General features: G+C 43.8%; 2 protein-coding genes across 2 annotated transcripts in view; both read left to right on the forward strand.

Moving 5' to 3' along the window:
- Positions 1-811: 811 nt before the first annotated feature.
- On the forward strand, positions 812-53,718 carry LOC142302961 (olfactory receptor 1500-like). The gene is made up of 4 exons (XM_075344063.1): positions 812-838; positions 2,774-3,697; positions 53,218-53,489; positions 53,634-53,718. The coding sequence occupies exons 1-4, from the start codon at positions 812-814 to the stop codon at positions 53,716-53,718; spliced, it is 1,308 nt and encodes a 435-aa protein (XP_075200178.1).
- A 9,495-nt stretch (positions 53,719-63,213) lies between these two features.
- LOC142302962 (olfactory receptor 10A7-like) overlaps positions 63,214-72,089 on the forward strand; it is a 13,575-nt gene continuing 4,699 nt past the window's right edge. The window contains exon 1 of the mRNA XM_075344064.1: positions 63,214-63,264. Coding sequence (XP_075200179.1) covers positions 63,214-63,264 — 51 coding nt within the window. The remainder of the gene's footprint in view (positions 63,265-72,089) is intronic.

Here is a 72,089-nt window from a genome sequence, read left to right on the forward strand (position 1 = left end):
ATGCCCAGAATATTGCGGTCTATTAAAATCTAAAATTAATTAACTGATAATGAAAAACTGAAACAGCACAATTTAATTTTTCGGGCTACATAGTATATAAAGACACCAGCTCACCATGCACAAAAACATGTCCCAAAACAGCTTCATTGTTGGTAGTTCAACAAAGTTATGGTTTTCAGAAAAAATAAAGTATTTTCTTTTTAAAACATTCAGATTTTTTTTAAGCAAATAGAATAGTAAAAGAGCTATACGGTTGGTATCTTGATAATATTAGTGACCTGGAAAACATTATTTTCAATGTAATTTTTACTGTACGTTGAAAGCTATAAAAATAAAACCTAAACAAAAGAGGCAGAATTTAGATTTTTTACAACATTTTACCTCATTTGATTTGTTTTTTCAATTTCACCTTACTCTATAGGGTATGAAAGGAAATGGTGTCAGTCAAAATGAAATCTTGTCCTGCAAAAAAAAACAAGACTTTGTAAGTCTACGATAGTGCACAAACAAAAATATGTTATGGCTATTTAAAAAAGTGGACAAAAAAAATTCAAATGCAAAATAAAAAAATGGCTGTGCCTGTGAGGGGTTAATATTTAAGTGATTTAACAAAAAATATTCTTACAAACTAAAGTGTTAAACTTATTTCTTCTTATCTATTTGACTTTTCTTAATTTTGTATCAATTTTGAGAAAATAGGCTATTTTATAAATTCCCTGAGTAAAACATGCTTTTTAAGAAGTTAATATTTTTTTCTATTATAGGTTTGTTGAACCAGTTCTACCACAAATCTTATTCTAAACATTAAGCAATGTATTTTAATATCCGGAACTCTAAGGTACTTTACACATTTAGAAGGAGCATAATTCTAATTTTTTTACATTCTGATGGAATGAGCTGTTGGAAGGCTTTGGGAAAATGTATGGCTTTATGTATTTATTTGTTACATTTAATTAAAAGGTTAATAACTTTAGATTTGAAGGTTTTAGGACTTTTTGTTTAGTATAAACAAATCTTGTAGAAGGTTTATATATATATATATATTTTTTTACAGTATTTCTAAGTCAAGTAGGGTTCTTTTTTGACAAAAGTATTTTGAAATACTATGTCCCAAGAATGACAAAAGTATTTTAGGAGTGATACCTTTATAGGCGAACCAGAAAAATTATATTAGCAGCTTTCAGAGCACAGAGGCTCCTTCTTCAGGCAAATTACAAATGAATTACTGAGACCAAATCACTACATTTAATTGAATGTTACAACAGGACATGGAAAAGATGAGGCCTCCTAAAGATAAGCCAAGGAAATCAAATTAATTTTTTTCTTACAAATGCAGATGAATTGGAGGTGTCTGTTCAGATCACTTCTGAGGTTTTTCTGTTGGAGGTGTGAAGTGTGTCCATGTAGTGAGTCATAAAACCAGGTGTTAAATTGAGTCCTTTTGTTAAGGATCCAAACAACCTTATCAGTTTAAATTCCCAACTTTTTCTCTCTGTTATCTTTAAAATGACCTTTCAGTATTAGTACTTTTAAATCTGTCATGCTGTGTCCCGGTCTGGAGAAATGTTTTCCCACAGGCGTGTCCAGTTCATTTTTTATTGTGTGCCTGTGTAGATTCATCCTTGTTTGTAGCTTTTGTTTAGTTTCCCCTATATATGTTCCTCCAGGGCATCTTGGGAACTGTATCATGTATACCACATTTGAGGATGTACATGAGAAGAGGTCCATGATCTTGTAGTCCTGATTTGTGTTGGCTATGCGGACCGTATTTTTTGGTGAAATGTTGGTACAGGTCTTGCATTTCTTACCATTACAGGGGAATGTGCCCGTCTCTGATGGTGATGAGAGGACACTTCTAACAAGGAGATTCTTTAAGTTAGGGGGTTGTTTGTAGGAGAGAAGTGGTAATTCTGGGAATATTACTTTCAGTCTGTGGTCCCGGTGGAATATGGGTTGAAGATCAGCACCAATTTTCCTTAGGATGCTCATGTGGGGATTATATGTGATCACAAGCGGTACCCTATTGTTATCCTCCCTCTGTAATCCAGGAGGCTGATTCTTGGGATCCTTGTAGCTCTGTGGATCTGTTCATCTATTACCAGTGGATGGTATCCTTGTTGTAGGAATGTATTTCTCAGGGATAGCAGATGTAGTTTTCTGTCCTCACTGTCTGAGCAGATCCGGATGTACCTCAGAGCCAGGCTGTAGATGATGGATTTTTTTGTCCTGTTATAACATTCATTTAAATGTTGTGATTTGGTCTCAGTAATTCATTTGTTAATCGCCTGAAGAAGGAGCCTTGATGCTCTGAAAGCTGCTAATATAACTTTTCTGGTTAGTCTATAAAGGTATCGCTCCTACTATACTTTTGTCATTCTTGGGACATAGCATTTCAATTGATTTTTCTGGCTAACACGGTACCACAATATTACCTTGTATTGCACATTGACAAAAGTATTTAGATTTTAGAATTATATAAAGTTATATTACTTCAACCTATATTGTTTCAAAACGTACACCCCAACATTTTATTTATTTTGGCTAATAAAAAAAAAATGCATTGTTCTTATTAACTTGTCTAGAATAAACTAAATTTGTTCTAGGTGTTAGGGAATAATCAGACAGTTGTACTACAGATATTAGGATTTTAAGTCAGTCAAGATTTCAGCATTTTCCTGCTCTGTCTTGTGTTGATGCTTTATTGTGGGACAATATATGGAAACCTCCTAATCATCACCCTGGTGTCCAGCAGCTTTCCTTTAATTTCTTCTAGGTGTTAGAGAAAAATCTGACAGCGGTAATAGAGATTTTCCTTTTAGGATTTCAAGTCAGCCACGATTTAAGAATTTTCCTGTTCTGTCTTTTGTTGGTGCTTTATTTCGGGACATTATGTGGAAATCTCCTGATCATTATGTTGGTGATCACCAGCAAGAACCTCCACACTCCGATGTACTTATTTATCTCACAACTGTCCATCAGTGACATCTTGGTGATCACAGATATTGTCCCTAAGATGCTCTATGTCTTATTGAATAATGGTGGAACCATTACTTTTATTAGCTGCATCACTCAGTTTTATTTTTTAGGTGCTTCAGAAACTGTTGAATGTTTTCTCCTCGCTGTGATGTCTTATGACCGGTATGTGGCCATCTGTAATCCCCTCCATTATAACGTTATCATGAAAAATGGATTTTGTGTTATATTGACCCTCATCTGTTGGGTGCTTGGATTTTCTATTGTTTTAATATACATGATAACTACAGCAAAACTAAGCTTTTGTGGTCCAAATGTTATTGACCATATATTCTGTGACATTGTCCCTTTACTAGAACTCTCCTGTTCTGATGCCTATATTGTTCACTTAGAGGTTTATTTTCTTAGTATTCCAATTGTCTTCATTCCTATCACAATCATTGTAGGGTCTTATATAAATATTGTTGTGTCAGTCTTAAAGATCCCATCCAGTATCGGTAGACATAAAGCCTTCTCCACCTGTAGCTCTCACCTCACCGTGGTCTCCATATTCTTCTGGACTATATTCAGTATTTATGTTGTACCAACAAATGGGCAGTCATCAACCATTAGTAAGATCCTATCGCTGCTATATACAGTGTTTACTCCTTTTGTTAACCCCATTATATACAGTCTGAGAAATTATGACTTTATAAAAGCCATACAAAAATCCTGTTACAAGAATGTAATAAAAAAATTATAATTAATATTGGAAGTATGTCTGAGATAGGACATCAGCTTACTGGAAAGAATAAGAGCAGGGTTCTCTTCACTGCTGATAGTTCCAATAATGGTTCACAAGCTGAAGATATAAAGTGTTTTTTTATTGTCTACGCATTTCAAATTCCTACTGACTAGTGATGAGTAGTGATGAGCAGACCCATTGATATTCGGATTCATCGAATCAGCACAAACTAAATGAAAAATTGTGCTCAACAAGCAAACTTGACCCTGAAAGATGAACCAATACTAGTTAATGGGAACAAGAAGTTTAGGGCTGTAAAATGGCCATAGTAAGCACTTGGGGGCTGCAAATGGAAGTTAAATGGTAGAAAGAGCGGAATAGTTATACATGCTATCTTCCCCAATGTTTCCAGTAGACTCATGCTGTAGTTTGACTCTTTTACGGACCCACTTATTAAGGTTCATTAATATTCATTGGTTCCCCAACCTCTGTGCCAGTGACTGTGATTGGTTTGCAGACTGCTATACAAGCTGCTCACCCTGTGTCCATGTCTGTGATTGGTTGCAGTCAGTTTGCTTGTATAGTAGTGTAAAAATAAGGGGAATAGCTATGTGAATAAGCAATAAATACGCCTTAAAAAATACCTTTTATTAATAATCCACTAAAAAAGGTCCAGGAAGACCCTATGGTTAAAACGGACAAGAACAATGACATAAATTAGAAGGTAAGTGACCTCAGGTACAGATCGCCCCCTTGGGTAGGATCTATTCGTCACTATACAGATTAAATGACCCTGTATAATAAAAGGGATCACCTGCTGCTTTATTACAGTTCCAATAGAAGGTAGAAAGAAGGGAACGGTTTTACCCAATCTGCCGTAATAACCCCTCTTTGTTGAAAGTGTACCAAATGCTCAGTGATGTGGTTCAGTCAAAATCGGATAACCTGGTCCCCTTCCTCATGACTCAGGATCCACCATGCCATATCACATAAAACGCACTGTTTCCCAACGCATTTCCAAATTCATCAGGGGAGAAATATAATTATTGTTTGTGGTCAAACATGACCCCTATGCATGGCACATACATTCAAGACCGCAGGTATATCCTGAGCAAAGCGTTTTGGGAGACAGTGCGTTTTATGTGATATGGCATGGTGGATCCTGAGTCATGAGGAAGAGAACCAGGTTATCCGATTTTGACTGAACCACATCACTCAGCATTTGGTACACTTTCAACAAAGAGGGGTTATTACGGCAGATTGGGTAAGACCGTTCCCTTCTTTCTACCTTCTATTGGAGCTGTAATAAAGCGAGCAGGTGATCCCTTTTATTATACAGGGTCATTTAATCTGTATAGTGACGAATAGATCCTACCCGAGGGGGCGATCTGTACCTGAGGTCACTTTCCTTCTAATTTATGTCATTGTTCTTGTCCGTTTTAACCATAGGGTCTTCCTGGACCTTTTTTAATGGATTATTAATAAAAGGTATTTTTTAAGGCGTATTTATTGCTTTTTAACATAGCTATTTGCCTATATATTGAAGTGAATACTGTCCAGTAGCTATTATAATAGTGTAAAAATAAACAAATAAATAATAAAAAAAAGATGTAGGCTCCCAACTTAGTTTTAAAGCCTGCACGGGTAAAACAACAGCTTAGGCTGCTGCACCCACTTATGAGCTTTACCGTACATGGATGTCAAATAGAGGGTAAAAAAATGTATAGAGTCCCCGCAATTTTGATATTCAGCCATGGTAAAGCAGACAGGTGGGGCTGGTATTATCAGGATGGAAACAGCCATGGATATTTCCCCCATCCTAAAACTACCAGCCCGCATCTGTCCATAATTATCTCATTCATTAGATGCAATAATTCCGGTGCTTTACTCTGCCTATCTTGATTGCTCACATGCCAAGGCTATCAGGTTAATAGGAGGGGTTATTGATACCTGTGATTAGTTAGCTGTTATCAAGCCATGTATTAGTAACGGGTAGAGGTCTATGAGACCCCCATTAGTAACCCTGTAAGTCAAAAGAAATAAACACAAACACAAAGAGAAACCCTTTATTTGAAAAAAAAACCCCATGCTCTTTAAGCAATTTATTCATCCCCAATCAGCCCTGCAGGTCTGATGTAAACCACACAAGGTCCTATGACGTTCCCATCTCTGTTAAATCTGAGGTCTCAGTGACCTATTAAACCCCATTACTAATCCTCTAAGTAAAAAAGAAATCAAACAAAACACCAACAAAAATCCTTTATTTGAAATATAATACAAAAACCCTCTTTCATCCCTTTATTAACCCCCAAAACACCCTTGCAGATCCAATGTAATGCATAAGAAGTAACACAATGATCCCGGCTCTGCTACAAACTGAAGTCACAGCACACGGGTACATTAGATAACATGACCGCTTGCTGGAGCTTCAGGCAGACACAGACTGAGCTGCAGTTGTGAGTGGCGACGTCACTGGATCCAACTGTAGCCCACCTGTGACCGCAGGTAAACTCACCTCAGGGGAACCCATTGAAATCAGTGACCTCACCTCAGGTGAGCTCATTGGTTTCAATGAAACCTTCATCTCTTGGCAGAAAACCACATTCTTTTGCCAAGAGATGCAGATTTGGTGCAGAATTCAACTTCTTGAAAAAACTCAGCATTTTCTGGCAAAAACACATCTAAACATGATGCTGTTTTGATTAAATTTTGATGTTTTTTTCCCCAGGAGATGCAGATTTTGTGCAGAAATTGGGTGTATAAATTCCAGCACCAAATCTACATCTCCTGGAGGAAAATTACACAAAAACTGTGGTTTTGACGCTGTTTCAGAGTGATTTTCAGTCAAGAGATGGCAAATTTGGAACAGAAATCAGGTGCAGACATTTCTGCACCAAATCTGCATCTCCAGGCAGAAAACCGCAAATAGGAGATGCAGATTTGGTGCTGAAATGTATACACCTAATCTGCATTTTTGGCAAAAAATCCTTTACATCTAAACACAAACACAAGGTGGTTTTGATTTTTCACAGATGATGTAAATTTAGTGCAGGAATGTCTGCAACCAAATACCCAATATGCATACATTGCCTAATCCGGTAATCTGACATTGAGTTCAATGACTTCACCTGAGGTGAAGTCACTGGATTCCATGAGTTCATCTCAGGTCAGTTCACCTGAGGTCACAGCTGAGCTACTGTGGGAAACTCCGGCTGTGACCTCAGGTCCACTCAGGGGCATCACTGCTCACAGGTGGGCAGCTCAGTTAGTGAATTCCTGGCAGTCACAGTGAGCAGTCATGTTTTCTAATCTGAACGTGCATTGCAACTTCAGATTTAACAGAGTTGGTATCATTGTGGGACCTTGTGTGGATTAGTCGGACCTGCAGGGGAGTTTTGGGGTTAATACATTGGTGAAAGAGGTGTTTTTTTTAAACAAAGTTTTTTCTCTGTCTTTGTGTTTATTTCTTTTAACTTACAAGATTAATAATGGGGGGTCTCATAGACCCTACCCATTAAAAATTCAGGGCTTGATGACAGCTGACAAATCCCAGCGGTCATTAACCTCTTATATTACCCCACTTGCCATCGCACCAGGGCAATCGGGATAGGCCATTTAAAGCACCAAAATTGTTACATTTAATGAATGCAACAACCATGGATGATTGAAGGATGCTATTTTTAGGCAGGGGAGGGCCCAATAACCATGGGCCAGTCCACATATGTTGGATTTTTCTTGGCTGACTTATAAAATTTGGGGAACTGCAAACCAGATTTTAGAATTATTTATTTAAATAATTTTAAATAAGTCCCATTTGGTACCTCTTGTTTGGATACACAGCAAAGATATTGCATAGAGCTAGGGGCTGTAGCCTTTAGCTGTATGCTTTATCTGCACTGGGTATCTACATGTGAGGCATCTTATATAATGTTTTAAATGTATTTATTTATTTTTACATATTAATTTTTATACTTTATTTGGGCAGACAGACAGCCTCTGGGGGGGGCAACCAATCAGAGATGCTTGCACACCAGGGGTCTGAATGTAGCCAATCACAGATGTTGTCACAGACGGTGGATGGAGGAAGCAGTGAATATGCATGAGATGTAATGAGCGGACATGGAAGCAGTGCTACATCCATGCCGTGGAGACTGGTAAGTATGTCCTGGTTAAACTATTTTGCTTCCTTTTTTTACAGTAAAGGGTGCTTTACATGCTGCGACATCGCTAATGATATATCGTTTGGGTCACGGTGTTTGTGACTCACATCCGGCGTCGTTAGCGGCGTCGTAGCGTGTGACAGGCTGCAGTGACCTAAAACATCACAAAAAAGACAAAAATTGTTTGTTTTGGATAGGTCATTTAATAACCAAAAATCATTGTCAGGTAAGTAGCGATGTTGTTCCTCGTTCCTTTGACAGCGCAGGAACGACAAACATCTCCTTACCTGCGTCCGCCGGCAATGCGGAAGGAAGGAGGTGGGCGGCATGTTCCAGCTGCTCATCTCCGCTCCTCCTTTGCTATTGGATGGCTGCCGTGTGACATCACTGTGACGCCGCATGAACCGCCTCCTTAGAAAGCAGGCAGTTCGCTTGCCAGAGCGACGTCGCAAGGCAGGTAAGTCCGTGTGACGGGTGTAAGCAAGGTTGTGTGGCACGGGCAGTGATTTGCCCGTGTCGCACAACCGACGGGGGCGGGTACGCTTGCTTGCAATCTCACTAGCGAAATCGCAGCGTGTAAAGTGCCCTTTAGACTTCCTAGCCAATCACAGCCATGCTGATACTTGAAATAGCTGTAATGGGGCTGGAAGTGCCCATACCGAAAAAGTTTGCCTATTGGCTACTCTGCAACCTTTCAACAAGCTGTAGTCGGATGGCAAACCCGAACAGGTATTCGATGTACACTCAAAAGTTTGTATTTGCGATTTAGCATTAGTGTCCAGTACGGATTTTTAAATTTACAGTGATGACCAAGCAATAAAATGCTTGAGTGCTTGGTACTTAAAATGAGCAAGTCGAATGATCTGATGGGCTTGCATGATTCAATTAATGAGTAAAATTGAAGTCAAAGGGTAACTCAAACATTTTTCCATAAGATCCAAACAGGAGGCCTGGGGGGCAGGCAAATCAATGAAATGGAAGGAGACAGCAGAAGATTTCTGGAAGCATTTCTGACTCCCAACTCATTGCTGGGACCTAAGTAAATAATTTTTAAAAATGACATGTAGATTTTTTTTACAATTAGCCAAGATGAAGAAGACAGCTATGTGCATGAGTATTTAGCCCTTTCAAGCTTAAGGGGTACTTTGCATGCTGCAACATCACTAGCCGATGCTAGCGATGCCGAGCGCGATAGCACCCGCCCCCATCGCACATGCGAGATCTTGGGATAGCTTCAGGAGCTTCACACGCACTTATCTGCCCTGCGACATCGCTCTGGCTGGCGACCCGCCTCCTTCCTAAGGGGGCGGGTCATGCGGCGTCACAGCGACGTCACACGGCAGGCTGCAAATAGAAGCGGAGGGGAAGAGATGAGCGGGACGTAAACATCCCGTAAACATCCCAGTATGCCGTGCATTGTGTCACTGGGTCCAATATAAGACGCAACTATGCAATTAATCTGGCCACTCACATTGAAGTCAGTAGCCAACAGGGCTATGGCATTATTGTGTATGGCAGGCAATCCATTCATGTTGACTAGATGTCTAACAGTTAAAAAAAATTGTGGGGCGGTGACTCAAACATGGTGCTCAAGCGCCTGTGATTTTTGATTGAGTAATGAATGTGCTCGAGCATCCCAATGCTTGGTCGTGTATCGAACAGTGGTGAGTATGATTGCTCAACACTAATGTGTAATATAGACAGTGTTATTTTAATCAGCGGAATTAAAAATGAGGAATAGCATTTGTAACTTTGTATATGTTAATTTTTGTGTTATTTATTCTTTTATTTATTTGTTCAGAATCAATGTATGGGTATATCAATTAATAAAATTCTGACCTGAATATGGCTATCTGCAGGCTATGAAATAATGAGATCAGCAAAGAGGATACACATATACAGTTAGACAACATAGCAGAGTAGTACTACATACCCGTATGTTTACATCATATCTTTGCATGACATGCATATTTTTGATTCTACAATGAGTCCTAATAACAACTAGAAAACAACAAGTCACTTTAAGGGGTACTTTGCACGCTGCGACATCGCTAGCCGATGCTAGAGATGCTGAGCGCGATAATCCCCACCCCCATCGCACATGTGATATTTGGTGATAGCTGCCGCAGCGAACACTATCGCTACGGCAGCTTCACATGCACTTAACTGCCCTGCGATGTCGCTCTGGCCGCCGAACCACCTCCTTATTAAAGGGACGGGTCATGTGGCGTCATACCGATGTCACACGGCAGGCAATAGAAGAGGTGGGGCGGAGATAAGCGGGACGTAAACATCCCACCCATCTCCTTCGTTCCACATAGCCGTTGGATGCCGGGTGCAGGTAAGGAGATGTTTCTCGCTCCTGCGGATTCACACACAGCGATATGTGCTGCCACAGGAACGATGAACAACATCGTAACATCGGTCGTCCCAACATTATGGAACTGACTTACACTACACAGATCACCGATTTACGACGCTTTTGCGATCGTAAATCGGCGCATCTAGCCTTTACACGTTGCAATATCATTACTGGCACTGGATGTGAGTCACTTTCGATTTGACCCCGACGATATCACAGTAGCGATGTCGCAACGTGCAAAGTACCCCTTAGTCTCCAAGTCTTTCTCAAACTAATATTTAATTGATGATGCTTCAGTCCAGAAACGTCTGCAATCTCTGGTGCAGAGATACAATCCCCTATACCTCTAAAGCCAGCTTTACACGTTGCAATTTCGCATATGATATCGTATGCGATTTTAAAAGCTCCCATCGTATGTGCGGCATGTTCAATTTGTTGACCGTGTTGCACAAACGATTAACCCCCCTCACACGTACTTACCCGTCCATACGACCTCGATGTGGGCGTCGAACGTCCACTTCCTGGAGTGGGAGGGACGTTCGGCGTCACATCGACGTCATGCGGCAGCCGGCCAATAGAAGTAGAGGGGCGGAGATGAGCGGGACGTAAACATCCCGCCCACCTCTTTCCTTACGCATTGCCGGCTTGAGCCGCGGGACGCAGGTAAGATCTGTTCAATGTTCCTGGGGTGTCACACACTGCGATGTGTGCTGCCTTGGGAACATTGCACAACCGCACGCTCAATTCATGAGGAATGAATGACGTGGATGCGATGAACGGATTTTTGTTCAATCGCAATCGCACGTACATGTCACACACTGCAATGTAACTTACGATGCCGGATGTGCGTCACTTACGACGTGACCCCACCGACACATCGTAAGATATATTGTAGTGTGTAAAGCTGGCTTTAGTGTTAATTGTACATTTCATGTCGATAGAATATATAAACAGTAATAATTTTGCTGTTTTACAATTCTAGCTTTCATTTCTCACACAAATGTTTAAGTTTGATAATTACCGTTAAGGAGGCAAAAAAAAAGGTTTGCATACAGATTCTGTAGCACCCCTGAGCCACTCAGGGCACTAATAGGAACTGCATCCTCATGGACCAGGGACCTGGAACACCAGTGCCAGCAACACCTAGACACACCAAATCCTAGTTACCACTCCACACCAGGGGTAATTAGTTAGTCAGATACAAGGGAATGGCCACCTAAAGGGCGGAGCCAGGCCAGAGGACTAGACAACCTGGTGGGAGGGGACAGTAGGCAGAACTGAGTATGCAGTTGAACAGAGTGGAGAGTGTAAAGAGTTGCCTCGAGCTGAGTCATATAATGGTGACCCGGGGGCACAGAAGAGTGGTCGCCAGGGAAGGTACACCCGAGTACCGCTGGGACCAAAGCACCAATGGGGCACATGGCCCAAGGTCAAGTGACAGTTTCAGGTGGCCTGGCAAATACCTGCACAGTGAGGGGACCTTCACGTACCTCACTGACCCACAGATCTGGGGACATCAGCAGTAAAGCAAGGATCAGGGTTCGAGACACAGACCAGCCCTACAGGGTACACACTTCATGCCATACGGAGGAGGAGACTACCACCACAAAAAGGGACAGTCAGGCCCCAAACCGCTCCAAGCAATGGGGACCCAACCACACTGAGGGTTCCGGGGACAGAGCAACCGAGTCATCAACTGGCACTGGAAATACAGGGACCTGAACCAGCCATCATAGGGTCAAGAGTGAGTAGAGACTGTTAACTACAACCCACGGTGTAGCCTCCCTTATTACTCCATCATACATCTCCCATGCTCAACCCTACCAGCGGAGGTGTTTACACCACAGCTGCCATTACCACCAGCCCTGGGAGATGGGAGATAATCTAATCTGTAGCGGTGGTTCCAACATCCTAACCGCAACCTGCATGTGGTGTAACACAAATGACTTTAATCCCCCCTGTAAATTCTTCCCTTTAAAAAAGCACCCAGGGCACAGAACTGGGCAACAGCCAAGACCAAAGTGACATTCACCAGTAGTAAACTGCCCGGGACCGAGTACCCCATAACCCTGGATAATACAATTCCAAATAGAAAAGTGAGCTAATGCTCCAGCTAGCACTCCAAAAATGCCAGCTAAAGATTCATTGTACTAAACGGATATAGACAATAATAGGGGGGAGGAACTGATGTTCTTCTGCGCTATGGTGTCACAATTCCAACAAATCATGCTCAGACAAGGTCTGCTTCTGCCACTAAGCACTTCCATATTAATTTTCCAGGCAGCAGTAGTGATGTTACAGATGTCATGTCTAGAGATGAGCGAACCGGTCCCGGTTCGGCTCGAGGCCAGTTCGCCGAACGGAGGTCCCGTTCAAGTTCGGCTCGTCGAACGTTCAACGAACCAAACTCGAACTGCATAGGAAACAATGGCAGGCAATCACAAACACAGAAAAACACCTAGAAAACACCCTCAAAGGTGTCCAAAAGGTGACAAACAACTCAAACACATGGGAAAGTGACAAGGACATATACTCATGCGAAAACAAAACAGCTGGACAAGGAAAAAGAGGAGGACACACAGATATATGAGTATATGCAAGGAAACATCGATTCCATTATTGTGCAACTTGAGCCCTGCTCATTTTAGACTTCCAATCTGGATAAATTGCCTGAGCTCGCCACGTACGCCTTGGGGATCTTTTCGTGTCCTGCAGCCAGCGTTCTCTCGGAACCTGTCTTCAGTGCTGCTGGGGGTCTGCTGGCAGATAAGCACACGTGTCTGTCCACTGACAATGTGGACATGGCTCTCAGAGGACTTTTCTTCCCCTGGGTCAGCCAGGGGACAGGAAAGGCACGCGTATTTTTGAGAGTGCTTCATGCAAAGCATCTTTTTCTTTTTCAAAAGGGGGCTCAACCGATGCCAGTCAAGTGGGGTGTGTGTGGCACAGTTATTGTAAATGAGGGAGACTGTGGTTGCAGTCCCCTCGCTGTGTTTCTAAAAGAACCAAGATGAACAAGTCATGGCTCTCAGAGGACTTTTCTTCCCCTGGGTCAGCCAGGGGACGGGAAAGGCACGCGTATTTTTGAGACTGCTTCATGCAAAGCATCTTTTTCTTTTTCAAAAGGGGGCTCAACCGATGCCAGTCAAGTGGGTTGTGTGTCGCCCAGTTAGTGGAAACGAGGGAGACTGTGGTTGGAGTCCCCTCGCTGTGTCTCTAAAAGAAACAAGATGAACAAGTCATGGCTCTCAGCGGACTTTTCTTCCCCTGGGTCAGCCAGGGGACGGGAAAGGCACGCGTATTTTTGAGAGTGCTTCATGCAAAGCATCTTTTTATTTTTCAAAAGGGGGGTCAACCGATGCCAGTCAAGTGGGGTGTGTGTGGCACAGTTAGTGTAAACGAGGGAGACTGTGGTTGGAGTCCCCTCGCTGTGTCTCTAAAAGAACCAAGATGAACAAGTCATGGCTCTCAGAGGACTTTTCTTCCCCTGGGTCAGCCAGGGGACGGGAAAGGCACGCGTATTTTTGAGAGTGCTTCATGCAAAGCATCTTTTTATTTTTCAAAAGGTGGTCAACCGATGCCAGTCAAGTGGGGTGTGTGTGGCACAGTTAGTGTAAACGAGGGAGACTGTGGTTGGAGTCCCCTCGCTGTGTCTCTAAAAGAACCAAGATGAACAAGTCATGGCTCTCAGCGGACTTTTCTTCCCCTGGGTCAGCCAGGGGACGGGAAAGGCACGCGTATTTTTGAGAGTGCTTCATGCAAAGCATCTTTTTCTTTTTCAAAAGGGGGCTCAACCGATGCCAGTCAAGTGGGGTGTGTGTGGCCCAGTTAGTGGAAACGAGGGAGACTGTGGTTGGAGTCCCCTCGCTGTGTCTCTAAAAGAACCAAGATGAACAAGTCATGGCTCTCAGAGGACTTTTCTTCCCCTGGGTCAGCCAGGGGACGGGAAAGGCACGCGTATTTTTGAGAGTGCTTCATGCAAAGCATCTTTTTCTTTTTCAAAAGGGGGCTCAACCGATGCCAGTCAAGTGGGGTGTGTGTGGCCCAGTTAGTGGAAACGAGGGAGACTGTGGTTGGAGTCCCCTCGCTGTGTCTCTAAAAGAACCAAGATGAACAAGTCATGGCTCTCAGCGGACTTTTCTTCCCCTGGGTCAGCCAGGGGACGGGAAAGGCACGCGTATTTTTGAGAGTGCTTCATGCAAAGCATCTTTTTCTTTTTCAAAAGGATGCTCAACCGATGCCAGTCAAGTGGTGTGTGTGTGGCCCAGTTAGTGGAAACGAGGGAGACTGTGGTTGGAGTCCCCTCGCTGTGTCTCTAAAAGAACCAAGATGAACAAGTCATGGCTCTCAGAGGACTTTTCTTCCCCTGGGTCAGCCAGGGGACGGGAAAGGCACGCGTATTTTTGAGAGTGCTTCATGCAAAGCATCTTTTTCATTTTGAAAAGGGGCATCAACTGATGTCAGTCAAGAGGGGTGTGTGTGGCCCAGTTAGTGTAAACGAGGGAGACTGTGGTTGCAGTCCCCTCGCTGTGTTTCTAAAAGAAACAAGATGAACAAGTCATGGCTCTCAGCGGACTTTTCTTCCCCTGGGTCAGCCAGGGGACGGGAAAGGCACGCGCATTTTTGAGAGTGCTTCATGCAAAGCATCTTTTTCTTTTTCAAAAGGGGGCTCAACCGATGCCAGTCAAGTGGGGTGTGTGTGGCACAGTTAGTGTAAACGAGGGAGACTGTGGTTGGAGTCCCCTCGCTGTGTTTTACATGCTTTTAGAAGGGCATGACATGGCTTGGAGGTTGACTTTCATCATCTGCAAACTGTTGGCTACCAAAATGCTGCCTTTCCAACAACTGTGGTTATAGACAATGAGGAACATACTGATGAAGATGAGACGCAGATACCCGATTGGGATGACAACTTAAATATTCGGTCAGGGCAAGAAGAGGCTCGGTCTGAGGGGGAGGGGAGTGCAAACACAACAATTGATGATGAAGTTCTAGATCCCACCTACTGTCAACCCACAGTCAGACACTCGAGGAGGTCAACAGAGGCGGTGGAGGAGGATGCAACCGACGATGAAGTAACCTTGCGCCTTCCTGGACACAGTCGGAGCACTGGTAGCACGTCTACAACTGCATCCTCAGCCACCACTCTGCCTCTGAGCATTATTCCGGGTGGATCAACAGGTCGCATGGCCTCTAAGCCTTGCCTAGCCTGGTCCTTTTTGACATAAAAAAAGATCACCCAAATTATGTGATCTGTAACATTTGGCATGGTTATCTTAGTAGAGGTCAAAACCTCAGCAGTTTGACAACTTCTTCCATGAATCGTCACATGAATAAATATCATATGGCCTGGTGGGAAGCTCACCGTGCTGCAATGCGGCCTAGCAGAGCCAACCATCCACCGCCTGCCCCTTCCAGTGCATCCGCGCGCTCGTCATCTTCTAGGACTGTGGGGACAGCTGTCAGACCTGTTTTTCCACCCACAACTTCCACCACTGTAACCGCAACAGGCAGTTTGCTTGGTAGGTCGTCAGTTGGTTTGGAAGGGGAAACAAGTGATTGTAAACAGCTCTCTCAAACATCGATAGCACCAACGTTGGATGAAGGCAACATCATGTCTCCGCCTGCACTTTCCTCACAAACCTGCATTTTTCCAGGGACACCCTACTCAACACCGTCTACACACAGCAGCCAGATCTCTGTCCCTCAGATGTGGTCAAATAAAAGGCCACTTCCTGCGACCCATGACAAAGCTAAGAGGTTGACTCTATCCCTCTGTAAGCTGTTGGCTACCGAAATGCTGCCTTTCCGCCTAGTGGACACACAGGATTTTAGAGACCTTATGTCTGTCGCTGTGCCCCAGTACCAGATGCCTAGTCGCCACTACTTCTCTAAGAAAGGTGTGCCCGCGCTACACCAGCATGTCGCACACAACATCACCGCTTCCTTGAGAAACTCTGTGTGTGAACGGGTGCATTTCACCACCGATACTTGGACCAGTAAGCATGGACAGGGACGTTACATGTCGCTGACTGGCCACTGGGTAACTATGGTGATAGATGGTGAAGGGTCTGCTGCACAAGTCTTGCCATCCCCACGACTTGTGTGTCAATCCTCTGTCTGTCCAAGTTCCGCCACTGCTTCTGCATCCTCCACCTCATCTGGGTCCTCCACCTCCGCCCCAAGCCTGCCTGGTCAGGCCACCAGCGTTCTCACTGCGCAGAAGGAATCACGCAACCCTCATTACTATGCTGGCAGCAGAGCGCAACGGCATCAGGCGGTCTTTAGCTTGACATGTCTTGGGAATAAGAGTCACACAGCTGAGGAGTTGTGGTCAGCTCTGCGGTCCGAGTTTAATAAATGGTTGTCTCCACTCAACTTGCAGCCTGGTAAGGCCGTGTGCGACAATGCTGCAAACCTGGGTGCGGCCCTTCGCCTGGGCAAGCTGGCACACGTGCCTTGTATGGCTCACGTGTTTAACCTTGTTGTCCAGCAATTTTAACCCACTATCACGGCCTAGATGGGCTTCTGCACAGGGCATGGTCACTCTCTGCTCACTTCTGCCGTTTAAACGCCGCAGCTGACTTGACTTGCATTGCTCCAGAAGTCTTTCAGCCTGCCGGTTCATCACCTGAAATGCGATGTATCGACACGCTGGAATTCGACTCTCCACATGATACAGAGACAGCACCACCGAGCCCTGGTGCATTACGTCATGACGTATAGCCTGGGCCAACGAGATGCAGAGGTGGGGCAGATTACACTGCTAGAGTGGTCTCAGATCAAGGACCTATGCACCCTTCTGCACAGTTTCGACATGGCGACGAATATGTTTAGCGCTGACAATGCCATTATCAGCATGACGATTCCAGTCATTTACATGCTGGAGCACACGCTAAACACTATTCGGAGTCAGGGGGTGGGACAACAGGAAGGGGAGGAACTACAGGAGGATTCATATGCACAAGACACAACAACATCACCAAGGTCCAGACGTTCATCATCACCAAGGCGCCAGGCATGGGACCATGGGGGACAGGGATCAACAAGGGCGCATGGTAGCAGGCGAGATGTTGAGGAAGGTGCAGGAGGACATGAAGATATGGAGGACGAACTGTCCATGGACATGGAAGACTCAGCAGATGAGGGGGACCTTGGTCAAATTTCAGTTGAAAGAGGTTGGGGGGAGATGTCAGAGGAAGAAAGAACGGTTAGCACCTGTATGCCACAAACACAGCGTGGACTTGGTCCGCATGGCTGCGCAAGACACATGAGTGCCTTCTTGTTGCACTACCTCCAACATGACCCTCGTATTGTCAAAATTAGAAGTGATGATGACTACTGGCTTGCCACACTATTAGATCCCCGGTACAAGTCCAAATTTTGTGACATAATTCCAGCCATAGAAAGGGACGCACTTATGCAGGAGTATCAGCAGAAGCTGTTACTCGATCTTAGATCCGCTTTTCCACCAAACAACCGTGCAGGTGCAGGGAGTGAATCTCCCAGTTGTAACTTGACAAACATGGGACGGTCTCGTCATCTTCAACAGTCTACACGTACCAGTAGGACTGTATCTGGTGCTGGTAACAGCAATTTAATGGAATCTTTTCATAATTTTTTTAGACCCTCCTTTGCAAGGCCACCAGAGACAACAAGTCTGACACATAGTCAACGGCTGGAGAGGATGATACAGGAGTATCTACAAATGAACATCGATGCCATGACTTTGCAAATAGAGCCTTGCTCATTTTGGGCTTCAAATCTAGAAAAATGGCCAGAGCTATCCAGTTACGCCTTGGAGATTTTGTCGTGTCCAGCTGCCAGCGTTGTCTCTGAACGTGTCTTCAGTGCTGCTGGGTGTGTGCTGACAGATAAGCGCACGCGTCTGTCCAGTGACAATGTCGACAGACTGACGTTCATCAAAATTAACAAGTCATGGATCCAGAATGAATTTACAACCCCTGTGTCATCCTGGGGAGAGTAAATGCTTGTGGATTTGGAATGTGCTTGATGCAAATCTAGCTGTGAAGTGTACAACTATGGCACAACTGCTGCCACTGAATGAGTGGGTGTGTGTGGGGCACAATTTTTGGAAAAAAGGGAGGCTCCGCTTGGAGTAACCCTTGCTTACATTGTTTTTAAAAGGAGCCAAGATGACCAAGTCATGGTTCAGCAAAGACTTTATCTACCTACCCCGGTGTCATGCTGGGGACGGTTAATTATGGCGTATTTTTGAATGTGCTTGATGCAAATCAAAACATCCTGTTTGCAACTAGGGCACAAGTGCTGCCACTGATGGGGTGTCTGTGTGCCCAATTTTTGGAAAAAAGGGAGACTCCGCTTGGAGTAACCCTTGCTTGCTGTGTTTTTTAAAAATGATACAAGATGAACAGATCTGAAGGCAAGATGAAGGCAACATTATGTTTCCGCCTGCACTTTCCTCACAAACCTGCATTTTTCCAGGGACACCCTACTCAACACCGTCTACACACAGCAGCCAGATCTCTGTCCCTCAGATGTGGACAAATAAAAGGCCATTTCCTGCGACCCATGACAAACCTAAGTGGTTGACTCTATCCCTCTGTAAGCTTTTGGCTACCGAAATGCTGCCTTTCCGCCTAGTGGACACACAGGATTTTAGAGACCTTATGTCTGTCGCTGTGCCCCAGTACCAGATGCCCAATCACCACTGCTTCTCCAAGAAAAGCATGCCCGCGCTACACCAGCATGTCGCACACAACATCACCACTTCCTTGAGAAAATCTGTGTGCGACAGGGTGCATTTCAACACAGATACTTGGACCAGTAAGCATAGACAGGGTCATTACATGTCACTGACTGGGCACTGGCAAACTATGGTGAGAGATGGAGAAGGGTCTGCTGTACAAGTCTTGCCATCCCCACGAGTTGTTTCAATCCTTCTTCTGTATGTAGAAGTTAATACACTGCTTCTGCCTCTTCAACCTCGTGTGGGTCCTCCACCTTGGCGCAAACCCTGTGTGATCAGGCCACCCTTCCTTGCAACTGCGCACAAGGACTACCACACACCTCCTTACTATGCTGGCAGCAGAGCTCAATGCCATCAGGCGGTCGAAGTTTTACTTTGAAATGTATGGGAAATGTGAGTCACACCGCTATTCCAGAGAATAGTAGTCAGGCAGGGTCAAAACATTAATTGAGGAACAGGAACACAATGGGACGGCCAGGACTTAATCAGAAAACAAGCAGAGGTGAAATGCGGATCGGCCAACAAGGTACATAAACAGCAAGCAGGAAAAGTAGTCAGGTAACAAGCACACAAAATCATAAAACTGAACTGGGGGTAAAATTAACCAGAGGTTCATAGCTATGGCTGGCAGTGGTCTGCAGACAGGATGGGCATAAAAAAGGGTGTGGTGTCTTCCCATTGGTTGTAGCTGAATGATGGTATTTCATCTGTGAGATACCCACCAGCTACATTCAGCCAGAGATTCTGCATCTGTCAAGGTAATGCAGCCCAGTGGGTGAGCATAACCTGCGTCCACCTGCGCCGCTGGCATCGACTACTCTCCCATCATCAGCACTATTCATTAAAGGAACACGTTGTCACCTGGCGATTGGAGTACAAATTGACGGAGCGGACTCCGTTGGTGACTTAACAGCCGTGTGCGGCAATGATGCAAACCTGGCTGCGGGCCATCCTCAGGGCAATGTGACACACGTGCCTTGTATGGCTCACGTGTTGAACCGAATTCTCCAGCAATTTTTAAAACACCATCCCGGCCTACATGGCCTTGTGCAGTGGGCACGCTCGCTATGTGCTCACTTCCATCGTGCGCACACAGCAGCTCAACAACTTTCATCACTCCGGAAGTCTTAGGGTCTGGCAGTTAAACGCCGGAAATGCGATGTGCCCACACGCAGGAATTGGAATCTGCATGTTGCAGCGTGTGTGGCAGCACCGCAGAGCCCTGCTGAAATACGGTATTACATATAGCCTGGGATAACTTGATCAAGAGGTGGTGCAGATCACGCTGCTGGAGTGGTGTCAGATCAAGGACCTATGCACCCTGCTACACAGTTCACAAATGTCGACGAAGATGTTTAGCACTGGCAATGTCATTCTCAGCGTGACAATTCTGGTCATCTACATGATGGAGCACACTGTAATTATTATTCGGAGTCAGGTGTTGGGACAAGAGGAAGGGGAGGAAGTACAGGAGGAGTCATATGCAGAAGGGATAACAAGATCTACGAGGTCCAGATGGTCAGCGGCACCTATGCGGCATTCATGGTGAGGGAGAGGGATTAACAAGGGCGCATAGTATCAGCAAAAAGTGTTGATGAAAGTGCAGGAGCCCATGAAGAAATGGAGGACGAACTGACAATGGGCATGGAAGACTCAGCAGATGAGTGAGAGCTTGCTCACATTTCGGTTGTGCGAGGTTGTGGGGAGAGGGCAGAGGAAGGATGCACGATTCTCACCTCTCTGCCACCAACACACCAAGGACTTGGTCCTCCTGGATGCACAAGACACATGAGCGCCTTCTTGCTGCACTACCTACATGACCCTCGGATTGTATGAATTTGAAGTAATCCTGAATACTGGGTTGCCACACTGTTAGATCCCCGGTACAAGACAAAATTTGGCGAACTAATTCCTGCCATAGAAATGGACGCACGTATACAGGAGTATCTGCAGAATGTGGTACGCAATCTTAGATCTACTTTTCCACTAAACACCAGTGCTGCACAGAGTGAATCTCATCGCTTTGTCATGGATAGGAGGAAATGGTCTTTTACTTGTCCACATCGGAGGGACCGAGGGATGGCTGCTGTGCTGAGATGGCGTTGAGAACGGTGTCCCTGCACAGTTGCACTTTTGGTCATATCCCAAAATGAGTTGAAAAAGGACAGATGCTGTTGGAAAGGGGAACAGGTGTGTTGGAAAGGGGAAAAAAGTTTTGGTCCGTGGATTTGGTGGTTAAGCAACTGTAACATTTGCTGAAGAAACACCATCTGTTACAGTGGGACTGGCAGATTTGGATAAAGTGGTATACAATCTGTGATCGCTATATAACGAAAATTAATAAGAAAAGAAAGAGAAAGGTATATATCCCCATCAGCAGTCAGTGTCCACCGTGCTCCCAGTTGGAAAAGGAGAGGTTGGCAACTGGAAGGTTTGGTGGAGGATACAGAGCTGTGTGGCTATGAAACTAATAGTAGCCTGAACCGAGTTAGACGCCATTCGGATCTGGAGACTGTGAGCCCTGTTAGCGTCACAGGGTCCACATGCCCACCCAGCCCAGGAACTCCCTGTTAACAACACAGGGGCCATTGAGTACGCTGACCGTGTGCGTAGGGGCACACCTGTGGACAGCAGGCGCATCAGCAGCAGCAGGCCTGTTAATGCCACTGGGCTGCACAAGCAGGACTGGTAGGACAGGAGCTGGTCTTAACCGTTCTGCGTTACCAACTGTGGTGGTGGCCTGCATCGACACCCTATCCCTGACTACCTCTGGCCTAAAGCCGCAATGGGTTCAACACATGGAGGTGTGCTCTTTCGGAGCATAATAGAAGACTGCGCACCTCCTTGTTGGCTCCAGCCCCTTTTATAACCTGGGTCCGCCCCAAACCAGGGTGAACCACAATGCACCTCCTGGAGACAAAAGTAGAGTGACACGTCATGAGTGGCATAACTAGCGTCCTATTTGGAACCGCAACTTCAATGATGACCTCATGGCTGCCATGACCCAAACACCTCACCAGTCATCGTCTGACCATCAATAATGCGGTGACAAGTCATAGGTGTGGGCCTCTGCAAGCCATTTGGGAGGACATCTGATGCCCTGTGGTCTATATGGGACCCCCACATCAGGGCCAGGGCCAAAGAGTTTATTACCGGACCTAGTCTCTGATGCAGGAAGTGCCTGAGCATGCTCAGTAGCATGAAATACAGTCTCTGAAAAAAGACTATCAGCTTTAGCATGGTGTCTAGGCACAAAACAGGACTTAGACCCGGCACGGAATGCAAGCACCTGTGCAAAGAGGCTTTTCACACTTAGTGTGGGAGCATGCGCTGTATCCCGAAAAGAAGACTTAGCGTCAGGAATAACACAGTCAGGCTGAGCATACTCACTAGGCGAAACACTGTAATTAGGCTGCAGCTGCGGTAAATCGGCACACGCATGCGCACTAGCTGCCTCTCCACACTTAGACTTGGAGGGGAAATTGCTCTTGGAGATGCTGTCTATGAACAGAAGGAAAAGCTAAAGGAAGCCTGACTTTCTATCCCTCTGAATTATGAAATGCAGCAATGAATTCCATGAGTTTGCTATAACATTAGCGTAGCAAAATGTGCATGAGGGTGTCATGTAGAGGTGCTAGAAATAGCTTGTCACCAGTGGGGCACTAATGGAATACAACAGCCAGTTCTATGATGCCACTAAATGGCAGTATTTTGTGCTATCATTATAGCTTATTAAAAACAGAGCAGGAGGGTGTCATGCAGAGGTGCTGCACATAGATTTGCAGTAGTGTGAATAGACAAAAGTACAATAGCCACGTTTAGGATGCCACTAGGTACACTGAGTGTTTGCTAGTATAATGGCTTAGTTTAAAAAAGTTGGAGTGTGCAATGCAGGCAGACGTGCTGCAAATATGTTTACAATAGTGTGAATAGACAAAAGTACAATAGCCACGTTTAGGATGCCACTAGGTACACTGAGTGTTTGCTAGTATAATGGCTTAGTTTAAAAAAGTTGGAGTGTGCAATGCAGGCAGACGTGCTCTGCAAATGTCTTTGCACTAGTGGGACTATAGCAAAGTCCAATAGCCACGTTTAGGATGCCACTAGGTACACTGACTGTTTGCTAGTATAATGGCTTAGTTATAATGAGTTGGAGTGTGCAATGCAGGCAGAGGAGCTGCAAATATCTTTACAATAGTGTGAATAGACAAAAGTACAATAGCCACGTTTAGGATGCCACTAGGTACACTGAGTGTTTGCTAGTATAATGGCTTAGTTTAAAAAAGTTTGAGTGTGCAATGCAGGCAGACGTGCTGCAAATATCTTTACAATAGTGTGAATAGACAAAAGTACAATAGCCACGTTTAGGATGCCACTAGGTACACTGAGTGTTTGCTAGTATAATGGCTTAGTTTAAAAAAGTTTGAGTGTGCAATGCAGGCAGACGTGCTGCAAATATCGTTACAATAGTGTGAATAGACAAAAGTACAATAGCCACGTTTAGGATACAACTAGGTACACTGACTGTTTGCTAGTATAATGGCTGAGTTAAAAAAAGGTGGAGTGTGCAATGCAGGCAAACGTGCTGCAAATATCTTTACAATAGTGTGAATAGACAAAAGTCCAATAGCCACGTTTAGGATGCCACTAGGTACACTGACTGTTTGCTAGTATAATGGCTGAGTTAAAAAAAGGTGGAGTGTGCAATGCAGGCAGACGTGCTGCAAATATCTTTACAATAGTGTGAATAGACAAAAGTACAATAGCCACGTTTAGGATGCCACTAGGTACACTGACTGTTTGCTAGTATAATGGCTTAGTTATAATGAGTTGGAGTGTGCAATGCAGGCAGACGTGCTGCAAATATCTTTACAATAGTGTGAATAGACAAAAGGCCAATAGCCACGTTTAGGATGCCACTAGGTACACTGACTGTTTGCTAGTATAATGGCTTAGTTTAAAAAAGTTGGAGTGTGCAATGCAGGCAGACGTGCTCTGCAAATGTCTTTGCACTAGTGGGACTATAGCAAAGTCCAATAGCCACGTATAGGATGCCACTAGGTACACTGACTGTTTGCTAGTATAATGGCTTAGTTATAATGAGTTGGAGTGTGCAATGCAGGCAGACGTGCTGCAAATATCTTTACAATAGTGTGAATAGACAAAAGGCCAATAGCCACGTTTAGGATGCCACTAGGTACACTGACTGTTTGCTAGTATAATGGCTTAGTTTAAAAAAGTTGGAGTGTGCAATGCAGGCAGACGTGCTCTGCAAATGTCTTTGCACTAGTGGGACTATAGCAAAGTCCAATAGCCACGTATAGGATGCCACTAGGTACACTGACTGTTTGCTAGTATAATGGCTTAGTTATAATGAGTTGGAGTGTGCAATGCAGGCAGAGGTGCTGCAAATATCGTTACAATAGTGTGAATAGACAAAAGTACAATAGCCACGTTTAGGATGCCACTAGGTACACTGAGTGTTTGCTAGTATAATGGCTTAGTTTAAATAAGTTTGAGTGTGCAATGCAGGCAGACGTGCTGCAAATATCGTTACAATAGTGTGAATAGACAAAAGTACAATAGCCACGTTTAGGATGCCACTAGGTACACTGAGTGTTTGCTAGTATAATGGCTTAGTTTAAAAAAGTTTGAGTGTGCAATGCAGGCAGACGTGCTGCAAATATCTTTACAATAGTGTGAATAGACAAAAGTACAATAGCCACGTTTAGGATGCCACTAGGTACACTGAGTGTTTGCTAGTATAATGGCTTAGTTTAAAAAAGTTTGAGTGTGCAATGCAGGCAGACGTGCTGCAAATATCTTTACAATAGTGTGAATAGACAAAAGTACAATAGCCACGTTTAGGATGCCACTAGGTACACTGACTGTTTGCTAGTATAATGGCTGAGTTAAAAAAAGGTGGAGTGTGCAATGCAGGCAGACGTGCTGCAAATATCTTTACAATAGTGTTAATAGACAAAAGTACAATAGCCACGTTTAGGATGCCACTAGGTACACTGACTGTTTGCTAGTATAATGGCTTAGTTATAATGAGTTGGAGTGTGCAATGCAGGCAGACGTGCTGCAAATATCTTTACAATAGTGTGAATAGACAAAAGTCCAATAGCCACGTTTAGGATGCCACTAGGTACACTGACTGTTTGCTAGTATAATGGCTTAGTTTAAAAAAGTTGGAGTGTGCAATGCAGGCAGACGTGCTCTGCAAATGTCTTTGCACTAGTGGGACTATAGCAAAGTCCAATAGCCACGTTTAGGATGCCACTAGGTACACTGAGTGTTTGCTAGTATAATGGCTTAGTTATAATGAGTTGGAGTGTGCAATGCAGGCAGACGTGCTCTGCAAATGTCTTTGCACTAGTGGGACTATAGCAAAGTCCAATAGCCACGTATAGGATGCCACTAGGTACACTGACTGTTTGCTAGTATAATGGCTTAGTTATAATAAGTTGGAGTGTGCAATGCAGGCAGAGGTGCTGCAAATGTCTTTGCACTAGTGGGACTATAGCAAAGTCCAATAGCCACGTATAGGATGCCACTAGGTACACTGACTGTTTGCTAGTATAATGGCTTAGTTATAATGAGTTGGAGTGTGCAGAGGACAAGAGGGTACAGTGGCAGGATTGTGGGGCTCTGGGTAGAGGAATGGAAGCCTGCCTTTCTATTCCCTCCTAATGGTGAAATGCAGGGAGGAAATCCCTGACCTTGGCTACACAGACGCTGTTGCTGTTTTCAGGACCTGTCACTTATGGCTCTCTGACCCTGCCGGTTTGAGCCCTTAAAAGGACTGCTAGAAAGTGCTCTCCCTAAGCTGTCTAACGCTGTGTATGCAGCGCATACAGCTGTATCGGCTATAGGACTCAGGAGGACGGAGCTGCAACAGTGATGTCTGACACCAAAGACGCAGAAGGCAGATAATGGCGTCCTGGAGGAAAATGTCCGTTTTTATAATGCAGGGACATGTGACATGGACATCCTATCACACATGCCGTTGCTTCTCTGGCTAAAAGTCCACTTAGCTGTGTGTGTGTCTGGGATTGGCTGACATGCTGGCCCACCCCACTACACGCGCGCGCTTAGGGAAGGAAGACAAGAAAAAAAAAAAAATGGCGATCGCCATTATAGAAACAGCAGTGATCTGAAGGCGCTGTTCACGCACACTATACACTGAAATGTCATAATAGTGTGATTCACAGAGTGACTTACACTATTACAGCAGAAACCAAGCTAGGATTTAGCTGTTTTTTTGCTGCTAGAACCGTTCTCGAACGTTTCTAGAACTATCGAGCTTTTGCAAAAAGCTCGAGTTCTGGTTCGATCTAGAACATGCCCCAAAATCACTCGAGCCGCGAACTGGAGAACCACGAACCACGAACCGCGCTCAACTCTAGTCATGTCCATTAGCCATGAAAGATAAAGGCTCTGTTCAGCTACTTAAGTTAAGGTGGCGGGAACCTGTAGTGCCTTCCAGTCTGGTAGTATGGCTGTGTTTTGTGTCCAGCTGAAATACTCAGCTTCATGCTTCAGTCAATTTAAAAGCATCACACCTTACCAAAGTTCCCAATTTGCTGATGCAGAGAGCACAATGTCATTTTTTCCCCTTTTGTTTGCAGCTGCTTCTCATCTCCTCTTTTGTATATTTTGTCCTGTTTTTTCCTCTGTCTGTTTTCTGGCTACTTTTGCATCTTCCGATATTGTACCTTATTGCTCTCCTAGTGTTGATTCAGTTTTCTGATCACTCCTGCCAGCCCACACCACCAGCCAGCAGCTCCTGTGTAAGTCCAGGTACATGTACAGTATTTAAATAGTAAAGGCAAGGATTACTCCTTGGACTTGGTGCAAACTCTTTCCATGGTAGTCATTTCTTAACTTCCATAAAACCACTGACAGAACCTCAATAATTTATATCTGGCTACATTCATATTATGGATCCCTTCCAAATGGGAGGGAGTTAAATGCCAGACCTGAACTATATATTATGTACAGGATCTTGGAGAGCAGTTTTAGCAATATGAAACTTTTCAAGCTCAAGCCAAGGCAGCCCCTACCTTAACCATTCTGAACTAAAGGGTACTTTACATGCTGCAACATCGCTAGCGATTTCGTTAGTGATATGAAATTCTAGATCGCAAGCGCGATCTTTCGTGATCGCACGTTGGTAATTTTACGCATGTGCGATCTCGAAATTCCGGCGCACAGAAGGATGACCGACTTTTTGAAAATGAACGACGTGTCAACGAGCAACGATAAGGTGAGTATTTTTGCTCATTCACGATATCTCGGAATCCGTGACCCCGCCGACATATTGTTAGATATATCGTACCGTGTGACGCCGGCTTTAAAGTGTTTTTTTTTTCTTTTTCCTTTCACTTGTACTCAGGTTCTCCCCTCATTTGTCTGATTCTAAGATTTAGCTTGTGGGACTACTCATTTCCGTTTTAAGATAAACAGGCTCAATTCTTTCCTTCTCCTGTAGATTGTAAGCTCTTATGTTCAGAAGGGTTTAAAAAATTGTTTAAAAGAACTGAGAGTCCTCAGTGGTTGATACATTTTAATGGCTAACTGAAAAGAAGATAATAATAGCAGCTTTCGAGACTACTCAGTGTTACACTCACAAAGGGGGGTGGACCCAGGGAACCGTGCACCGGACTCCCCTGAGGAAGCAACCAGCAGTGAAGCCCTAAATAGGGACTGTGTGGTGCTTTCCCCAAAGGGCCTAAATGCATGGCAGCCAGGGACCAGAAGCGATAGTCTCTTTAAGGCCAGGTACAGTCTCTTAGATGTCCGATTCCGGTGTTTCCTGATGAGGCACAATAGGGATGGTACTGATGTGTCATCACAGCAGGTATGGCACCACCCAGGTGTGGCGCACAGGTGTGGCGTCTACAGCAGGTATGGCAGGGAATAACACAGGTGTGGCATCCACAGCAGGTATGGCACTAGGATGAGACAAAGGTTAGGATGGGTAGCAGGTGAAAAGATACAATACAATAGCACATGGGGCCTGGATACTAGCAATGCACTATAAGCAGCATTGCTTGCGCACCTTCTGTCAGGGAAAGCGAACTTAAATACCCTTTAGGTAACAGGTGATCTCTGAGCTCACTTCCAGGTAATGGGACGCTACTACTTTAAGAAAGCGGGCGTGGCATCACGCGCAGCCTAACATCACTTACTGCAGATCTGCGTGTGGCCTGGAAGGAGGAAGAAGCCACAGCAGACTTTGGAGCAGAGTGCCGAACCCGGGAGTGAGAGGAAACCCCAGCAGGACCTGAATCAGGAGCAGAGCCCCCGGGCAGGTGAGAGGAAGGACGTCACCACCGGAGGCTAGGGGCGAGGGCTTAGGATGTAAGCCCACAGGTTCAAACAAGGATGTCATCGCTGGCTGGAAGGAGAGGGAGCTTTAACTTGGGAGACCTTCCTCCAGGTCATCCTGAAAGAGCAGTTCTCTGCCAAGTGCCATGCTGAGATCAGGGAATGGGTGTGTGAGAGAAAGCCGGCAACAGTGGAACAAGCCTCAGCTCTAGCTGATGAGGTGCTCACCATCAAGCTTCAGTGGAAGAAGCTTCTAGCTGAGGAAGAAAGAATGACCAGCACCTCAACACCAGAGATTCCCTCGACCTCCTAGGTCACCACATCATGTGGATACCCGTGTAAATGTGCTTCCAGCTGCTCCTACCACATTTTCTGGAATGCGACGAGGAAAGAAATTAGAAGAGTGAAGATGTTATAGCTGTGGGCATCCCGGAAATCTGCTGGCCACATGCCCATCTATCCAGTGAGTCATCCTCCAAATTGACAACCACCTCCAGCACCTGCACATCCATATCAGTCACCAAGTTCTCCTACCTACTTCTCTAGAATGCAAACAGGAAGTAGTGAGACGCAGCAAAGATGTTATCGATGTGGGCAGCCTGGCAATCTACAAGACACTTGCCCGGCTGGTCAACTGAGGAATGACCCTGCACCAAATCGACCTGTAACTATCTACAGCCAAGTACATTGAGGGAAGAGGTGTTACTCCTTAAATTTGACTTGCCTAATGACTCAGACACTCATGTTTGACCACTAAGTGTTTATGTGGTGCGAGCCACAGCCCCAAGTTCTTCTTATCATCCAGGAAAGCACTTACAGGAGCTTGTACTGAATGGACAGAGAGTTCTTGGTTTTTGTGCCTCTAGGGCATTTCTCACAATGGCTGATCTCTGAGTTGTTCGGCCAGAGGCGATACAGCCAGTACTAGTGTGTACCTTTAAATTGGCTAGAGGAAAAAGGAGAAATATCCCAAAAGCAAGTGTAGAACTGGACCTTGGCTTCGGGGTCAAGCAATGTGTGCTTGGGGTGATGTGTGGCCTGCCTGCAGATATTCTCCCAGGCAATGATGTGGGAGATTAACAATGCCGATTTGTGGGTGCAGGAAGCAGAGTTTAAGTCTCCTTACATCTTCACCATACACTAAAGAATATGGAGCCAACACCCAAAATGCCGATAGATTGTCCAAGCAGGAGGAGCCCTGAGTCTGGTCAGCCATGACTGTGTACTGGACAAGCGACCTGTAGAGGTCCCTAGTCCGTACAAAAATTGAGTGGGGAAGGGGTTGTAACAGATATGTCCCTCCCCCACCTGTACTCATGGTGTAATAGTCTGTCCCTCCTTGACTGTCCTGTATGTACTACTTCTGGTGGGAGATCGTTTGTTTTTATCAGCATGGGACTCATCCAATCCACAACTTGGTAGACAGAATAGAGCAAGGACATCTATAATCCTTTCATGTATCAAATTTCCAGGGGAGGTGGGCCCTTCTGCCCACCTAAGGGACTGATCCCAGGAGAAGAGAACAATGTTGGTCAGTTAGTTGGATCTCGGCTGGAGACATACTAGGATCTATAGCTGAGGATAGATCCTAGTGCCTGTGTATGGACTGTTACAGATGGGAGATCAGTGGCCACATGGGATTGTGTTTTGTTGTTCACCCTGTTGAACTCAAGGAACTCATATAAGGACCATTGCCATATTTTTCCTAAGAGGTGCCCCGGATCTGTTGTATTTTTATGGACTCCTTGCAGACTTTAAGAATTTATTCATGTTTGGTGCTTTATCTTTGTGGTTCCAATAAAGCCCTTCGGATTGCTCCTCGGCGTGGCATCTCTTACTGCTCTGTCGCATACCCCATCCCATTATATTAAGGCTTAAAACTTTAATAAGCCTGATACTTTTATGCTTTAAAGAATCCACAGTCTGAGGCCTAAAACACACTTCCGCAAAAAAAAGTACGTGTCTTACGGTCCGTTTTTCGGGTCCGTGTTCCGTTTTTTTGGGGCGTTTCTCCGGTACGTATGGCATCCGTGCGATGGCGTATGCGAGCCGTGTGTACGTGTAAAATGTCCGTGTTTGTGTGTAAAATGCCCGTGTATGTGTACGTGGAATGTCCGTGTGGAATGTCCGTTTGTGTGTTGCACAATGTCGTTGATACATGTCGGCTGACAGCAGACAGAGTTGCGCGATGAGAATGAACTCGGGTGAACTTCACCCGACTTCATTGTCATGCCGCGGCTCTGTCTGTGTGCCACATACTGATTAGCGGTCACCTGTGAAGGATTCACCAGTGACTGCTAATCCCCCGAGTGACTGAAGTTGGTAGCCCTCTCTGATACTTACCGCTCCCCGATCACCAGCGCTGCGAGGAACAGCTGTGCAGAGAATGCGCGGCAACAATTACTTTGAATATGCCGGCCACTCATTAATCAATCTCGTATTGCAGTCAGACATGCCCCCCACGCTGAGTGACAGCTGTCTCACTGCACCCAATCACAGCAGCCGGTGGGCGGGTCTATACTGTGCAGTAAAATAAATAAATAAATAATTTAAAAAAACGGCGTGCGGTCCCCCCCCCATTTTAATACCAGCCAGATAAAGCCATACGGCTGAAGGCTGGTATTCCAGGATGGGGAGCCCCACGTTATGGGGAGCCCCCCAGCCTGACAATATCAGTCAGCAGCCACCCAGAATTGCCGCATACATTATATGCGACTGTTCTGGGACTGTACCCGGCTCTTCCCGATTTGCCCTGGTGCGTTGGCAAATCGGGGTAATAAGGAGATATTGGCAGCCCATAGCTGACAATAAGTCCTAGATTAATCATGTCAGGTGTCTCCCCGATATTCCTTCCATGATGAATCTGTAAATTACAGTAAATAAACACACACACCCAAAAAAATCCTTTATTAGAAATAAAAAACACAAACATATACCCTGGTTCACCACTTTAATAAGCCCGAAAAAGCCCTCCATGTCCGGCGTACTCCAGGATGGTCCAGCGTCGCTTCCAGCTCTGCTGCATGGAGGTGACCGGTGCTGCAGAAGACACCGCCACTCCTGTCAGCTCCACGCAGCTAATGAAGGCAATAGCGCGATCAGTTGTATTCAGCATTGGCCGCGGGTAACCTCAGTGACAGCTCAGCTGATCGCGCTATTGCCTTCATTAGCTGCGTGGAGCTGACAGGAGTGGCAGTGTCTTCTGCAGCTCCGGTCACCTCCATGCAGCAGAGCTGGAAGCGACGCTGGACCATCCTGGAGTACGCCGGACACGGAGGGCTTTTTCGGGCTTATTAAAGTGGTAAAACAGGGTATATGTTTGTGTTTTTTATTTCTAATAAAGGATTTTTTCGGGTGTGTGTGTTTATTTACTGTAATTTACAGATTAATCATGGAAGGAATCTCGGGGAGACGCCTGACATGATAAATCTAGGACTTATTGGCAGCTATGGGCTGCCAATATCTCCTTATTACCCCGATTTGCCAACGTACCAGGGCAAATCGGGAAGAGCCGCGTACAGTCCCAGAACTGTCGCATATAATGTATGCGGCAATTCTGGGCGGCTGCTGACTGATATTGTTAGGCTGGGGGGCTCCCCATAATGTGGGGCTCCCCATCCTGAGAATAACAGCCTTCAGCCGTATGGCTTTATCTGGCTGGTATTAAAATGGGGGGGGGACCGCACGCCGGTTTGTTTAATTATTTATTTATTTTATTGCACAGTATAGACATGCCCACCGGCTGCTGTGATTGGGTGCAGTGAGACAGCTGTCACTCAGCGTGGGGGGCGTGTCTGACTGCAACCAATCATAGGCGCCGGTGGGTGGGGAAAGCAGGGAATATGAGATTGATTAATGAGCGGCCTGCTTTTTCAAAGTAATTGTTGCCACGCATTCTCTGCACAGCTCTTCCTCGCCATGCTGATGATCGGTATGAGCCGGGGGAAGAAAAAAACCGAGCGCCAATGTAAGTATGACTGAGAACAGCAAAAAAAAAGGTAAGTATACTGAATTTAATTAAAAAAAAAATAAAAATAATTTCGCTAGTGTAAAAACGCACACGCACGAAACATGCTGAAAACGGACATACTCCGTGTGCGGTACGTGCAGGCACAGACCCATAGACTAAAGCGGGTCCGTGCCTGCGTGCTGCTGGCCAAAAACGGACATGTTGTCCGTGTAGAAAAGCGCACACACGTACTTACCTCACGGACAAACTTTCCCCGCGATTTTACGTGTGTGTGCCATCTACCGTTGATTAATATGGGTCTCCGTGTGTACGTGTCTCCGGTACGTGCAAATACGTACCGCACACGGGCAAATTAAACAAATGTGTGTTGTGGGTCTTAGAGAAAGTGTTACCATTTTAATTTTCAGACAGTAGTATATTTTGAGGGCTCATCATCCTGTGTTTGATGAGTGGTGACAGCATAATGTGTAGTCAGGATGTGTGGATCATGTCAGGGTGTAATTTATGCACACTTTATAGCCTATATCAGTGATGGCGAACCTATGGCACGCGTGCCACCAGGGGCACGCTGAGTCCATTCTGCTGGCACGCATGCTGTCGCCCGATTCTGCAGTTTTGATCTGCTAGTGCAGTGGCGCCGGCAGATCAAATCTGTGTTGGAGCGGAGGAGACATTTCTCCTCCGCTCTGATACTCCTCCTCTCCCAGGCTGCAGGTGTGTTGCCTAGGAGATGGAGGAGCGGCGCCGGCGCCATCTGCTGGCCGCGTGGGAACTGAGGACCCAGCAGCGCGCAGCGAGGGAGCGTGTGCAGGTAAGTTGTGTGTTACGCTTTTTTTTTTTTTTTTATAACTCGTGTGCGGCTGTGCCAAGGTGGGGATGGGGGGGCAGCGCCAGCATGGGGTGGGGGAACGCACATGGCAGCGTGGGGTGGGGGGAATGCACATGGCAGCGTGGGGTGGGGGGAACGCACTTGGCAGCGTGGGGTGGGGGAGGGAAGAGAAGAGAAGATGGCAAAGGTAAGGTTACAATTAATTATTTACATAATAGGATTGGTTGGCACTTCGGAAAAAAAATTGGGTTTAGGGCTACAGTTTGGGCACTCGGCCTGTAAAAGGTTCGCCATGACTGGCCTATATCATAGGTTAAGTGCAGGATTAAAAGGAGATAGATTAACCCTTGCAGGCACATTTCATGACACATGCTGAGAAGTGTGTATATGACAGGGTGGAACATTATTCTCCTTCGTATGTCTACACATGGGAGCGCTTTTCATTACTCATGGATCCCGACCCCCTGCCTCCTACAACTCTGCAACTCTGAAATATGATATTTCACATATAAGAATCTTGCCTGAAATATGTCACTATCACAGAATATCCAGGATGTCGCTCATGTGAGGTAGCGGTAAAATGCATCCAATAGACTACACATTGAATATACATAGTGGTGAGTGAGGTGGAAGTTATGTGCTAATTGTGTTCCCCAAGCAGAATGAAAAAAACAATTACATTTGATAGGGATCAGTGAACATTTGGGAGACAGTGAAAGATATGAGGACCTGGACATTACATATGTTATTAAATACATAAAAGTAGTGATGGGCAAAACCAAACTGCAAAGTTCGGGGTCCGTACCGAACACATAGAGTTCTTGCACACGATTCCAAATACGAGCTTTCCTGGGAAGGAAAGTTACAGTTCGGGCCAAGTTCTGGTCCAGGGGCTGTAAAAAAAAAATCACATTATTAAAAAACATTATGATTATACTTACAGGTCCCGCGACGCTGCCTCCAGACTCCACCTCCCGGCCGCTTCTGCTTCCATGTCCAGTCATTGCTGTGCCCCCGGGAAACCACCACTGACTACAGGACCTTCTATGATGTCATAGCCATGTTACCAGTCTGGTGTCAATGATGTACAGACATTGGCTTAAAGACTGGTCACATGGCTATGACGTCATGGAAGGTCCTGTTAACTTCCAGGGCTATTTACTGCACTGCTCGTCGTTCGGCTGTCTTCGGCTGTTTTCGGCCTTGTTCGCAATGACGTTAGGGTTTATCCGAGTCCATGGCTCATGGACTCGATTGAACTTTGACAGTCACCGCGCGAGTCTAGCATTGCCTTCCTGACATCATTCCATGCAGCTGACTTCAAAAACGTAAGAAAAGCAGGCAACTCACTGGTCAGTGGAAAACATTCATAGGACTTCATCTTCAGGCATGTAGGGGAGGGGTGGGAATGGATGCACACAAATGACGGACATTTCACACCTGACACAAGTGCTTCTACAGATCAATGATTTTAACGTAATTTCCTCCCACTTTTATAGGAGTTATTCTGGGAATGACGTCATTACAGAATAATAAAAGCACAAATACAATGTCAAAACATTCATCAAAAAAGTGCAATAACATACAGATCAATTAAATAGACATATTGCAAACAAACCTTTCTACTAAAGAAACTAACATGTCATTTTTATCATTGAAGCCCAAGGGCCCCATGGCTTTGCTTTTATAATCCAGCGGGATTCTTTTCTCAGCAATGTTTTGTGTGTGTCTCCTCCTGATACAGAGGGAATTACTCTCTCCAACCCCACAAAACGTAAAGAGTTTTTATTTCCCGCATGTATTTCTTATACATGTTTGATGAGCTGTTGGGCTCCTATACCTGTAACGAGAGAATTTAGATGTTTTCCCTGAATCTAATAAATAGGGGTCTGACCGTCTTTCCTATATAGAAATGACCACAAGTGCAAACTATTGCATAAATGACGTATTCAGTTCTGCAACTAATACATATTTTAACTGTGTGACAAATATTTCCTATTTTTATTGTTTTACCAGACATTTAGGACTCCATTTTTATTACTTAAAAAAAAAACGTCCGACGTAGCTCAGTGGCGAGCGAGCATCTTCAGCTCTGCTACATTTGTGTGAGAAGACAAATAGGTCTGTTCACACAGACTCGGCTGAAAGCAGTCAGAGACGTCACCCAAATTCATAGCTGAGGCCAGTCAGCTGTTCACCCGGTTTTGGCTAAATCCCAATGGGTAGAAAGAAATACCTGTGGGCATGACATGCTTGGTTAGTGGATGTGTCCAGCTTCTTTTGTGGCGTTTTGATGTTTTCTCCCATCCACTATACTCAAGCCCCCCCTGCACAACCCACAACCAGGGGTCTTACCCCCAGACCCACACTTCTATTATAATCAACTCTATTCCCACGTGGACTTAGAAGAATAATGTATCTTCCTGTTATCGGCTATGTTGGCAGAGGCACCACCCCTTCTGGTCACATGGGCATGATGTTGGCTTAGGTCCCTCTGTCCACTGGGATTTAGACGTTACCCAGCTGTGCCCCTGGGTAACCACCACTGACTTACAGGCCCTTCCATTATGTCATAGCCATGTGACTAGTCTGGGGTGAATGTTGTTACCTCGTTGGTTACAGGACCTTCCGTGACGTCATAGCCATGGAACCAGTCTGTAACCCAATGTCTGTACAACATTCACACCAGACTGGTCACATGGCTATGATGTCATGGAAGGTCCTGTAAGTCAGTGATGGTTACCCGGGGGCACAGTAATTTTCTTTTGCTAGCAGCTATCCAATTCTTAACTAGTGTGTTTATTTTTTTTCTTTTACTATACCCTGTGTTCTACTATTGCCACTTTTTTCACAATATATTTTTTACAGCTCTATAATTTAACTTTTGACAATATTTCCAACCTTAATTATTTAAACATAGAAAGGACATAATAAGAAATGCTTGGTGACTAGGTACATAACGAGAAACCACAGTTTGGCAGCAGGGCTAAAAATGTTATTCCCTTTACTAAAAATTACAGAAGACGTATTGCTAGATAGGTATACAAGATGAGCAATTTAATTCAAGGCTAATCAAATTCTAGTTTAATTTTTGAAATTTGCTAATCTTGGTGAACTCAAGTTTGCAAATAAATGAGCAAAAATAGCCGAAAAAAACCTGAAGAACTTGTCTCATTACAACAGTTTGCATCAGGTAGGCTGACATAAGCTCAGATGTGACCATGCTGGCTTTAACATATTGCTTTGCACCTATCATATTTTATGGTAATAGGAAGTCAATAATGAAGGATTATCATAGCCTGTATAAAAGTCCCAGCAGAGAATGCAGTAGCTAACTTATTATGATTCTATTGAGAGGACATTAGATCTCTCAGCCCAGAAATAGAGATAGGTAGATAAAACCATCAAAACATTATACAAATTCTTTAGACAGTTGACATCTCTCCTGCTGTATTTAATTTTAAATTACATATTTGTTTTATTCGCTATGCAACTAAACAAAGCAAGACAGCACAAAAGTTATTACAAAATTTTTTTTAAATCAGTGTCAGAGAGTGTGCTTGCTCTCTACAAGCAACTGTACTAAGATTTAGCATTTGTTGTACAATTTGTTTTTAAGGCTAGACTCACACGAGCATATGGCATTTGATGCGACAGCATCAGATGCGATATGCTAATGACCCCCCGGCTCAGGCTCTGCTGTGAGTATGAGCCAAGTGCTATGCGACTGTGACTCAATCTTGCAATCAGGTCACAGCTGTGAAGCTGAGGGCTGGCGCTGCGGAGGAGAGGGAGGGGTTAATCTCCCAATCTCCTCCATTGTCAGCCTTTGCTTATATCGTACCGCACTGGAATAACATCTCAGTGCAGTCCGATGTTTCTCTCGCACCCATTCACTTGAATGGGTGCGAGAGATACGGCTCTCGCAGAAAATCACAGCATGCTGTCACTTTTCTCACATCCAGAATCTGGATGCGAGAAAACTGACCAACTGCTCTTCGTCATTCACTAACATTGGTCCGAGTGCAACGCGAGATTTTGTCGTGTTGCACTCGTCCGATTTCAACGCTTGTGTGAGCACACTCTAAGAGGGTGATTTTTTTTGTAAATACAAAACTAAATCCAAATACTTAATTGTGATTGTCTACCTTATAAGCTGTGAAGGATAAAAACAATTATTTTATTTGTTCATATTTTAAATTTACATCCATACATTCCACGATAATTCAGTGCCCTATTCAATGCCCTGGCTTTTTGCTCTTGTACCTAGATAGCATTTCTTATTTTGTAAAGAGGGTTGCATTTTGTTGCAAAAAAGTTCATGCTTGTTTTTACACACCACTTTGCTAATTCAATTTAAAATCTTTGTTTTTTTTTTGTTTACCTGTGCTTACAGGCATTGCATTTCTTATTGCACCCTGTTTGTCAAGGGTTGAATAATTAGGGTTGAAAATATTTTCAATATCTAATCATAGTGTTGTATAAAATTTATGATTAAGACATGGCAATGTAAAAGAAAAAAAAATACACTGGCTAAGAAAGTGAGAGCTGCTAGCAATAAAAGTGCCACCACCACTGACACCAGCCATCTGGTTGGTAGACCTATCAAAGAAACAGTAGGCCTCCTTTGCCTCCTGCAAGTATATTAGGTGGGCTTTACATGCTGCGACATCGCTAGCATCGGCTAGCAATGTCAAGCGTGATAGCACCCGCTCCCATCGTAGATACGATATCTGGTGATAGCTGCCGTAGCAAACATTATCGCTACGGCAGCTTCACATGCACATACCTTGTCGGCGACATCGCAGTGACTGCCGAACAATCCCTCCCTCAAAGGGGGAGGTGCATTTGGCGTCAATGCGACGTCATCGCGACGTCACTAAGTGGCCAGCCAATAGAAGTGGAGGGGCGGAGATGAGCAGAGATGAGCAGGACATAACATCCCGCCCACCTTCTTCCTTCCGCATTGCCAGTGGACGCAGGTAAGGAGATGTTTGTCATTCCTGTGGCTTCACACATAGCGATTTGTCGTTCTGCAGGATTGACAAACAACATCGTATCTGCAGCAGTAAGGAAATTATGGAAAGGAGCAACGTGTTACCGATCAACGATTTTTGACGTTTTTGTGATCGGTGATCGTCGCTCCTAGGGTTTACATGCTGCGATGTCGCTAAAGGTGCCTGATGTGCGTCACTAACGACGTGACCCCCGACGAGATATCGGTAGCAATGTTGCAACATGTAAAGCCCGCCTTAGTCCAAAAGTAGCAGGGAACATTTAGTAATATATGGTACACCACTACTCTCAGTCACAGCTGGATGCTGCTTCTGCACAACTATACTGTCAGTTTGAGTTATTGTCCTGCACAAAACATTCTGCTCAATCACAAAGAAATAACAGTACGGAGTATGGTTGTTTGTTTTTTTTCAATAAAAAACTTAGAATGTTATTCACCTCTTTGCAATGCAACTGAAGTACCTCCGATTCACAACAAAATTATTTGCAGTTAATCAAATTTGTTGAAAAATTTGCTTAATCTTGTATATGTGAACTTATTTATAATTATTCTTAATTACATAGAACTTCAAAAGATTCAATCATCTCTAGTCATAACATTTAAGAAATATCTCTCATATGTTTGCTTTTGTTTAGAAGTAACTATTTTCTAGATATATAAAGTCTAAATATACATTTATTTTTTACATCTAATTTATTTTAAATCTAAAAATATAAAGAAATAAATAATCTTCCAAGATTTGGTGTCAGTCGGATAATTATACACCAGGGCCTTGTGGGGATGTCTCTGGATATTTTGCCTTCAATCCAACAATGTATAAAATGACCATGTAAAGATTAATTTTATGATTACAAAGCTGGACACTATTTCGGGCCTGGTGGATTATAGTAGAAACATCAGAGCTTATACAGCATTTTGTTATCATGATAAATGAATGATGTGCACAGCAGAGACATCTATGAGCTGAGCCAATGTCTTTCTCTTGGGGGTTATATAATGTAAAGTCCGAGTTGATGAGGCGCCTAAGTAGCAGCTTAGACTGTCTTTGGTGTGTATGTTTTGCTGGTGATCTATAATTATATAAGATATTTTTCTCTATCTTTTAGACTCCCATATTCAGCACTAGATCCAGCATGAAAGACCATAATACATAACTGATAGCCGCCTGCAGAACAAACCATGAATTCTCCATTTTGCTGTTTAATTTTTGAATTTTTGTATCTACATAAATTACAATTTCTCTATACCAGCCAATGAAATACATTTAGGATCCTAACCTATTTTGTAAATTGGTGATAACTGTTTAAAGAAAAAGGCAAAAATTTGCAACCTTCAATTTACACCTTATTTTTTATTTTTTCTCTTATTTTCTTTCTTTCCTTTCTTCTAAAGTTCATTTTTTTATATTTTTCTGCAGTTTCGGTGTACTCTTGATTTCTTTCAAGAGGTGTTAAAGTTGTGTGACATTTTTTTTTTTACCATAAAATGTACATAACAATAAGAAAAAATGGTAAAAAAGTGGCAATTCCACCACTTCTTTTTAGATATCATAATTAGTGTGTGTTAAAATCACCTTGAATCATGACTTTTCAGGTCAGTATTATTTTATAAATACATATAGTTGTTTCTTTTTTTATTTTAGTGGTTAACTGTCAAAGCCTGATTTTACCTTTATGAGAGATGTGTTACTTTATGTGGAAATAACTTTAAAATGCTTCCTCAAATTGCAGCCATTGTAAGATTGCTTTTTCATGGTTACTCGTGAATTTAGGTACTTTATTGATGGAAATATTGAAAAACAGGAATAAATGTTGTAAAATTAGCAACTTTGAAGTGTTGAATTTTTATTTTCCTAATAGTGATAGCCTATATTAACACATCACATTTTTGACAAAAAAATTCTGCTTGTTTTTTCCATGCAAAACAAATTTTCTGTCGCACCAAAGTTAACAAGATTCCATGTTGATTATTTTCTTCTTGCAGATTTAAAGCAGTTTCATGTCTCCTGTATATCAATTCTTTTATATTCTTGCACCCTTTTTAACTCATTTTAATGAATGAAAAAAAATGCGTTAAAAAATGCATATAAAAAACAGGTGTAAAAATTAAGCAAAATGCAGAGATTTTCCTGCCAACAGCATCATTTTAAAAAACTACATTATTTTTAGGTTGTTAGAGGGGTGAAAAATTTAGCAGCAATTTTTATATTTTCAGCAAAAATGACAAATATTTTTGTTTTGTTTAAAGTCCTATTAAATTTGATAAAATGTCGAAAGCAAAATTTCAAAACTGCATTATTTAAATTTTTAAACCTTACACATGTGTCAGACGAATTGTTTGCAAAGTGGAAATAAAAAATGTAATATTAAATTTTTTCAACTTAAATATTGTTTTATCCTGAAAAAATGAATATGTTAAGTCATTTCTACTAAGCTTGCCAACACCACATATTTTGTTTGAATCTATTGTTTGGGAACATAATGTGCAAACAATGCATGGAGTCATGATAAGCGAGCACTAAAGTACTCAAATGCTAAATAATGGAAGTCAATGATTGGTCAGTCCAGCTTTTCACGGGAAGGGTGAGCTGTTTTTTTTTTAATAACACGGCATTCAAACTCATTGTTTTTCCCCCACAGTGATAGCCATTCAGAAACTGCAAATGGCAGTCATTGAAGGGAACTGGATATTTTTGTCAGATTCTACAGAAATGACACAAACTCGCACCTACAATACTTGGCTGAGTAATGAGCATATCCGAGCATCTCAATCACCTATCAAGCAGTGGGGAACATGCCAACTCACCATAAGTAAGCCCGGTTTTACACATCCGGCATTTTGCCACTTTGATAGATCCGTCACACTCCATTACAGTGCAATACAGTATAATGGCATCATGGCAAGCTTGCCGCAATGCTAATGTACTGTATTGCACTGTACTGGAGCGTGACGGATCCAGCAAAGTGTCGAAATGCCGAATGTGTGAAACCGGCCTAAAGAGTGCTACTTGTCTTTTTGAGCACAATGCTACTGCAAATGTTCCTGACTATTATAGCATATTTGCAGATCCCCCAAGGTGACAAAACTGCACAAACCCAAGCAAGTGATCTCATGTTAAAAACAAGACCCCTCAAAGAATTCAATTTGGAGCATATTGAACTTTTTTAACCTTACAGATTCTTAACAGAAGTTTAGAACATTGGAACTCAATGTTGAAAAAATGTTTTTTTCCATGAAAATGTTGGTTTTACACTTATAATTTTTTTTTTGTTTTCACAAAGGTAAAAGAATAAAATGGAACAAAAAAATGATAAAGTAATTTCTCTAGAGCATGTTGTTAGTTCTGATCAGAATGTACTGTTTGGGCACAAGATATGACAGTAGGGAGTTTACCATTTTCTATGCAATTTTGGCAATAACATTTTGTGGATGCCAATTCACATTTGTAGTGACTCCAAGGTGCCAAAATTGCAGAAAACCTATATTTTCAAAATATTTCCCTCAATGAGTTTATTTATTGTAGTGACCTTTTAAGACATATAGGTGTTTCACAAAAGTTTATAACACTGGATTTGAAAATAAAAAAAGAGGTTAATGGATGCGCTATGTTTCCCTTTATTGCAATAGATTGGGAGAAGTGAAAATGTGACATGGTGTTCACAAAATGCCAAAAAAGTATAAACCACTCCCATTTGACACTGTTTTAGAAATTATTCCCATGAAGGAAATTATCAAGTAAAAGTGACTCTTTGGACCTATAGAAAGTTAAAGACATTGGAACCCAACAATTATTTATTTATTTTAAATAAATGATGCACTACCCCATATTGAACTTTTTCTCAAGGGCTAGTAGGAGAAAATTGACCCCAAAATTTATAAAATAAATTCTCCTAAAATGTAGCAATAGCCCATTTGTTGTTTTAAACTGCAGTTTGGACTCACATCACGACTTGGAAGGGAAGAAATGCTATTTGGCTTTTGGAGTGCAAATTTGTCTTGGATGGTTTGAGGGTTCATTTGCAGAAACGTGTAGCTGCCAGTAAAGCTGGAGTGCCCAGTCCCCAAAAGTGGCAACATTTCAGAAGCAACACTTTTATAGCTAGGGAATTTATTATAATGCTTGATGGTGGAAACAAAAAAACTAAAAATTATGGGTTTTTTTACTAAAATGTTCTGATTTGTTAGCTATATTTTTTTCATTTTCACAAGAAAGAAAAAGTAATAGATTTAAAAATTTAAAAAGCAATTTCTCCCAAATATAGTAAAAGTAATGTTTTACTTTAAAGTTTGCTGTTTGTTCACACGGTGGTTCTTGAAAGGGAAGAATTGCACCTTAGGTTTTGGAGTACAAATTTGGTAGCAATTGTTTATAAGTGTCACTTGCAGAACCCACGGGAAATCAAAATAGTAGAAAACCACAAAGTAATTATATTTTGGAAGCAACATTACTCAAGGAATTGATCTTGGGCTGAAAAAAAAAATGTTGTGCTACAGTTGTTTCACTTATTTCCTTACAATTTGACTTTGCTAAAATGAAAAAATAACAGTTGTTAGAATATTAATAAGATTTCTATTTAAATGTTTCATTTTTATAAGGAAAAAAGTAACCTGCAATTTATTGTACAATTTCTTCTAAGTATGACAAAACCTTGTGGTCATATATGTTTATTTGGCAATTGGCAAGGCACAGAATAGAAGTAGTACCATTTAGCTTTTGGGGCACAGATTCCTGGAATAATATTTGGTACCATTTGAAGACACCTTCAGCTGTCAAAAAATCAAAAAATATAGCAAAAAAAAAATTACCTCAATAGCAAATTAAATACAGGGAGATAATTTTTTTATTGTAGTTACTATTTTGACCAAACTTATGTTTTTCAAAAATTAGTGGTAAGTAGATATTGCAGACTAAAGTGGGCTGTACACGTTGCAACATCGCTAGCAATGTCACGAGCGATAGCAACCGCCCACGTCGGTGGTGTGTCACGGGGTGATTGCTGCGGTAGCAAACAATATTGCTACAGCAGCGTCACATGCACTTACCTGTTCACCGACGTCGCTGTGCCCGCCGAACAATCTCTCCTTTAAGGGGGAGGTTTGTTTGGCATCACAGCGACGTCACTAAGAAGCCACCCAATAGAAGCGGAGGGGCGGAGATGAGCGGCCGGAATATCCCGCCCAACCTCCTTCCTTCCTCATTGCCAGTGGCCGCAGGTCCGATGTTGTTCCTCATTCCTATGGTGTCACAGATAGCGATGTGTGCTACCGCAGGAACGACAAACAGCCTGCATTCCAAAAGAGGAACGATTTTTTGAAAATGAACCACGTGTACACACAAACGATTTGACACTTTTTTTGCAATCGTTACTGATCGCAAAAAGGTGTCACACACTGCGATGTCGCTAACGAGGCCGGATGTGGGTCATCAACACCGTGACCCCAACGATATCTCGTTAGCGATGTCATTGTGTGTAAATGGGCCTTTAGAATTGCATATATGCCATTTAAGTGCCTAGCTTGTGCTTCTGGAGACCTAAAAACGTATTTATTCACCCACAGAGCCATATACGTGGTTATTTTTTGCAGGGAGGAAGGACGTTTCTATTAACACTTTTTTTTTCAGTATTTCTATTTGATCACTTTTTATTTGATATTTCATGTCAGTAAACAAAAAAGCAGTATGTTTTGCTTTTTATTAAATTTATTTACTTGGTCAATTGGGTTAAATAATGTGATAGCTTTATAAATCTGGCCATTCCATACATGTCGACTTCAATAAACTCTAATGAATTTTGTTTACTTTGTTTCTTTACAGAAATAAGCGATACTTGCAAAATATTTTTCACATTTTTTTTATACAATTTTACTTATTTTTTCATATTTTTACAAAAATTTGTTTTTACTTTTTTTTTTACTAGTCTTAATATTTATTATGTACTGTCACTTGTGTGATGGTCCAATAATCTGCAATGCTTATTAATATTATCAGTCTCACATGGGCAGGAGGTTTGTCAGGTCCTGCTTAAGGCAATACCTAACAGGCCACGATACCAAAACTGGGTGCCTTCTAGGACATTACTTGGCCTGTGGTGAGCATCCTGACAAAAAGGCTCCACAGATGATGGACGATGGTGACAAAGAGGGAGACACTTCCCTCAAATAAACTGATAAATACCGCTATCGCTAATGACATTGCCGGGGCAGGGCTTGAGCATTACAGCAGGGGGTCAGAAGTGACATATACCTAAAATACACTAATGAGTTTGTTGGCATTGCTTGTGAGCCGGCAAAATCCTCATGCCATACATGTAGGGCAGAGTGAGGGAACAATTTTCTGAGACCTGGAACATTTTTATTTTTCCATAGATGGAGCTTTATGATTTTAGGGATTTGTGTTATTGTAAGCTGCAGTGTTTATAAATATAATTTTGAGTACATAGGATATTTTAATCATTTTTAATTGCATTTTTAAGATGCTTCACCAGAAAAAGTCATTTTTAAGATTTCATTTTTTTGTCTATTTTTAGCTGATGAAATAATTATTTCATATTTTGCTTGGTCTTTTGCAGAGATTATAAATGTTTTATTTATTTGTTTATTTATTTTTTTCTATGTTGAAAAGCAAGATTATTTAAACTTTATTTTTATTTATTTTATTTTTTTAATTTAATTAATTTTCAATTTTTACCTCCCTGAAGAAAATAAACTTGTGATAATTTGTTCTATAGTTTGTTTTATATTGCAATTTCTTCAGCCGGCAGGCATCAAAAAAGTCTGGCTATCTATACATCAATACAACTGAAGGAAGCCAGGGAAGGAGTCTTGCGAGGATAATTTGCATATTCCCAGTGCCTTCTGGGATAAGTGAAGAGTCACCGCGAGCTCAAGGAGAACCGGGTTTTGGCCGTTACAGCCGGAAGGAAGACTTCTGAAAGCCAGGGAAGGAGTCTTGCGAGGATAATTTGCATATTCCCAGTGCCTTCTGGGATAAGTGAAGAGTCACCGCGAGCTCAAGGAGAACCGGGTTTTGGCCGTTACAGCCGGAAGGAAGACTTCTGAAAGCCAGGGAAGGAGTCTTGCGAGGATAATTTGCATATTCCCAGTGCCTTCTGGGATAAGTGAAGAGTCACCGCGAGCTCAAGGAGAACCGGGTTTTGGCCGTTACAGCCGGAAGGAAGACTTCTGAAAGCCAGGGAAGGAGTCTTGCGAGGATAATTTGCATATTCCCAGTGCCTTCTGGGATAAGTGAAGAGTCACCGCGAGCTCAAGGAGAACCGGGTTTTGGCCGTTACAGCCGGAAGGAAGACTTCTGAAAGCCAGGGAAGGAGTCTTGCGAGGATAATTTGCATATTCCCAGTGCCTTCTGGGATAAGTGAAGAGTCACCGCGAGCTCAAGGAGAACCGGGTTTTGGCCGTTACAGCCGGAAGGAAGACTTCTGAAAGCCAGGGAAGGAGTCTTGCGAGGATAATTTGCATATTCCCAGTGCCTTCTGGGATAAGTGAAGAGTCACCGCGAGCTCAAGGAGAACCGGGTTTTGGCCGTTACAGCCGGAAGGAAGACTTCTGAAAGCCAGGGAAGGAGTCTTGCGAGGATAATTTGCATATTCCCAGTGCCTTCTGGGATAAGTGAAGAGTCACCGCGAGCTCAAGGAGAACCGGGTTTTGGCCGTTACAGCCGGAAGGAAGACTTCTGAAAGCCAGGGAAGGAGTCTTGCGAGGATAATTTGCATATTCCCAGTGCCTTCTGGGATAAGTGAAGAGTCACCGCGAGCTCAAGGAGAACCGGGTTTTGGCCGTTACAGCCGGAAGGAAGACTTCTGAAAGCCAGGGAAGGAGTCTTGCGAGGATAATTTGCATATTCCCAGTGCCTTCTGGGATAAGTGAAGAGTCACCGCGAGCTCAAGGAGAACCGGGTTTTGGCCGTTACAGCCGGAAGGAAGACTTCTGAAAGCCAGGGAAGGAGTCTTGCGAGGATAATTTGCATATTCCCAGTGCCTTCTGGGATAAGTGAAGAGTCACCGCGAGCTCAAGGAGAACCGGGTTTTGGCCGTTACAGCCGGAAGGAAGACTTCTGAAAGCCAGGGAAGGAGTCTTGCGAGGATAATTTGCATATTCCCAGTGCCTTCTGGGATAAGTGAAGAGTCACCGCGAGCTCAAGGAGAACCGGGTTTTGGCCGTTACAGCCGGAAGGAAGACTTCTGAAAGCCAGGGAAGGAGTCTTGCGAGGATAATTTGCATATTCCCAGTGCCTTCTGGGATAAGTGAAGAGTCACCGCGAGCTCAAGGAGAACCGGGTTTTGGCCGTTACAGCCGGAAGGAAGACTTCTGAAAGCCAGGGAAGGAGTCTTGCGAGGATAATTTGCATATTCCCAGTGCCTTTTGGGATAAGTGAAGAGTCACCGCGAGCTCAAGGAGAACCGGGTTTTGGCCGTTACAGCCGGAAGGAAGACTTCTGAAAGCCAGGGAAGGAGTCTTGCGAGGATAATTTGCATATTCCCAGTGCCTTCTGGGATAAGTGAAGAGTCACCGCGAGCTCAAGGAGAACCGGGTTTTGGCCGTTACAGCCGGAAGGAAGACTTCTGAAAGCCAGGGAAGGAGTCTTGCGAGGATAATTTGCATATTCCCAGTGCCTTCTGGGATAAGTGAAGAGTCACCGCGAGCTCAAGGAGAACCGGGTTTTGGCCGTTACAGCCGGAAGGAAGACTTCTGAAAGCCAGGGAAGGAGTCTTGCGAGGATAATTTGCATATTCCCAGTGCCTTCTGGGATAAGTGAAGAGTCACCGCGAGCTCAAGGAGAACCGGGTTTTGGCCGTTACAGCCGGAAGGAAGACTTCTGAAAGCCAGGGAAGGAGTCTTGCGAGGATAATTTGCATATTCCCAGTGCCTTCTGGGATAAGTGAAGAGTCACCGCGAGCTCAAGGAGAACCGGGTTTTGGCCGTTACAGCCGGAAGGAAGACTTCTGAAAACCGCGCGCCTAGCGGCGCGCGAGTTTTAGCCTGTCTTCTTCATTGTGAGCGTGAGTGAGCAAAGTGTGAGCAAAAGTAAGTGTGAGTAGAATTGTTTGTATTTAGTTGTTTAATTACTTAACATTTGTTTAGTGCTATCCCCATTAGAAAATGTGCTCCACTATTGCTAATGCGATCCAGTGTACATCTTGTCTCATGTATGCAGTCCTTGAAAAGCCGTTCGAGGGTGCATACTGTTGTTCGAGATGTGAGCAAGTTGCACATTTGGAAGCCCAGATACTGGATCTAAATGAGCAGCTGGCAACTCTGAGATGCATTAGCAATATGGAAAGGAGTTTGCTGCTCACTGAGCAGCAGCTTGCTGGGTCAGATGTGGGGGAGGATCGTAGTAGGGAGCGGCAGGACGGTGAGGTAGGTAGCTGGGTGACAGTTAGAAAGGGGGGTAAAGGGAAAAGTGCTAGGAAGGCTAGTCCTGAACTGACACACCCCAATAGGTTTGCAAACTTGGCAGATGAGGGGGATGTCATTACAGGGGTAGCATTGCTGCAGCAAGGCATGACCTCTGAACGCCAGAGGAGTGTCTGCTCCAGTAAGGGGGGGAATAGGAGTGCAGGGCAGGCAAGACAGGTACTGGTAGTGGGGGACTCAATTATTAGGGGGACAGATAGGGCAATCTGTCACAAAGACAGGGATCGCCGAACAGTGTGTTGTCTTCCTGGCGCTCGAGTTCGGCACATCGCTGATCGGGTTGACAGATTACTGGGAGGGGCTGGGGAGGACCCAGCGGTCATTGTACACATTGGCACAAATGACAAAGTTAGAGGTAGGTGGAAGGTCCTTAAAGATGATTTCAGGGAATTAGGTTGTAAGCTTAAAGCATGGACCTCAAAGGTGGTATTTTCGGAAATACTACCTGTGCCACGAGCCACACTAGAGAGGCAAAGGGAGATCAGGGAGGTTAACAGGTGGCTCAGGAATTGGTGTAGGAAAGAGGGTTTTGGGTTCCTGGAGAATTGGGCCGACTTTTCAGTTGGCTACAGATTCTATGCTAGGGATGGGCTGCATCTTAATGGGGAAGGTGCAGCTCTGCTGGGGCAGAAAATGGCTAGAAGGTTGGAGGAGTGTTTAAACTAGGAATGGGGGGCGAGGGTATTCACTTTATAGAAGGGGAATGTAGTGCAGATAGTGACCAGGGCACAAGTAATGAAATTGGGGGTGGTACGGGGGGAAGGGTTAGGACAGTTAATACAGTAAGCAGGAATACAGGTACAGAGTCATACGTAACGTGCATGTACACTAATGCCCGAAGCCTCACAAATAAGGTGGAGGAATTAGAATTAATATTGTTGGAAGAAAATTATGATATAGTGGGGATATCAGAGACATGGCTGGATGAGAGCTATGACTGGGCTGTTAATTTACAGGGTTATAGCCTATTCAGGAATGACCGTACAAATAAGCGAGGGGGAGGTGTGTGTCTATATGTAAAATCATCCTTAAAACCCATCCTGCGTGACAACATATGTGAGGGTACTGAGAATGTAGAGTCCCTATGGGTGGAGATAAGGGGGGGGAGAATGAATAATAAAATACTGATAGGGGTGTGTTATAAGACGCCGAATATTATGGAAGAGGTAGAGAATCTCCTCATAAAGCAAATTGATAAAGCAGCGAGTCTCGGAGAGGTAATTATTATGGGGGACTTTAACTATCCTGATATAAATTGGGGAACAGAAACTTGCAGTTCCAGCAAAGGAAATAGATTTTTGATAACAATGAAAGATAATTACCTTTCACAAATGGTACAGGACCCCACAAGAGGGGGAGCACTACTAGACCTTGTACTAACCAATAGGCCAGACCGCATATCAAATATACAAGTTGGGGGTTACTTGGGGAATAGTGATCACAAAATAATAAGTTTTCATGTATTCTTTAGTAAGATGTCTAGTAGAGGGGCTACAAGGACACTAAACTTCAGGAAAGCAAATTTTAAACGGTTGAGAGATGATCTTAGTGCAATAAACTGGGATGATGTACTAAGTAATAAAAGTACACAAAGCAAATGGGAGACTTTTATGAGCATCCTGAATAGGGCTTGTGCAGAAAATATACCCTATGGGAACAAACATGCTAGAAATAGGAGGAAACCCCTATGGCTAAATAGAGCTGTAAGGGAAGCAATAAAAGAAAAACAGAAAGCCTTAAAAGAATTAAAGAGGGTAGGTAGTGATGAGGCATTATATAATTATAGAAAATTAAATAAAATATGTAAAAAGCAAATTAAGTTAGCTAAGTTTGAGACAGAGAGACTCATTGCGAGAGAAAGTAAAAATAATCCTAAAATATTCTTTAACTACATAAACAGTAAAAAACTGAAAAGCGATAGTGTTGGCCCCCTTAAAAATAGTCTTGGTGAAATGGTGGAAGGGGATGAGGGTAAAGCCAACCTGCTGAATGACTTTTTTTCTACGGTTTTTATACAAGAAAATGCCATGGCAGATGACATGACCAGTGATACCATAAATTCACACTTGAATATTACCTGCTTAACCCAGCAGGAAGTACGCCGCCGCCTCGAAATCACTAAGGTTGACAAATCTCCGGGCCCGGATGGCATACACCCCAGAGTACTACAGGAATTGAGTTCTGTGATAGATAGACCATTATTTTTAATCTTCTCAGATTCCTTAATAACAGGGTCGGTACCGCAGGACTGGCGCATAGCAAATGTGGTGCCAATATTCAAAAAGGGGACAAAAACTGAGCCGGGAAATTATAGGCCAGTAAGTTTAACCTCTACGGTTGGTAAAATCCTTGAGGGTTTCTTGAGAGATGCTATATTGGAGTATCTCAAGAAAAATAACCTTATGACAGAGTATCAACATGGGTTTATGAGGGATCGATCCTGTCAAACTAATTTGATCAGCTTCTATGAAGAGGTAAGTTCAAGTCTGGACCAGGGAAATGCAGTGGATGTTGTGTATATGGACTTTTCAAAAGCTTTTGATACGGTGCCACACAAAAGGTTGGTACATAAAATGAGAATAATGGGGATAGGGGAAAATATGTGTAACTGGGTTAAAAACTGGCTATGTGATAGGAAACAAAGGGTGGTTATTAATGGTACGTACTCGGACTGGGTCTCAGTTCATAGTGGGGTACCACAGGGGTCAGTATTGGGCCCACTTCTTTTCAACATATTTATAAATGACCTTGTTGGGGGCATGCGGAGTAGAATTTCAATATTTGCAGATGATACTAAACTCTGCAGGGTAATCAATACAGAGGAGGATAATTTTATATTACAGGGAGATTTATGTAAATTGGAGGATTGGGCTGAGAAGTGGCAATTGAAGTTTAATGTAGATAAATGTAAGGTCATGCACTTGGGTAGAGGAAATAACATTTATGATTATGTACTTAATCGTAGAACACTGGGTAAAACAGACACAGAAAAAGACTTGGGTGTATTGGTGGATGGTAAACTTCACTTTAGTGGACAGTGTCAGGCAGCTGCTGCCAGGGCTAATAAAATAATGGGATGTATTAAAAGAGGTATAAGTGTTCATGAAAAAAATATAGTTCTACCTCTGTACAAGTCACTAGTGCGACCGCACGTAGAATACTGTGTACAATTCTGGTCACCGATATATAAGAAGGACATAGCTGAACTGGAGAGGGTGCAGAGAAGAGCCACCAAGATTATTAGAGGAATGGGTGGGCTGCAATACCAAGACAGGTTATTAAACTTGGGGTTATTTAGTTTGGAAAAACGAAGGCTTAGGGGGGATCTAATCACAATGTATAAATATATGAGGGGACAGTACAGAGACCTTTCCAAAGATCTTTTTACACCAAGGCCTGCGACTGGAACACGGGGGCATCCACTACGTCTTGAGGAAAGAAGGTTTAATCATAATCACAGACGAGGATTCTTTACTGTACGAGCAGTGAGACTATGGAACTCTCTGCCACATGATGTTGTAATGAGTGATTCACTACTAACATTTAAGCAGAGCCTGGACGCCTTTCTTGAAAAATGTAATATTACCAGTTATGTATATTAGATTTTATGACAGGGTATTGATCCAGGGAACTAGTCTGATTGCCGGATGTGGAGTCAGGAAGGAAATTTTTTCCCCATTGGAACTTGTTTGCCACATTGGGGTTTTTTTGCCTTCCTCTGGATCAACATGTTAGCCTACAGGTTGAACTAGATGGACTTAGAGTCTCCCTTCAACCTTAAAAACTATGATACTATGATACTATGATAAACATACAGTACAGTCAAAAATTTGGACACACCTTCTCATCTCTAGAACAACTGTTAAGAGGAGACTTTGTACAGCAGCCTTCATGGTAAAATAGCTGCTAGGAAACCACTGCTAAGGACAGATAACAAGCAGAAGAGACTTGTTTGGGCTAAAGAACACAAGGAATGGACATTAGACCAGTGGAAATCTGTGCTTTGGTCTGATAAATCCAAATTTGAGATCTTTGGATCCAACCACTGTGTCTTTGTAGAAAAGGTGAATGGATGGTCTCTACATGGCTGGTTTCCACCGTGAAGCATGGAGAAGGAGGTGTGATGGTGTGGGGGTGTATTTCTGCTGACACTGTTGGGGATTTATTCAAAATTGAAGGCATACACAACCGGCATGGCTACCACTGCATCTTGCAGCGGCGTGCTATTCCATCCAGTTTGCATTTAGTTGGACCATAATTTATTTTTCAAGCGAACAATGACCCCAAACACACCTCTAGGCTGTGTAAGGGCTATTTGACTAAGAAGGAGAGTGATGGGGTGCTACGACAGATGACCTGGTCTCCACAGTCACCAGACCTGAACCCAATAGAGATGGTTTGGGGTGAGCTGGACCGCAGAGTAAAGGCAAAAGGGCCAACAAGTGCTAAGCATCTCTGGGGCTAAGCATCTCTGGGAACTCCTTATAGACTGTTGGAAAACTATTTCCGTTGACTACCTCTTGAAGCTCATCAAGAGAATGCCAAGAGTGTGCAAAGCAGTAATCAAAGCAAAAGGTGGCTACTTTGAAGAACCTAGAATATAAGACATATTTTCAGTTGTTTCACAATTTTTTGTTAAGTATTTCATTCCACATGTGATAATTCATAGTTTTGATACCTTCAATGTGAATCTACAATTTTCAGAGTCCTGAAAATAAAGAAAACTCTGTGAATGAGAAGGTGTGTCCAAACCTTTGGTCTGTACTGTATATAGTTGTGCAATCCTGCACAATAGTAAATCCATTACGAACACCCAATGCAAAGTTGCATGTAAAATGCAAATCCAGAAATACACCCCTACTGTTTATAAGGGGAAAATCATGACTAAGGTTTACAGATTTGATCACCTAAATAAAATTAATATTGGAAAACTATAGAGTTATTTTTTTACAAAAACTGTAAATATACATTATTTATGTAAGGAGGAAAGCGATTCCATCAGCAATACAATAAGGGGGTCCTAATAACTAGACCACTTCTGTACAATTAGCTTACATTGCAAAAAAACGGTAAAACTTCTTAGTAAATTCTTGTAATATTGGTAAATGTCCTTTATTTTCTCTTACAGGGTTTTTTCAGAAGTAACATCACATCTATTATACTTATGGGGTTACCAGATCTTCACAACTTTAAATTTTTGTTCAGTACCCTACTTATTATTGCATACTATGGGGTCATTACTGGAAATCTCCTAATAATAGCCCTGTATTTAGTGAGTAAATCCCTCCAGTCCCCCATGTACTTCTTCATTACCCAGCTATCGTTGTGTGACATAGTGGTGACTACAGACATTGTCCCCACCCTTCTCAACACCATACTGTATGGAGAAATTACTGTGTCTTTCATTGGTTGCATCTTCCAATTTTTCTTTTTTGCTACCTCGGAGGCCATGGAATGTCTTTTACTGTCGGTGATGTCCTATGACCGCTATCTGGCCATCTGTAACCCCCTCCGTTATAACGCTATTATGACTAAGACATTTTGTGGTATATCAGTAAACATTATTTTGTGGATATCTGTTGTGATAATAAGTTCAAATTTAATTTCCATTTATAATTTACATTTCTGTGGACAAAATATTATTGACCATTTTTACTGTGATTTTTTACCTCTTGTGCAGCTCTCCTGTTCAGACACAACCATAATTGATATCCAGGGTCTTATACTGGGATTTTTAGTTGTTGCAGTTCCTTTCATAATAATTGCAATGTCCTATGTGTACATTGTCATCACCATACTGAAGATCCCATCCACCACCGGTAGACATAAAGCCTTCTCCACCTGCAGCTCCCATCTCACTGTGGTTTCCATATTTTATGGGACGTTGTTTATTGTTTATATGTTTCCAACAAAAGGACAATCCCTGGTTCTAAACAAAGTCTTATATCTGATGTACAGTGTGCTGACCCCATTTCTAAATCCTCTTATATACACTCTGAGGAATAAGGAATTTAAAGAAGCTTTCCATAAACTTAAGTTTAGTTTCTAATTTTATCTAAAATTGATCAGATAATTTCCTTATATTTTGTCGATTAGAAATTCTGGTACAGAAATATGTCAAGAACAAGATAAATATTCTTCAAAGTCAAAAGTTGATCAAATTCGAGAACCCTTCAACTGAAGATCCTAGTAACTCCTAGGGGTACTTTGCACACTACGACATCGCAGCTGCGATGTCGGTGGGGGTCCAATTAAAAGTGACGCACTTCCGGCATCGCATGCGACATCATAGTGTGTAAAGGCTCGATGATACGATTAACGAGCGCAAAAGCGTCGTAATCGTATCATCGCTGCAGCGTCGGCGTAATCCATAATTACGCTGACGCGACAGTCGGATGTTGTTCCTCGCTCCTGCGGCAGCACACATCGCTGTGTGTGAAGCCGCAGGAGCGAGGAACATCTCCTACCGGCGTCACTGCGGCTTCCGTAGAATATGCGGAAGGAAGGAGATGGGCGGGATGTTTACATCCCACTCATCTCCGCCCCTCCGCTCCGATTGGCCGCCTGGCGTGTGACGTCGCTATGACGCCGCACGACCCGCCCCCTTAACAAGGAGGCGGGTCGCCGGCCAGAGCGACGGTCGCAGGACAGGTGAGTCCATGTGAAGCTGCCGTAGCGATAATGTTCGCTACGGCAGCTATCACAAGGATATCGCTGCTGCGACGGGGGCGGGTACTATCGCGCTCAGCATCGCAGCATCGGCCTGCGATGTCGCAGCGTGCAAAGTACCACTTAAGGCTCTCATAAATGTTTGAGAGCTTTCAAGAGATTAAATACTTTCTCTTATCTTGCCTATACACTGGACTACTTAGCTTGACAGAAAACTCATGTGTTCCCTAAGGGACACTAATGGGCAAGAGCTAAACTTTGAAGAGAACAAAAGGACCTGTCCTTGAAATTCAGAATCCTACAGTACTCTGACATCATCTGTCGGGGGAGAGTCAGGAGGCCTCTCTAGACATTAAGCTGTCATCCGATCTCACAGCTTGGCCAATTTGAGTCTAACGTTCATTCCCACGGAATTTTTCTTCATTTCCACAATGATAGAGTACATAAAATTGAGTACAGCATTTAGAGACTTAAAATATAAAAAATGACATTGTGCCAAACTGTCCACCAAATTGTGATTAACTTAAATTCATGCCTTAAAGATATCACTGATTTGTGTTTCTGCTGAGATTACTTACGTTTCTAATAATCTTTACCTACTATTATGCTTATGATTCAATCATTGGAAATAGTAAAGTAGCAAAAATATTTTCTGCTTTTAAATACAATATGAAAAAGGCTAAACATTGCTCTTTGTCTGTGGTTTCTGTCCAAAGCTACGCATTCATGCCTCATGAGCTGAGGTCTTTTCAGTAATCTTTGGAGGCCCTAGAATTTGAGTTACTGATTTTAACGAGGCTCTCTTGTAGCATAGATTTGAAATGTAGACTCTGTGGTTAAACTGGGAGTCTTGACTGTGTGGGTGAACTGGGAAAACAGGCTATATAGGGGAAATTGGTTAATTGTATTGATCTGTGGGATAAGTCAGAAAATATTGACTGTGCAGTTGAACTGGGCTCTACAGGCTCTCTAAGGGCCTATTTTAAATTGTTGATCTGTGGAGAAACTATGATATCCATCTCTGTGGGGTCAAATTTAAAATGTTTACTTTCTTCATTTACTTGCTATGTAATCATAATTACTAGGGTGACAGAAGCGCTTTAAGTCATTTACCTATCCACATTTGTTTGCAGGGCAGTTGGCATGCTCTTTCCCCATTCATGTTCCTTTCGCAGCTCTCTAGACCTTTCTACAACCATTTTACAGCCCCAAACTTGGTCTCCCCATTGACTTGTATGGGGTTTCATTGCTTATTGTAAAGTTTGGTGTCAAGGTCGCTCTCCAATCCTTAGAGGGTTTTTTGCCCTTGCTTGTTCAGTTAATCCATTTATGCACAATTTCTCTCATCAGTAATTATGATCTTCATATTACTGAACTGATATTTCTGATTTTTTAGCCTTCAAGGTTTTGAATGTCTTTTGTTTTTGTCATATTATACATTGTACTGTCCTATTTATCCATAGTGGAGTTTGTATTCCTTTTTATTACTAGAAAAGCTCTCTACAGGATTCTAATAGTATATTTTAAAACATGCCCGAATTATTTCTATATATCCCCAGTTACCTGGAGATTATCCCAGGCTACAAGATTAAGATAATGCCTTGATTGAATGAATTGAACTTTCCAAAAGATGTAAGTGTTTGCATTTACCATTTGATTTTTTTTTTTAATATTAATAAAACGTAACATAATATTGTTAGGGAGTTGGTGGCTTAGGAAAAAAGGAATAACTCTAAGTGCAATCCAGAGTCCACCTAGCTATAGATGGAATATAGCTGCTAAGAGCTCAGAGAGGAACAGACAAAAACTGAAGAAAGTAAAACAGGATATTAACTAGCGCATTAGGTTCTGTGTTAAATACACATATAATAAAAACAGTAACAGAAAAGTAACGTAAAATTCAAGCGACTTGCCTATATGCGGTGCATAGCGCGCTTATCCAGCGCACACTCCAATACTAAAAACGTAATTCAGGCAACCTGCCTATATGTTATGCACAACACGCTTAACCAGTGCATACACCTATATTAAAGACGCAATTAAAGTGACCCTCCAACATGCGGTGCATAGCACGCTTAACCAGCGCATACACCGATAATAGAGACGCAATTCAAGCATCCTGCCTATATTCAGTGCACAGCACACTTAACCAGTGTATACACCGATACTATAGATGGAATTCAAGCTACCTGCCTATGTGCGGTGTATAGCATGCTTAACCAGCACATACACCGATACTATATATGCAATTCAAGCGACCTGCATGACCTCCTCATACTGTAAGACTGTAAAAGACCGAGCACTGGCCGGTGTTGGTGGCGTCCTTGTATAATCTAAGCATCACCCGAACTTAAGGCATGCCTAATCAGCGTCGGTGTCATCCACCGGCCAATCTCGGCATGCCGTGTCATCAGGGCAGATGACGTTCAACAGCCATTCAAAAAATGCCATGTCACACACATGCTCAGGGACCTGTATTCTGCACTTAAACTCTGACAGAGCAGATTTAGTCTGCAGAACATTACGATGTTGAGCCATATGTTGAGACCAGTGCCTAGGTGAACCAATGACCGCAGAGGAAATCTCAGGCAAAGAAGAGACAGGAGGGCAGCTGGAGTCCGAACCTTGAATAAGACCACCTGCAGCGCATAACAATTATGGTCACTGGATCCCAAATGCTTACTGACCTGTAGACCTGAAATTGTATCTGGTCTATTTGACAGGACAAGATCCTGCAAATTATCTACTCTGGTTGGTTTAACTACTAAATGAGAGAGGTTATTGTCTTGAACTGATGATAAGAATTTTCAGCTTTAAGCACAACCAGAAGATTCTATGTCCTATTGAATATCTTAAGGCCACGTCACACTAAGCAACATCGCTAGCAACATCGCTGCTAACGAACAACTTTTGTGACGTAGAAGCGATGTTGCTAGTGATGTCGCTGTGTGTGACATCCAGCAACAACCTGGTACCTGCTGTGAAGTCGTTGGTTGTTGCTGAATGTCCTGGGCCATTTTTTAGTTGTTGCTCTCCCGCTGTAAAGCACACATCGCTGTGTGTGACAGTGACAGAGCAACAACTAAATGTGCAGGCAGCAGGAGCCAGCTTCTGCGGACGCTGGTAACCACGGTAAACATCGGGTAACCAAGGAGCCCTTACCTTGGATACCCGATATTTACCTTCGTTACCAGCGTCCCCGCTCTCATGCTGCCAGTGCTGGCTCCTTGCTCTCTGCACATGTAGCAACACTAAACATCGGGTAATTAACCTGATGTGTACTGTGGCTAGGAGTGCAGGGAACAGGGAGCCGGCACTGGCAGCATGAGAGCGGGGATGCTGGTAACTAAAGTAAATATCGGGTAACCAAGGTAAGGGCTTCTTGGTTACTCGATGTTTACCATGGTTACCAGCATCCGCAGAAGCCGGCTCCTGCTGCCTGCACACGTAGCAGAGTACACATCGGGTAATTAACCCGATGTGTACTCTGCTATGTGTGCAGAGTGCCAGCGCTAAGCGGTGTGCGCTGATAACCAAGGTAAATATCGGGTTGGTTACCCGATATTTACCTTAGTTACCAAGCGCAGCAAGATTCCACGCGGCGCTGCTGGCTGGGGGCTGGTCACTGGTTGCTGGTGAGCTCACCAGCAACTCGTGTAGCCACGCTCCAGCGATCCCTGCCAGGTCAGGTTGCTGGTGGGATCGCTGGAGTGTGACATCTCACCAGCGACCTTCTACCAACTTACCAGCGATCCCTATCAGGTTGGATCGTTGTTGGGATCGCTGGTAAGTTGTTTAGTGTGACTGGGCCTTTAGTTACATAGGTTGAATAAAAGACTTAGGTCCTTCTAGTTAAATCTTCCTCCACCAATTATACATTTTGTCACTAAAACATTTAAAACCAACAATGTTGTGTACTTAGGAAATCATCCAGCTCATTTTTAAAGTTGTATGTCTGGATAGTTGAAATCCCCCATAACATAATGTGGAAGCCATTGTTATTATTTTACTGCCTTTTCCATTTGTTGCAGCATTTTATCCTCTACCTATTCAGTAAACTATATTAAGAGGCTTAAAACAAACTTCAATTAGCAGTTTTCCAATATTTCCATCCCCATGTATATTTACCCAACATTATTGCGCTCCCCCCAATGGTCTCATTGTGCACACAGAGCTTAGGTTGGATTTAATAAAAATAACCACTACTATAGCTTTTAGTCTATCTAATCCTTTCAGAATATGGTGTTACTCCTACATTTGTCCCCCAGTCATGGATCTCATCCCTTTGGGTTTCTGTGATGCCCAACGCATAATAATCCATGACTGATATAAAAGTCTACAATTCTTTTATTTTGGTTTAAAAATGTCGTGCATTTGATAGCAGTCATTTGATACTTTGAGCACATGTATTACTCTTACTCACCTCCCTTGATTCCTAGCATATCCGAGGCCCCCTAAATCCTGATTGACAAATGCTTCCTCACTGTCTCTGTCTGCTGTCTGTTCTATTACCTTATTTGTGTAACTACCCTCTCTCCACCCAGATCCCACTATAAAAGCTCCCACATCATCTGACAATATTTCCCTCAGCATAACGGACCCCTTCCCATTAAGGTGCATCCTCTTCCTACCATAGAGCCTGTAGCCAACAGAGAAGCCAACCCAGTTCTCCATTAACCCAAACCCTTCCTTACTGCATAAATTTTTAAGCGACTAGTGAGGAGCAAGCGTTCTTAGTACTGCTCGATCGTCGATCAAACATTGGAGTCCTCGGGCATATTTGTCCCTTTGCCTAGTATCATGTGTTTGGCAATTGTTTTTCAGCCAATAAATATGTGGACTGCCTGGCTGACATATAGGCAGGGTTATATACTTGCACCCTTTAGTGCCTTTCATTAGCTAAGTAATGTCATAGTGCATAAGAAATTTCAGTTCTGACACTGATCGGGAGTGGCCTCTGTAGACACTATGGTTAGCACCAGAGCCAGAGTTTCTCACATGAGGTTTCATCCCTCTAGAGAGTCTAAAGTAACAGCCAGTCAGTGCCAGACCCATAATTTCTCATGAGTGGTGATGTCACTGAGTTACTGATGTCACCCTTATAAGAAACTCCAGATCTGGCGCTTACTGAGAGCAACTTCAAAGATCACTTCCAGTAAGTACCAGATATGGAGTTTGTCACATGTGGTGACATCAGCAACTTAGTGACACAACACCACTGCAAAGAAATGTGAGGACTGGTGATAACCAGGAGTGACTTAGGGAGCTTTGTTCATAAAATGAGGCTCAAAAGTTGAGGTACGAATTCAGAGACATCATAGAACCACTACAACATGACTTATATTGGATATTTATAGCATGATTTTCAATAATTTGGTGAACAAGAAATTGTGTGGGGGAGTATTTTTTTCAACTAAATTATTTTTTGCTATGTGTGTGTTTTTGGAGTTTTACACTTACTGGGTTAGTCATGGAGTGTCTGATAGATCACTCTCCATTATTAACCCCTTAACTTGATATAAACTGAAAATTCACAGCTGGCATCAACCCCAAAAATATTACCCTGATTGCCACCGCACTAGTGCAATCAAGAAGAGACAGGAAAAGCAACAGATTTTGTTCATTTAATGAATGTGTTACTTCTGGGGTACCTGGGGGCTGCTATTTTAGGCTTGGAAGGATCCAATAACTGTAGGCCTTGCAGGCCAGATAATATCAGCCCTCAGCTGCTTTACCTTGGCTTGTTATCAAAAATAGAAGGACTCCCAGACTGTTTTATTTATTTATTTTTTTAGGTTAAATAAGGATAAACCAGGGTTATTAATGGGGAGGTCTGATTAGTGTCTCTCCATTACATTCCCTGGTCTTGATGCCAGCAGACAATTCACAGCTAACATCTACCCCATAAACCATTGACTTGATTATCACTGCTCCAGGGCAATCAGAAAAAGCTGGGTGAAGCACCATAATTGACAAATCTAATGTGGTACACCATATCTGGGGAGGCTGATGGCTTCTATTTTTAGGCTCGGAAGTGCCAAACAAAAAGGAACATTCCCAGCCTAATAATATCAGCCTGCAGCTGTCTGCTTTAGCTTGGCTGATTATCAAAAATAGGGGGATCCCTCTCTGTTTTTTTAAATTACTTAAGTTTTTACTTCCCAGTAGTGACCTGAGAGTTAGAGATGTGTCCATGCATATTCTACATGAGGATTTCGTTAACTTCAATGATTTTCCAGCCTTCTCACCCCTCCTAGGGGAGAGAGGTGTGATGGACAAATGCTTACTTTACCTTAGGGGCCCTTTGCACACTACGACATCGCAAGCCGATGCTGCGATGCCATGCACAATAGTCCCCGCCCCCGTTGCAGCTGCGATATCATGATGATATCTGCCGTAGCGAACATTATCGCTACGGCAGCTTCACATGCACTCACCTGCCCTGCGACGTCGCTCTGGCCGGCAAACTGCCTCCTTATTAAGGGGGCAGGTCATGCGGCGTCATAGCGATGTCACACGGCAGGCGGCCAATAGAAGCGGAGGGGTGGAGATGTGCGAGACGTAAACATCCCGCCCACCTCCTTCCTTCCGCATAGCCGGCCGGGATGCAGGTAGGAGCTGTTCCTCACTCCTGCGGCTTCACACACAGCGATATGTGCTGCCGCAGGAACAAGGAACAATATCGTAACATCAGTATTTCCCAATTAATGGAAATGACCGACGCTACACCAATGATATGATTACGACGCTATTGCGCTCATTAATCGAATCATAAAGGATTTACACACTACGATGTCGACAGCAACGCTGGATGTGCGTCACTTTCAATTTGACCCCACCGACATCGCACCTGCGATGTCGTAGTGTGCAAAGTGCCCCTTAGACTTCCAGTCCACTTGATTCCAGTCATGAGCACACAAACACTATAGTGCTAAACTATCACTATAAGCCACTTATTTACCTCCCTAAGCTCATTCTGCCTTTCTAGTGATGCTCCAGGAACTGGCAGTATTTCTGAAAACACCACTATGGATGTCCTTGACTTCAGCTTCCCTATTGATGTTGTCCCTAAAAAAATGGTTTTGTAAATTTTTTTTGGAAAAATTAGAAATTGCTTATAAACATTAAACCCTTCAAACTTCCTATCAAAAAAATATGTTTTAAAAAATTAAAAAATTGTGCTGGTATAGAGCATACATTGTAATTTTTTTTATTGACTATTTCGTGTGAAATTTAATTTTATTTAAGGGCACAAAAATTGAAAGTTTAAAAATGTTGATTTTTTTTGCCAAATGTCTTATATTTTCACAAATAAATGCAATATGTATCATCTCAAAATTACCCCTAACATGAAAAATAATCTCTGAATCATGGGGATCTACTGAAGTATTCCAGAGTTATTACCTCATAAAGCGACACTGTTCAGAATTGAAAAATTTGGCCTGGTCAGGAAGGGGAAAACCAGGTTCGAGGGTGAAGGGGTTAACCAGCTTGTTACTATTAAAGGGATGCCTGTTCTTAGATTAATTGTAATTTTTTAAGGGCATTAAAAATCATTATTGTAATTGCTTTTCATTATTTTTAGTAATTGTATATGAAGAATAAAAGCTTGATTTTACTGCTAAAATCAAATTAAATAGAAATGCACTATTATAAAGAAATAAATCTCTGTGTACCAGAACAATGTGCCTACAAAGAAGAAGAATACACAACATAATAAAATTCAGAAAATTCTCCTCTATTTCACAATGCAGCCTGTTTTTCATAGCACTTATTGCTGCCTCCAATGTTACAGGGTGAGAGTTACTATCGTGAGGAAACCCACATTTGGCAAGAATGATTTAATTATATTAATGTAATTACCAAGCAAAGAGATGTCAGCACCTCCCTCTGAGTAAAGGCCCCGTTTCACGCAATGACATATCTAACGATATGTCGTCAGGGTCACGGAATTCGTGACGCACATCTGGCATCTTTAGCGACGTCGCTGCGTGTATCAGCTCCGAGCGTCTGTTAACGATCAGAAATACTCACCTTATCATTGTTCGTTCACACGTCGTCCATTTTCAAAATGTCGTTCCTCCTTCTGGCCGCAGGTTGTTCGTCATTCCTGAGGCAGCACATATCGCGACGTGTGACACCCCGGGAATGACGAACAACAGCTTACCTGCGTTCTCCGGCAACGAGGTGGGCGTCACTTTCTTTCGGCTGCTCTCCACCCCTCCACTTCTATCGGTTGGCTGCCGTGTGACATAACTGTAACACCACACAAACGGCCCTCTTAGAAAGGAGGTGGTTCGCTGGGCACAGCGACGTCGCTAGGCAGGTAAGTAGGTGTGACGGGGACTTACGATATTGTGCACCACAGGCAGCAATTTGCCCGTGACAACGGGGGCGGGTACGCTCGCTAGCGACATCGCTGCCTGGAACAGGGCCTTAAGAAGAGGTTATAATGAGCATTGAACTTTAAATTCATGAGACAGCTGCCACAAATTGTGCCTGTCTCGCCGGATCGAGGATGGTTGGGATTTATGAGTAGAGGTGTTGTAGATATCATTCCCAAATTCGACTAGTAAAACATGTTTACTAAAATCAGGTATACAGTTAAATGTCTACAATTTTACAGATTTTGTTTCCTAAAAAAATAAATTTTCTTCCAAAAAATGAAAAAATTAAAAGAGGGTATCTATTTATCTAAATTTCTAACTCTTCTGTTAGTTACACTTTAACTTTACTGAACCCTAGAATGCATACCTGGGGTTTCGCAGGCCTGCTAGGTTACTTGTTTTCTATGGTAGATTTCTATGTTTGCATGTTCTAGGGTTAATACAGTTTTAATGAACACAATAACCGTAAATTACTGCAGTCTCAGGGCAGTGAAGTCTCTGTAGATGTTTGTGTGGCAGAGCGCTCTCTATAGACCTCCCCGGTCTGTACGCTGAGAGCATAAATGCTGCTGACACCTTCACTCTCTGCTTTATAGAATATCACTTTACCTGCTATAAACATGAACAACTCTGTGAAAGAAAATGTACAAAGTGTCCTGTCCACTCCAGGGGTAAGGCATTGTACAACCTCTCTGATTCTCATATCCAGATAACTCCACTTATATTTTCCAGAATTAGGAAACAGCAACTATTCGGGCTTCCCATTGGCTAACATTGCGCATTGAATATTCGCATAGCGGAGTCCTATTCGTCGGATATTCGCAAAGCTGAATATTGCCGAATATTTGTGATATTCGATCATCCCTAACGGTGACTCACATTGTTGAGCGTGTTCCAGCTTTCCTCTGTCTCACGTTTAGTAATCTTTTATGTGTGGAAAAAGTGATCTGGCAACATATTATTCCAGGTTTGTACAATCACAGGAGTACGTTTTAAAATTTAGAACTTTGAAAAAAGGCATATTTTTCTATTAATGGACCTACTGTATGTTGGGGGGGGGTTGCATTTTGTAGCACATAATTTTTTATACCTTTTTATTGAATTTTTTGGTGGAGGTGAAAAAAAACAAAGAAAATCAATTATGGCCTTTAACGTTTCTTTTTATTTTGCATAATTTACCACCTATCTTGAAAAATGTAATACTTTAATAGAACAGACTTTTAGAGATGCAGCAACACTATCTTGCTATTTATTGGTTCCTAAATATCTTTCATTTTAGAGGAGAAAAAGGGGATTAATTCATCAATTAATGATCTATTATATTTTTTTTTCATTTACAACTTAGTCGCTTCAGAGGACATGAACCTGCAAATATTTAATGGATTGCACTATATAAATACATACTTCAGAATTGCAGAGCATAGTACCAATTATAAAGTCCTTTGAAGCCCGGACACAGGCTGGTCTTCACAGGAACAGTAAGTTAGTACTGAGTTTGGGCATTAGTTAGAAATACATAGAGACTCAATCAAAGAGATGTAAATGGATTCCTTTGTAAAAACAATATATGAGTCATTTGCAGTCCAGTAGGTCATCATAATGTACAATTCCATCTGCTTTAGAGGTGGGACCAAACCCCTTTACCTCTTCAGCCCGTGTGCAGCTGTACAGGCAGCATTAATGATATGTCCGTCCCTGAACCCAATGATTGGGTCATGATGGAGAGAGGTGATAAATGCATAAATAAATGCTGCAGCAGGATATTGCTGCTGAGATGCTACTTTCAAATACTAACAAAGGCATAATGTGTTTACATAGCTGGTAATCTTATTAGCAGGTGTCAGCTGTATAATACAGCCATAAGTTGCTGTGGGGATGCTCTATACACTAAACCACCCATTGGACATACTACTACATACCGGGGAGTGAACGTGTAAGGCCTGGGTCAAACTCGCGTATATCATCAGAAGTGATCTGCTAATGACACTCGTCTCGACTCTGCTTGAGATTAAGCCGAGTGTCAGTCACTATGATTGTCTTGCATGTGAAAATCAGAACACAGATGAGAAGACAGAGATCTTAATTTCTGCATTTTCTGCACTGCGTGTCTCTGCCTATGTCAGACTGTACTGATGACATCCCAATGCAGTCCGATGATTAACACGCTCCTATAGACCTGTAAGGTTGAACGCAAGTCAAAGTAAGTTGCTAATCGCAGCAAGTTGAGTTTTTTTGTGATGCTATATCAGCATGAGAAAAAACCTCCGATCAGCACTGCTTCACAGAATAACACTGGAGGGAGTGCTATCTAATAAAACATCAGATAGAACTTGTCCGTGCTATACGGTGGTGTGAATGAGCCCTTAAAGGGATTTTCCCACAAGCAAAGTTAATTGAAAAGTTGAATTTTATCAATCTATCTTGGAATACTAATAATTCATCACAATTTGATGTGTTTACATTTTTTTTTCCTGTGCTGAGATAATCTTATATATGTGTCCCTGTGTGGTGCCCCTGAGTGTCAGGTGCCACAGATTACTACATCAACCCCAGATTCCTGGGAGACCAGTGGTGGTAAAACACCACAAACACACATCCACGCCCTTTTCCCCAAACTGGGTAACAAACTAATGCTGGAACTGATGGATGGCCACCTATTGGTCGGGACTCATCCAATCCACTAGTTAGAAACCAGGGAGGAGAAGGGGCTAGTTAGTGGACTGGACCGGACGATGGACATCTTGTCAGATAGTGAGGACATATGAGAAGTCAGTCAGAAGTCAGTACACAGACGGAAAGTGTAACGTGAATAACTGAGAGAAAGGAGAACAGTCACTGAGAGAGTATGTGCCAGTACTCACAGGACTGAGCACTGGCGGAGTACAGGGCCCTAGTTCAGGAGGATGCCATAAGCTCACCTGAGAAATACCTGCCCGGTGAGGGGACCATCAAGGACCTCACCGACGTTAGTGTCTGCTGCACAGCAGCAATGAGGGAACCTGGGAACGGTGACAGAGGTCCAACCCAAGAGAGGTTCAAGCTGCCTGCCATACGGACCAAGACAGTGACAACAGGAGGGACCCCCAAAATGCTTCAAGTCATGGGGACGTTCCACTACAGATGGGTGCAAGGAAGAACAGCTCACCAGGTCATTACACCAGCACTGGAAAAAAGGGAATACTGAATTGGTAGAGACCAGCACCAGCCGGGTTGCAGCAACTCCAAACCACTGAGTAAAGCACAAGTTAAACCGCAGCCCCTGTGTTGTCTGAATTATTCCTATACGTCTGCATTACTACAACCACCACCATCCTCCTCTGGGGCCCAGCTCTACTTGCGGAGAGTCATAATATCCAGGCTGCCCCAATACATTTAGCCCCAGCAGAGAGAGACTTTGGCCGAGGCAGCTTTATCCAAATAGCCACGTACCGCAAGTGGCATCACGAAATACACTTTATTTTTATTTGTCCCTTGTACTAACTCCCCTTTCAAGTGACCCTCAGGGTCACAGAACCGGGCAACGGCCACCCAGTGAAATATCCCAGTAATATACAGTGCGGGACTGAGTATCCCAAAGCCCTGGAGTGAGTCACCTGCTATGCACTGTGTAATGGATGACCGTACAGGGACATGGTCCGATCAGACCACAGCTCCTCGACCAGGGAGGAAGTAGAAGAGACTATACAAATAAGACAATAGGGGTTATAGCTGATTGTTTGTGAGGTAAAGCACGTCCTTGCCTGTATTTCAAAAATGTTTTTCTTCAAAGAAAGAATACATTTATGCTCTTATACTGTAATATGTGAATATTTTTTTACTTCCTCCCAGACTTAGGAGATGTGGTATGGTCAGACAATGTCTCTGTATGTCAGACACAGACATTACACAGTATATAGCAGGGACACGTGCTGTATATAGAATTATCTCAGCACTGCAACATTTTTTTAAGCACATCCAATTGTGAACCTTATTATTTCTCCAAGATCTATTGATTAAAATCAACTTTAAAATTAACTTTGTTGGTGGGAAAAACTCTTCAAGCTCAGTAAATTGTGGACAGAAGAAGACTGTGGGCCAATCTTACTTTATTTGTTACAATTACTTTATTTGGTACAAATAAAAAATTTGGAATTTATTCAGAATCTGAACATTTTTAGCTCCGTATCTATCTGGTTATCTCGGTCTTTTTCACATATTTATGTCTTTTTTTGTGTTTATGTGACCTTTATTTCTATATTCTATACTAAAAAAAATAACTAAAAGGGTATTAGTGACTCATTTTGTAGCAATTTATGACACCTTTAAGTGCTTTTTTGAGACCACCATATTTTTAGCTTGAGTTCTACCCATGAAAAAAATGGACCAATGTTATTCAATGAGGCAATGCCAATGTTATTCACGGACAGAATTTGTGTCTATTCATGCGACCAATTTTTTTTACAGTTATATTAAAATCTGTCCTGTAAATGATTAATTGCTCGATTGTAAAAAAAATGGATTTTACATGGATGACAAATGAGAAAAACATCCTACTTTTCTGGATTAAAATTGGGCCTATCATTTATTTAGTTATGTGACTCCACCAGGGCCGGCTCCAGGTTTTTGTGGGCCCCGGGCGGAAGAGTCCCAGTGGGCCCCATAAACACGCAGACACACACACATACACAGATACATACACGTACATATACATATTTAAAGACAAACTCACAAAAATACATATAAACAGACAAATCTATACAGTCATATACACTGACATACATAGATACACATCATACATGCATACATACAGAGACACACACTGCTATGCTGCATACATACATACAGACACACACATACTGCTCTGCATGCATACATACATATAGACAGACACACACATACTACTCTGCTACATACATACATACACATACATACTGCTCTGCATGCATACATACATGCATACATACAGACACGCATACTGCTCTGCTGCATACATACATGCATACATACAGACAGACACGCATATTGCTCTGCTGCATATACATACATACAGACACGCATACTGCTCTGCTGCATATATACATACATACATACAGACACGCATACTGCTCTGCTGCATATATACATACATACAGACACGCATACTGCTCTGCTGCATATATACATACATACTGCTCTGCTGCATATATACATACATACAGACACACATACTGCTCTGCTGCATATATACATACATACATACAGACACGCATACTACTCTGCTGCATATATACATACATACATACAGATACGCATACTGCTCTGCTGCATATATACATACACGCATACTGCTCTGCTGCATATAGACACGCATACTGCTCTGCTGCATATATACATACATACACGCATACTGCTCTGCTGCATATATACATACATACAGACACGCATACTGCTCTGCTGCATATATACATACATACATACTGCTCTGCTGCATATATACATACATATAGACACGCATTCTGCTCTGCTGCATATATACATACAGACACGCATACTGCTCTGCTGCATATATACATACATACATACAGACACGCATACTACTCTGCTGCATATATACATACATACTGCTCTGCTGCATATATACATACATATAGACACGAATACTGCTCTGCTGCATATATACATACATACATACAGACACGCATACTGCTCTGCTGCATATATACATACATACAGATACGCATACTGCTCTGCTGCATATATACATGTTACATCTCGTGGCTCTCCTGAGGCAAGGACTGAGGCAGTCTCCCATTCCTTGCCTGCCACGAGCACCCCTGCTCAGCAGCGCCGAAGGTCTGCCAGACTGCGCAGTGTGCAGGAGATACCTTCTCAGAGAGGCAGCAGAAGGGTGACACCTAGTGGTTCTCCTGTTACAAGGAGTGAAGCGGTCTCCCATTCCTGGCCTGCCGCAGACTCTCCTGCTCAGCGGCCCCGAAGGTCTGCGAGGCTGCGCAATGTGCAGAGGTTTACTGCTCAGGGAAGCAGTGAGATTCCCGTTATCTCTGCACATTGTGAGACCGAGGATCCCGCCTCTATTTCCCAGAGGCAGGAGGGTGAGCATGTGCAATGCGTGGTGGGTCCTGATTCGCTCACTGACGTCACACGGCTTGATGACAAGGCTGGTGACGTGGTGAATCCTGACTGGCCAGGCTGGGACGTCGTAGACCCTGATTGGGTCAAGTCCGTCATCTCCGCCTCGCGCCCGCCCTCGGGTGGAGCTGCACCTCCTTAAAAGCTCCCCCTGCCATCATGGCGGCGCGCGACCGTCCTTCTATGTTTGGATGTCTGGCAGCGTGCTGCCACGCCACTGCTCAGGCATTACTGTCTCTTGTGGGCTTGGCCCTTGCTGCTCCGGCAGTACCTCATTTGCAGGCCGTGTTCCTGCCTTGCTGCTCCGGCAGTACCCCCGTCAACAAGCCGTGTTCCTGTCCCAGGAGGGCTCCTCAAGTCTCCATTGGACTCACCTGGTTATTGCAAGCACACGTGCGTGGGCACCTCTGTGCTACCCTCGTGCCATATTCTCGTGACTTCCACTGGCACACGTGCGTGGGCACCTCTGTGCTTCCCCGTGCAACAGGTACACCGAGCCGTGAGATCTGTGCCATACAACCCTCATGGGTTAGGGCAGATCGGTGTACATAGATCGTCTGTGACATTCCAGACGATCGCTAGCAGCAACCCGCTCACTCTTCACCCACCATAGCGGCGGTCCCTTACACCGCACAGTGGACCTTGACCGGCGGAAGCAGTCCATTTCCCATCTTGGCACGCTTCCCCGGGTCCCCCTCGTAACATTACGGTCGCGCCAAAGGTCTGGCTATGGCTGAAGAGCAGCAGCAGTTGCTGCGTTATGTGCAGCAGTTGGAGTCACGATTGGCAGCAGTGGAGCAGTCTTCCTCCGATAAGACTACTCTGACGACAGTCGCCACCCAGGCGGCTACCCAGGCTGTGCTATTGGGCGGAAGGTCTCCTCGCCTTGCGCTTCCAGAGCGCTTTAGCGGCAACAGCTCTGAGTGCCGTGGTTTTATAAACCAGGTTACCACCTACTTAGAGCTGTCCGCGACTCTTTACGCTACCGAGAAGGCGAAGGTAGCCTTCGTCCAGTCCCTGCTCACAGGGAGAGCGCTGAAGTGGTCCACGCCGTTGTGGGAGCGCGGAGATCGTGTGGTGAATAACTTAGCAGCTTATCTTGGGGCCATGAGAATGGTGTTCCTCGGGCCTCAAGTCACCCACGATTCCGCGCTGCGCCTTCTACGACTTCGGCAAGGGTCTGCTTCAGTCGGGGACTTTGCTGTACACTTTAGGACACTGGCCGCAGAGCTGGACTGGCCGGATAAGGTCCTTGTCCCTGTGTTTTGGGAGGGCCTAGCAGGGTTTGTCAAAGACGCACTGGCCACACGTAAGGTGCCTGCCACTTTAGAGTCCTTGATTCAGGTTGCCTCTCGCATAGACATCCGCCAGGCGGAGCGAAGGCTCGAGGTCTCTTCAGCACCCACATCTTCTCGGCCTAAAAAGCGTCTGACTCCCGTCTTCCATCAGACAGGTCCCCCAGCCAGTCCTGTAGGCGACTCCGTGGAGTCAATGGAGGTGTCCAAGGTGGTCTCCTCTGCCCCAGGTTCTCGGTCTTGTGTCATCTGCTTTTCCTCTGGGCAGAGGGGACACATAGCTACCCGATGTCCCAAACTGTCGGGAAAAGACAGCGTCTAGTTTCTATCAGAGGGGGGACTCTAGACGCTACTTCTCCCTCTAGGTTGACTATCAGCGCCCAGTTGCAGTTCGGCACTACTCTCTTCTCTGCCCTGGCTTGCTTGGACTCAGGCGCTGAAGGCAATTTCATCTCGACCTCCCTGGCAACCCGATACTCAGTTCCCCTGGTTCTGTTGCCCAAGCCACTCAGGGTCCGGGTAGTCGACGGGTCCATACTACTCGATCTTATCACCCAGATCACCATCCCTCTCAGGATGGATGTACCACCGGGACACCATGAGCAGGTGTCCTTCCTGGTGCTTCCAGGGGGGACAGATGAGATCCTACTGGGCCTTCCCTGGTTGAGACAGCATGCTCCTATACTCAACTGGGCAACAGGGGAGATCTCATCCTGGGCAGGATCCTGTAGAGAGCACCTCGTGACTACCGAACCACCCGCTACCAATAGGTCGGTTGGGTCCTCAGGGAATACTGAGGGGCCGGGTTTACCGACTCCCCGTCCGACGACCCTGAGGTGGCAAAACTTGTGGAGACAAAAGTCATACAGGGCAAGAGGTACTACCTCGTGGAGTGGGCCGGCCGTGGTCCGGAGCATAGATCCTGGGAGTTGGAGGATCATATCCGCGCCCCGGGTTTGATAGCGGCCTTCGAGCACAGACAGGGGGGGGCCTAGACGGGTGGGGTAATGTTACATCTCGTGGCTCTCCTGAGGCAAGGACTGAGGCAGTCTCCCATTCCTTGCCTGCCACGAGCACTCCTGCTCAGCAGCGCCGAAGGTCTGCCAGACTGCGCAGTGTGCAGGAGATACCTTCTCAGAGAGGCAGCAGAAGGGTGACACCTAGTGGTTCTCCTGTTACAAGGAGTGAAGCGGTCTCCCATTCCTGGCCTGCCGCAGACTCTCCTGCTCAGCGGCCCCGAAGGTCTGCGAGGCTGCGCAATGTGCAGAGGTTTACTGCTCAGGGAAGCAGTGAGATTCCCGTTATCTCTGCACATTGTGAGACCGAGGATCCCGCCTCTATTTCCCAGAGGCAGGAGGGTGAGCATGTGCAATGCGTGGTGGGTCCTGATTCGCTCACTGACGTCACACGGCTTGATGACAAGGCTGGTGACGTGGTGAATCCTGACTGGCCAGGCTGGGACGTCGTGGACCCTGATTGGGTCAAGTCCGTCATCTCCGCCTCGCACCCGCCCTCGGGTGGAGCTGCACCTCCTTAAAAGCTCCCCCTGCCATCATGGCGGCGCGTGACCGTCCTTCTATGTTTGGATGTCTGTCAGCGTGCTGCCACGCCACTGCTCAGGCATTACTGTCTCTTGTGGGCTTGGCCCTTGCTGCTCCGGCAGTACCTCGTTTGCAGGCCGTGTTCCTGCCTTGCTGCTCCGGCAGTACCGCCGTCAACAGGCCGTGTTCCTGTCCCAGGTGAGCTCCTCAAGTCTCCATTGGACTCACCTGGTTATTGAAAGCACACGTGCGTGGGCACCTCTGTGCTACCCTCGTGCCATATTCTCGTGACTTCCACTGGCACACGTGCGTGGGCACCTCTGTGCTTCCCCGTGCAACAGGTACACCGAGCCGTGAGATCTGTGCCATACAACCCTCACGGGTTAGGGCAGATCGGTGTACATAGATCGTCTGTGACATTCCAGACGATCGCTAGCAGCAACCCGCTCACTCTTCACCCACCATAGCGGCGGTCCCTTACACCGCACAGTGGACCTTGACCGGCGGAAGCAGTCCATTTCCCATCTTGCCACGTTTCCCCGGGTCCCCCTC

The sequence above is a fragment of the Anomaloglossus baeobatrachus genome, chromosome 4, assembly GCF_048569485.1.
Source record: "Anomaloglossus baeobatrachus isolate aAnoBae1 chromosome 4, aAnoBae1.hap1, whole genome shotgun sequence".
NCBI lineage: Eukaryota > Metazoa > Chordata > Amphibia > Anura > Aromobatidae > Anomaloglossus > Anomaloglossus baeobatrachus.

What these genes read in the sequence shown, in the direction of transcription:
- LOC142302961 (XM_075344063.1), top strand. Translation starts at nt 812, where the DNA reads ATGTATTTTAATATCCGGAACTCTAAG. An exon ending in AAAAATCCTGTTACAAGAAT is followed by an intron (nt 3,698 to 53,217) that starts GTAATAAAAAAA and finishes CCTCTTGTGCAG; the next exon opens with CTCTCCTGTTCAGACACAAC. An exon ending in AACAAAGTCTTATATCTGAT is followed by an intron (nt 53,490 to 53,633) that starts GTACAGTGTGCT and finishes TTTGTCGATTAG; the next exon opens with AAATTCTGGTACAGAAATAT.